A 72089-nucleotide genomic window follows, 5' to 3' on the forward strand; every position below is an offset into this window, starting at 1 on the left:
GGCGGCTGCGAGACCCAACTCGCAACCGCCTGCGACCCCGTTCCTACCCCTCGGCGGCCGGGAGCTCATGGCCGCTCCAGGCCACCGAGGATGCCCCCCCGTGGGCTGGACCCACCCGGTCCGACCCTTCGCCGCCTGGCGGGAGGAGGCTCCCCTCAGGGTCCAACTCCCAGCTAGGGTCATCCGCCGCGCAAAGGCGGCCGCCCGCGACGCCCTCGTGCCACCTTACGAGCGCGAGTCTCAGAGCGCCGCTGAAGCTCGCGCTCCCTTCCCGCGGCCTCCTTCTGCAGTATTACGGTCTCGCAGAAGGAGGCCACGGCCCTCCACTTCCTCTCGCTGCCGAGCATGGCGCGCAGCGAGACTTCCCGCCCTATGACGCCGACCAGGACACGGCGCTGCCCCTCCCACGCTGGGCATACCTGGAGAGTATGATCAGCCGTGTCCTGCTTGGCGCCACAATGGCAGCAATGCGCCGTCGGCTCCTTCCCTATCCGGCACAGGTATCTTCCGAAGCTGCCGTTGCTGGAAAATACCTGTGCCAGCCGGTAAGTGAGGCTTCCATGACCTCTGTCCAGCCACTCACTCAGGAGTGGCCGAACAGCCCCGACTGTCCGATGCCCCGCGGTTGGCAGGGCCAACCGCTCCTGCCACGCGAGCACCACGAACTGCCGGGCCTGGCGCTTCAAATCGCCCCAAGCAGGTTCCTGCTCTCCCGGAACCGCCCCCACTCCCGCGCGACGGTCGACACGATGATGATACATCATCGCGTGCGACCGCGCGAGGAGATCCATGGGCGGCATCCCCGCAAGAACCGTCGCCGCCTCATGCAACACGGTCCGGTAGCCGCGGACGACCCTCAGCGCCATCCGCCTCTGCACCCGACGCAGCATCGTCATGCTGCGCAGGGAGGCCGCCAGGTCGTCCGCCTAGGTCGTCCTCTACCTCTCTTGATAGATGATTGTGTATAGGCTCCCGTAAACATCTCCTATGTTTCGATACAGCCGACGTGGAGTCACCTGAGCGTTGAATGCCTTTGATCGCTTATTGCGTTAGTAAATGGGATCTAAATTTGTAACGCGCATATCCGACGCGGGACCGCGAACCGAGCACCGTCGCGGCCGAGTTCCCGCGCGGCCGCTAGGCGTCTGCGACTTCTCGCCACTAATTACGCGCCGCGCGGGTATTAATACCGGGCCACCGGCCGGATTCGGCGGACTCGTGTCTTGCTCGTCGTAACCAGTTTAAGTGACGAGAGATTACGTACGAACCATAGGGGTCTACACGAGCTCCGACTTTTTGCAAATACTAGAGTACGAGGGGCACTCTCGCGACCAATCCGCCGAACCTCCCGTAACCCTGGATATTGGGTTGAACCGCTCCTAGATCTCCTACCCTGGCCCTACCGACATCGCGGCCTCGTAGCAGCGTAGGTAGGGTATTGTATGTCCTCTCCCCTCCGTTGAGCGCCTGAACGCTCATTGCGCTGCTCTCGTCGAGCGACTGACCGCTCGCCGCGCCGTCCTCCGTAGCCATAAGTTTGTACATAGACTAAGTTAGTAATAACTACGCTTCAAACATCAACCCGGCCTACGTCACTCACCGCAGCGAACCCTCGACCGCCGACTGAGTCGGCACCTGCCACCTTCCTCCGCGTCTCCCTCGAAACGGACCGTCCACGGGGGAACGGTCACAAATTGTATATCGCATTTGATGTCATTTTAATCAGAAAAGTGTCACGAATATGTTGATGAAGTTTGAAAAAAGAAAGAACGAAAATAAAGATAAATTTCGTTGTTGATTTATTATTGTATATGTATTAGTTAAATCGTATCATAACTTCAGTACATACAGGTATATGTATATATCGCTCGTTTACTGCAATAGTAATGTGACTCAAAAAGATACAAGTTGTGAATCTAAACTGTGTAACCAACTTATTTTACTCTGAGTTGTTCCACGATTTCCGCAAATAAATGATAGGTTAAATAAATTACAATTCCTTTTTTCAGATGAGGATACACTTTAAAGAAAGGACAAATGTATATTATAATTTATGAAAAACAATATTAAAAATTATGTTGTACTTGATCTTAGTTGAATCAGAAAACAGCCACAGACATGTTAAAAGTTTCAAAACAAGAAAAGGAAAAATAAGAAATTTGTATTATTGCACTAGTGTTGTCTTATTAATTTGAACCCGTATCGTATGATGTTCGACGGCCGATCGTCAAGCACGCCGTTCTCTTGGGGAACCGCCCATAGGAAGGCACACTTGCCGGTACAGCGAGTGCTGAGTTCTAACAGTACGCAGTGGGGATAAGTAGAGGGGATACGATATTTGCCTATATCGTGGACGAGTTCCGAGTTTATATAGAGAAAATACTGTACAGATGAAAAACCAAATGCATTCCAGAATCCTGTTGAGAATGTACTGCTATTTTGTTGAAAATGTCCAAGATGCCATATTTATGATGACGTGGCAATAATTAAATGCGCATGGTATAAGAAATCTTTATGTTTCAAACATTTCTTCGACGAGTATCACTACTGTCGAAACTACATAGAATAATTGCTAGACACACTGTATGTATTTATAATTTATAAATCACTCCACCTTTGCCACGATGTCATAGGTGTGTAATAAAAACAATTAATCTTTTCATTGTTGTTAAGAAACTTGTTACTGTTATTGTTACTGTATAATTTAGTGCAAGCCTACAGTGTTTCATTAAAATCAAAGTTAAAACAGCTACTACCGTAGTGGATGTGTGTGCAAGATGTAAATCATCAAAATCTACAAAATTGTAAGAGGCAATTTTAAAATGTTAGATACCAATGGATTTGGAATAAAATGCTCGTCACTTTTTGTCATTATGAAAATTTCAATAAAATGAAAAGTTAAGTTAATAAATTTTTTTTGTTAGAAACAAATTGTATTTTGTTAAATTTTTTAACATCATGTTATTGTACACAAGAAACCATTAACCTCGCCCATTAACAATTTTTACGAATGTCTTTCCGTCTTCGAGATAGCCGTTTCGAGCCAAAGCTTCAAAGGGTGGTTTCACCCCTGAATCTCGAGTTACCGCAGCTAAAAAAATACGTGTCGATTATTTTCGGCTGTTTTATTAGTGTACAAAGTTTCATCAAAATCGAAGCCGAACCGTACGCGAACATTCCTTGTTAGCCGTATTCTTTTATCTCTTTAAATTATCCTTGCTTGATCCTTTATAAATATCATCTGATTTTCAGAGTCTGTTATTTTAGCAACAGATAGTAGGTGTTTGAGATGTTAGTCAAACAGATAGCTGCCGAGGAAAATGGATTGGTAGTTGGAGTAACGAATAAATTGTTGAATACAATTCCAAATTAGAACAAATATAAAAATGTATTGTAAGAAAAAATAAGTAAACAAAATATTATAATACAAACAATTAACACTTGAATGCAATAATAATTAATTTAATGATTGGCTCAATATAAATAGTAATTTGTATAACGTTGAATTGATCAAGTTGAATTTAGCAAATGATTGAATAATCCCCCGGCTGCTGGAGGACGTGGTCAATACAGTCTTTCCAATTGGGAAGGGGGGACCACGTCCTCCGGCGAGGGCGACAGTCCAAATTGAGTGGGCGGCGAAGCTGGGGGTCACGCAGGTGGAGCTGGCCGCGGCCATCAGACGGCTCGGGGCGCGTAACACGGCCCCGAGACCGGATGGTGTGCCCGGCCGGGTTTGGGTCTTGACCCAGGGCGTTCTTGGGGCCGATCTCAGGCGGTTGTTTGGCCGATGCCGGAGGGACGGACGATTCGCCTCCAGTTGGAAGGTGGCGTGAATGGTCCTCCTCCGGAAAGAGGGTCGGCCCGCGGAGTCTCCCTCCGCATACCGGCCCAACTGTCTTCTGGACGAGGTAGGCAAGATCTTCGAGCGCGTGATTGCTGCATAGGTCGCGTCAGGGCCCTCTCGGGCTCGGCCGCCTCCCGGAAAGGGGTGGCTTTGGCAATATCTTTGGATATTGCCAACGCCTTTAATACCCTGCCCTGAGAAGAGATAAGGAGGGGGCTTGAATATCATCGAGTTCCCCCTTATCTCAGGGCAGTCGTCGGGGATTATCTCCGCGGCAGGTGGATCGAGTATCCGGGCCGGTATGGAGATATGCGGAGGCAAGTGTACTGCAGCGTTCCGCAGGGGTCGGTCCTCGGGCCACTCCTGTAGAACGTCGCGTACGATACGGTGTTCCGGGCCAACCTCCCCGATGGCGTCAGCGCCGTGTGTTATGTGGATGACACACTGGTGCTGGCCGTCGGAACGCACTTTTTTTTTTTTTTTTTTTTTGTACGTGGGGAAATCCTCATGGACACTCGCGGGCTCACCCGAAGGGCGGGCCGGCGGGTAGTGCCGGACTCTTACTGGCTAAAACCTCACAGTGACCGGGCACCGAGGGACCGGGAACTCTAGTGAGACATCACAGAGAGTCCCCCGCCGCGTCGTGCCTTTTCAGGCCCCTCCCGGTGGGAGGGCATTCCTCCCACCGCATTACCACTCAAACGCAGGCGCCTGGTCATCAGCGCCCACGGCCCCGTGGCAAAGGACTAAGCCGCCGGTGGGGTGGCCACGTTGGCCGCAGGACTCATCCGCAGCCAACTGGCCAACCTGCAGCCTTAGGTAAAAAACCCGCGGCAAATATCCCATGTTCCGGGCCGGTCACTCACACACATATGCACACACGCAAAGCATTCATACCGGTGGTTGGTCCGCGAGAGCTTTCACTCCGACCTCCGGGGTGCCATGCGAGGATGCGGCTACCAGCCTTCTCAGGTTGATGACCTCATCTCCGCATCCCATCCCAGCGGCTACCCCTATCCGCCACCTGGGGACGCGTCACGTAGGGGTTCACCTCCCCTGCCACCTGGTATACGAGGTATACGAGTGGACCTATCACCTAATGTATTTTTTCGGCCCGTTTCTCTGGGGCTTGTGGCGCTGCTTCGCTGCGACGGGGGGGCTGCTCGAGTGTTCTGTAAGACGGACGGAAAAGGAAAGGAGGGGGCGCGTTTCGTCCGGGCCTGCTAGTGGACTCATCAGTAAGGCTTTCTAGCAGGCCCTGCCTTAGACGACGGGATATTGGGAAGTCGTTCGAGGAGTGTATATATAGGAACTGAGGGGTCGGTCGAGCGATTGCGAGAGCGCGACCCCTCTGGTGGCGAGCATGGGAGGTGACGCCACAAACCTATTTCTTATACCTACTGTGGCTTTTTCTTCGGTTTGTAACTGTTTAATAAATCTGGAGAGAGTCATATGATAAATATTAAAATCTCTGACGATGGTTTTTACATTCTGTCCTTCTTGCAACACGGATTTAGCTGCCTTACATATGATTTGGTTGGAAATAATTCCTCTTCCTGTTTTCCGTTTATATGTCGCATGCTAAAACGCAACAGGAATTATTTTTATTGTTGGGATCCGAGTGAGAGACGTACACTCCGGACACACATACAGAACGACGCGGAAATAACTGTTTTGATCGACCGCTACCGCAATAGGGTTGAAAGTAAAAAGCCCGTGCTCTAATGATGCTGGTCCTTATATATTAGGCTTTTCGCTGAGGAGGGGATGTCGGTGATCCTTAATACCTGATGACTGACTGTCGATGACTCGTCCTGGATGAGACATTTGTGTACTTCGTCCAGGATTACTTAAGATAGAAATGTGAAAAACAAGACTGACTCAGTTATTTTGGACGCAGCGGTTTCGATACGCTTATCCGCATTGAGTTATCAGGTTGGTCATCCAACATTATATTTGTAAAAGATACATCTGAGATAAGTTGTTACAGTAATAACATGCCCCGAGTCGTAGAAACAACTAGCCCCAATTTACATATGTGACAATATTTACAAATATTTTGTTTATATATTCAAATATTCTCATAAATGCTCTTACAACATGTTCTTAAATGTTATTTGATTTATAACGACAGAACAATAAACGATATTGGCATTAAATAATTGAATACGACAAAAAAAAAGTGACTGTGAAATATTTACTTACCTGATACGCGACTACCTCTTGTCAAAAACTACACAATTTGCTGAGCGCGACCCCCTCTGGTGGCGAGCATGGGAGGCGACGCCATATAACGTTTAAAATTTTGTTTCAAAATGATATTCTAATACTCTGCAAATTGTTAATTTCATGGTCAAGCATTTCTTTCTCTTTGAGAATTTGTAATGTAGTCTCTTTGATATATTGTAGTTTTAAAGATCTGCAAAATCTTATTGATTGTGGGGTACTGTTATTCCATGTGATAATATTACTGTCTGTCAGAAGTTGAAGCGGAATCATTGTTGCAAAAAGATTATTGTCCAAGTCGAATAAAGTTCCTTCCAATTTCTGCTTGTATCTAAAATGATCACTATTGCCATCGAAACCGTAGTAGCAAATTAATTCAGTTTCAATGTCAATGTTATCAGATTCTAAAATTATGGTGTCAATTACTTCTGTTTGTAGTAAAATAATCCTATTGTACGTGTTCTAAAAGAGTTTGAAGTGTAAGCTGTGCTGTTGTTTTTGTATTTACGATTCCATGAGGTCTGCAATTTTTTTGGATTTCAGAACAGCGTCATACGGTGGATATATGCATATCGCAATTTCTTTCTTGACATTCTAATCTATAATTTATGTATTAGTTTTTTGTTAAATGATTGTCACATAAAAATGCCATAGCTTCATCTGGTGTACATGGAATTGGTTCTTTTTTGTTAGCGAAAAGTGTTGTTTTCATTTTTCTTGCTCGCTCGGGACTTTCTGTACATTCTGTTAAAATAGTCGTTAAATCTTTATAACACCTTTTCCGTGCATTCATTACTGTGGCTTGCATTATCAATTTCATGTCCTGATCCATGTTTTCCGATAGAATTGATGCTTCCCGTCTTTGTGAACGTACTGATTTTTGATCATACGGCAGAGTAGGACGTCTTATCATTCCACTTGTTGAGGGTTCAGCATCTGAATCGTTACATTTTTGAATGGTAAAATATCCTTGCAACCGTTTAGCATTTTTCTATTTAGCAACAATAGCTTTTCTTCTGCAATCAGCTTCACCGTGACAAATGTCAAATAAGTCTTCATATTTGAAGGAATACGTATCTATAAAAGTAAAAGCTTTTAATTCCTTGTCTATGGAAACATCTAATATGGTGAAAAAATAAAACATACTTTCCGCCATTATAAATACAAGGTGTCCCCGCTAAAGTGTGACGGTCGCGATATTTCAATAACTATCGATGAAACGAAAAAATTGTTTATATGAAAATTGCAGGATAAAATAGGATGTTTATTTTGGTGTAAACGAAAATTTTGTTTATGTCATTAATTTAAAAGATACGATGGTGAAGTTTCGTTTTTTAAATGGAACTATATATTTTTTTTTGATCATCCGATAGTGTTTTTCAAGACGAATTCATTAACCTACAATATATTTACCCGATTTTTATTAGTTTTCAAGATATAACGCTTGGAAGTTTACTGATTTTCGGTGGAGACGTTTCGGCTTGAAAGTGGCAAATCATAAAAGCGGTCCTACTATTGCGGTGTCCTACTGTACCTGTTGAAACCGATAGCAAGAGTCTACGCTCGGAACGGCAGGCCCGAAGAGTCAGAAACATGAAAAGTATTGCCCATCACGATTTAAGTTTGCCGCATCAAGGATGGTGATGTCGCTAATAATTTCGTTCCAAAATATGTGGTGCCAACACGATGAGGCTCCTCCACATTACGCATTACCTGTGCGGGCATGGTTAAATGAACACAAAAATGGATCGGCCGTGGTGGACCAATTTCATGGCCACCGAGATCACCAGACCTTTCGTTATGCGATTTTTTTCTGTGAGGTTACATTAAACAGCACATTTACAAAACACCATTACGAAGCACCGCAGACTTAAGAAACAGAATTAAAACTGCATGTACCAAGGGACATATTAATAAAAGTGGAAAAAGAATTTATAAAACGCATAGAAACATGTATTTCGAACAGCGGGAGACATGTAGAATAAATTTTGTGCATAATAAAATATTTCCATAAATTAAAAGTGTAAGGGAAGTTGGGAAGGCAAAGGGAGAGTGGTACGGAGGAACCAAATTTCCACAGTACCAGGGAGAAGGTTGCGGGAATGGTCGAGGGTTTGCCAAAGATTACAAGGGGTTTTCTCTGGAGTCGAGCCCTGAAAAAGGACTTCGGTTTATTTGGCTAGAGTCGTGTCTTCCTACGTTGACCGGTGGATTCGTTGACGGTGAACGCTCGGGTACGTCTGGCGGAGGGCGAGGGGCCTGAGGGTAGGTGGCGACGCTCCGCGTAGGTGCCGTAATACCGTACTACTCAGGGTCGCTCTAGCCACGACGAGTTCCGATGTCCTTGCTAATGTACCCGACTGGTACAGAGGTAGTTTTCCCAACAGCTTGGCACATCCGCGTAGGAGCCGGTACTGGGGATCTTATCTCTGGTGGTAGTCGGATAGTGACTGACGTTCATGGGCCGGAGGGCCCGTATTTATACTTGGGGATGCGCGCTAGCGCTGCCCTGGTTGTCGCTGATTGGTTGGGGCCCAGCTATTTTTAGCAATGACCTGGGTTTTCGGCGAAAGTCACATCGTTGTTTCTACCCTACGTAAAACTATGTAAAACTAAGGGCGCGGTATGGCTTCGTTTCGATGAACGCCGCGTCGTCGTCCTTATTTCTATACTAAACTATTATGTCGCGTTAGAAAATTAAGTTATGTTTTTATATCTACTGTTGTGTGGACTCTTGCGACCGGTAAAATTTGAGTGATGCATAAAAGGGCGCTTGCCGAAGAGTATATTAATAGTATCGAAATAGTTAGAAAAATGACTGTTGGATAATGAACTTGGTTGTAGTGAACGAGCGAAGTTGACCTTTTTAATGCGTAACGTGGAATGTCCATTTCTTGTCTGATGTCGCTGTTTACATTGGTTGTGGAATGTTTTTATTGGCTAATGTGTCGTGTTGTGGGAGTGATATTGGTTGTGAATGATTGGTGTAGTTGTTCTGTGTGGTTGTGGCTTAAATGTACTGGCGGAAAGGGCAGGCTCTAAGGAGGAGGCCCTTTTCGGGGTTGGAACGGAGTTTTCTGGCAAATTTGAATATTATTGAAAATTTGGTGAAAGCTAGCAAAGTGAAAGTACGCGCTAGCCGCGCACGTGCGTTTCAGTTGTCCAAAAAACTCCCGTCTTGGTTACCTTTGGATAACAAAAGGCCGAGAGTCGTTTGCAGGCCCGACCAACGACTCGAACGAGGGCCTTGACTGCCACCAACTAACCCTGTCGTAAGTGTTAAATTGCGGGGGCTTACTCGCGCCGCAACATACCGGCCTCCTTGACCGATTACGGTCAACAAGTAAAGATTTTACATAAGATTATTTTATATGAATAACATTAGTATTTAACTTATCTATGTATTGTACAAAATATGTGTCAGATCCTTTGGGGGGCCTGTATGTTTAGTGTGTAGTTATAACTATTTACAGAGTATCTTATGAATGTAGCTTAACATCTAGTGACTCGATTATTCTAATTATATTTGTGTGTGTGTGTGTTTTATAGACATTGATTTGGAGTTATATTCAACAGAAGGTATGTTGGACTTTTTTCTTTGTCGTGGGGGAGATCTTCGACAGACTCCCTCCCACTTCTTTGGGGAGAGGCGGGAGGTGTGTGTGGGATTCCCCGCGCCTGTGTAATGACGGGCGCGGGACCTGCCCACTAAAAACCCCACGGTGACCCTTCCGCACGATTTAGGAGAATACCGGGAATCGCTCGTGGCATACTTCCGGTAAGCTCCCCGTGCCAGCGCTTTGCGCCCATCCACGGCGGGCAAACGCCCCCCCCCCCCCAGTCTCGCTGTCTCATGGCGGCAGGACGAGGCTACTCCGTCCCGCCGCCTTCCGTCATGGGGCTGCCATTTCATGTGCCCCCATTTCTACCTCTCGGTGGCCGGGAGCTCATGGCCACTCCAGGCCGCCGAGGGTGCCTTCCCTTGCGTCGGACTCGAGTGGGGGAGGTACTGCCGCCCTCATCCTGTCCGCCACTGCGCCGCCTGGCTGGATGAGACTCCCTTCAGGAACCCCCTCCCAGCCAGGGTCATCCGCCACGCCGCACAGTGGTCCGGATTGACAAATTTAGTGACATATTCGTGTAACTTTACAACTATAGAAGATATCGACATGAAACTTGAATTGTACATTGTAGGGATAGCAAGTAACATGTAGACGAAAAAAAATTATCAAACAATAATAATTTATTATATTACAGATATAATTTAGAATAAAGTGTACAATATATTGTTGTATTTTTGATTAAATTATAATAATAGTCCTTCTGCTTCTGAATCCAGAAGCAACCTGTAACATAACCTGTGAAATAACCTGTAACATAAGTAAATGAGGCGTTTAATGAATATTATATTAATTCTTATTTTTCTTCAAATTGTAATTTCATAGAATTGATTAATCTTTATAACGAAAGGCACATAATACCAATCATGAGCTACGAAATATTCATATTATACATATTGTTATTTTTTTTAAATATCTATTCCATGAAAAAGTACTTATCTGTAGTATAATGTGAAACTTTCTGCAGTTGTTGGTGTATACTGACGAAATTTCTCAATATCTATTTTATATTGGGAAGAAATAACCTGTAACATAAATAATTGATGAATGTTTATAACGAAAGGTACATAATACCAATCATGAACTACGAAATATTCATATTGTGCATATTGCTATTTTTTTTTAATATCTATTTGATGAAAAAGTAATTACCTGTAGTATAAAGTGAAACTTTTTAATTAACGTGATATCAACTCCTGTTATTTCGGACGCGAGTTCCGGGTTTGCAAAAAATCGTCGGGCAGTGTTGCCATCATTCGACGAACCCCATCCTTGTTTTATAACACTAATAGAAAGGCCCATCTTCTCCTTAAACAGTTGTTTAATTTCTTCCTTCTTCTCTTCTCGTATTTTTTTTGTTTCCGTTGTGTTTGCGGTCTATTTTTGAAAAGGTAAATTATCCTATGTGTAGTAAACACTCCAAGCTTCTAATCCAAGCATGTAGCGACGATATTCCGAAAGAATAATTGAAGTCGTTTTCACGAAATCATTCATCTCTGTTGGTTTTGCTTGGCAAATATAACACCGCAGAGATGATGAAGTGCTTGTAATCACGTTGCATATTTTATTATCAACCATCGTTAGTGCCATGACATACTCAACTTTAATATTATTGACATGATATAGGTTTAAATTTTCAATTTGTTTTGTAATGTCGCTAACTTCTTCTTCGATAGTTTTTTTACTTTCTTTGACAAATTGATATCTAATGGGTCGACAAAACCACGGTGACGATGGGCGTGGGTTTTCCCAAATTATTTCATCAGTCGATTTATGTTTTAATTTTATTGGCACAAAACTTGATATAAAAATGGTGTCTTCATCAATATTTAAATTCTCATATTGCAGTTGTTTGTATCGCTGTTGTCCAGATGCACCATCACAGCCCCATTTGCTTATAAGCAATAGCTCACTGGTTCCTAATCTAGTTATATTTTTCATTAGACGTGAAACGGTATGATCTAATATACTTTGAAGGCTTACTTCTGCAGATATCTCTGTTATTTTTATAGTATTTTTAGCAGGATAACAATTTTTTTTTTCTATCAATAATTTAAAGTATGAAGGCCATTGGTAATTATTACATTTTATAAATTCATTTCGCATAGTGATGTACTGAAATTTGGAAAGATCTGCCATAATAAAAATGCTCAAAGCTTTTTCTGTATTGAATGGTTTTTTTGAGATAAAAAGTCTCCTTTAAGGAATGCTTCAATTCTTTTCGTGCTTTCACTTGACTCTATATATTATAAAAGACAAACTTGTTGATGCATGCCATGCCTACGCATGCTCATCCTTGTTGCGTTCATTAGTTCACTTAATGTGAAATTCGACACTAGTGATCGCGCTCTTTTCATTTTTTCTCTAGTGCTGCATTCTGACAATAATTTCCTTCCTTTATAAATAGTTACACTTGAAGACGATGGTCTATCTGTAGCACTTCTCGACGATCCTTCAATTATTGTACGAGGATACAGAAAATTCTTCTCTAACCATTTACTATTTTGTTGTAAAAATTTACTTTCTGTATAACGCGCTTTGATCCATCTTTGTTTTAAATTAGAAGTAAATTTACTTAAAGTTATTTTTAATCTTTTCGCATTTTCGGCAGAAACATGAATTTTTTCGTTTATTTTTTTAAACAAAAATATATAATCACTCATATCCCTTTTGCAGCTTCTCAATATGAAAAATAAATCATTGTTTGTACGAAGACCTTCCATTTTCAAACAAATAGTAAGTATCTAGATAACAAATAACGAAATGTTAAATATTACAAATAGCCCATGCAATAATCTTTTAAGTATTTTTATACTTACCAAATAGAAGAGAAATGAACAATAATAATTATTGTATTGTAACAATAAGAGTATAATATTATTATACACACACACACTCACACTATAAAATATAAACTTCAAATAAAACTGAAGAATTTCTATCAAGAACTTGTATCAGCTCGCTGATAATTGCAATGTTTGTAAATGCGTATTTCACTCTTTCGGAGACGGAATACGAATGAGAGCTTTCCAAATTTTTAGTTATTAGGAAAATTCTATTACTCCTACACTCATCCTAATTGGTCACCTGACAACCGCTCATGGCGTTTGCCAATCAGGACCTCGTCGCTTCTCATCTCCTCCCATTCCTTGCACCCTTAGAACGGCTAGGGTGATGAGGCATGCGTGTACGAAAGACAATGATAGAAAATAGCTAAAATCTAGGTTCACCCGGCACTTAAAATATTGATAGAGTATAATTCTACATGTTCTAAGGTATTCTAAAAACATAATTTTATATCCTGCAAATGATGGAAAAGTTATGAAAAAAGTAGATGAAGTGAGTTCCGCACAGGGTAAGATATTGGAAATCTTTGACCCAAAATGAGGGTATATTTTAAAACAAATACATGAAATATGAAAATTTAAAGTTGTAACGCGATTTAATAGATATAAGAACGACGACGCGACTTTCGCCAATACCCCGCGCCCTTAGTTTTAACTAGGATAAAACACCGACGTAGCTCTCGCCAAAGTACTCAGGTAACGCTAAAAAATAAAAAGGGTCGCGACCAATCAGCGGCGGCCCAGGTCAGCGCTAGCGCGCTACCCCGAGTATAAATACGGGCCCTCAGGCCCATGTTCGACAGTCTCTATCCGACTAAGTCAGAGAAGCTCCACAGTGCCGGCTCCTACGCGGACGTGCCAAACTGCTGGAAAACCTATCGGCTAACAGTCGGGTATACTCGCTCGGGAAAGCTCCTCAGTGCCGGCTCCTACGCGGATGTGCCAAACTGCAGGAGAGCGCCCCACCACCGTTCCGGAAGGACTACTCAATGCCCCGCGCACTGAGCCAAGGTCTAGTAACTTCCGACGTCGGACTTTTGTACGAGAAGTCCAATAAACACGAGTCCACCTCCGGGCTGACTCCTGCATCCACCAAAGCGGCCAGTGTCTTCTTAAGCACCCACACCTTCCCCATCTACCCCTTACCACCACCCTCTCCCATTCCATTCTCCTTTTCCTCGCCGTCCCCTCCAGGACACGTAACCCTCCCTTACAAAGTTGTTTTATTATTAATAATCAATATTTATATCGTACATGAAAATTGGGGACTTACTTTAACCCATAAGATCCAGATGTGCAAAGTCTAAGCTCGCTGATGGTTATTTTTGGAAAATTCTTTGTTATCGTTTCAAACGGAAGAGAATTTATAACATAATACGTTGAACAAGTTTTACTTCCTTATTGTGGAAGTCGTAAAATATAATTCTTCGAGTAAATAAATTATTATCTGTTGTCCTTTTTAACTACCTTATGTGGTTGCTAACTAATATTTTTGGCGCCTGTTTTTCATGTGAGATATATGTAAATGTCGACTATTAGAAATGAAATAATGTTTGAATTTTCATATTTCATGCATTCGTTTTAAAATATACGCTCATTTTAAATCAAAGATTCTCAATTTCTCACCTTGTGACATTTACAGGATATTGTTTGGGCTTCGGTGAGTACACCAGTTTTATGACACAGAACCGGGTTTAGTCAAGGCCAGCATGGGCAAAAATATAGAATTTTGTTAGCAAAGTACAAAGTGACATAAACTTGATCGGCAAAGGCAATCTTGAGTAGTTGCAACCCTAACAGACTGTCAGATGGCCCACGCGTGCTCGGCTTCGCGTACCTGGGCTTCCCTTATTTCGTAGATGTTTTGCACGCAGGCCTAGGGCTAAGGTACGCGGTGGAAAATCCCCGGAGTTGCCAAATGTGGCACCCTCCACAAATCCTTTGGTACGAGAGAGATGAAGAAATCAACGTTATAACAAACGACAGATTCGTTGCAACACCCCCCGATTCGCTAAATAGACTCGTTTAGATATACATTAAATAAAAACATAGAAACTATTTCGTATAGTTTAGTCCCCTGAGAAGAAATGATCCTTCGAGTTTATATTAGTCGGGACACCTTATACTTTTACAAAGTCCGAACGAGGATTGACTCGACCACAAACAGCACAGATATAAAATTGTACTTTCCGAATATCGTAAAACATGTAGAATTATACTTTATCAATATTTTAGGTGCCGGGCGAACCAAGATTTTGGCTATTTTCTATCATTGTCCTTTGGCAATGCAGCAAAATTTCCATCAGACCCATAACTCACGCTTTCTCGAGCGCAAGCCGTTGAACCTGTACGGTAACCTTCCAAAAATGCATGGTTTATGACGTTTCCGATTGATTATTGAGGCAGTCGAGGAACAAGCTACCTGAACATTCTTTTATTTACGCAGAAAATATTGCCTCAAAAATAGCTTTCGTTACCGCGAGTCATAAACCACTCTGACCGTTATCTCGTCGGATATTTTCTTTATTTGTACGATCATCCACTACAAAACTAAGCTGTAACCCGATAAAAGAACAAACACTTAGCAATAACTACAAAATATATAAAAAGTCGTCCGGAAATATTTGGCTGTGTACGATCAAATGATTCTGTAACGTAGCGTGTAGCATGGTAGCGATAGACGCAGCCATGAGTAATGATACTGACGGCTTTGAACAATAATAATATGAAAAGTGGTCTAAAGGGGGAAGTGATTTTATATGAACAGTTAGAGAAAGATGTGCTGAAAACATTCCATTTAGTTAAAATACATGATATCTTAAGATTTAAAAGATATTCCTTGTCAATTGTAAAGAATTGTGTACATTTTATTCATTTCATTTAACATTACTTTTTAAATATACTATGTACAATAATTATTAATGAACGTATTGTTTCTCACTGCAAAGAAATGCTCTTGAGGTGGGTGGGGTTAATTGATTCTGCAAACCGATGCAATACCTTAGTTTATTTACAATCAAGCTTTTATACACAATAACTACACCAGCAATGCTTACTGCGAAACGCCAAAAATACTCGATGCGTTTCGGTCGACGATAGAACCAAGAGTGTCTGGGCGCGTTGGAGGACTTTTCGACCTCCCCCATAAGGAGCGGGTAGTCGCGTAGGACAAAGGTCCCGTTTGTTCTTGGGTTTTTCCTATGCAGGAAAGTGAAAACTTTCCTGCCCGAAAAGTGCGCCTCGTAACACGCCAGAGCGTTCTTTCTCCTCTTTCGTATATTCTAACGGGTGGCCCGTAAGTACGCCACAAAAGCTTCAAACATAATTTTCAAATAAATGTTTCTAACGTGTGAAAAAGTAATATTTAAACTCTTAAATTATACAATAATCCTTCCAATTTCTCTTGCTCTTTTTCAATTTCTTTTAACGGTTCCGGAGAGATTTTGTATTATCCTTGTTATATTCCTTGTTTTGTATTTGTTTAATCCGAACTCGAAATGGATCGTTCGAATCTTGTAACTTGCACGTGGTGTGCCAGCTAAACGAAAGGTTCGAAGGACCACTCCTATTTCAGGGGACTAATGAGACTAACTGTGGTTTTTGTGTTATATTTAAATTCAACAAGAATACACACGTGATCAAGCCTATGCACAGACTATGTTGAAAGGCTAGCGAACTATATGGTGTTTGAAATGCTAAGACGCGAAAACACGGCATTCCGCCGTTTTTATGCTGCTGATTTCTTGCACCCTCCTTCCACCAAGAGTTTTCATTCGTGGCGGGGTGCAGCGATGCCGACGTAGCTTAGCGTCCAAGGTGGTGGGTGCTACGTTTGGCAACTCCGGGAACTTTCCACCGCACACGTCAACTCTTGGGCTCGCGTGCGAACCAGAGATGCCAGATTCAGCACCCGGTGCCCTACTCATACATACCAGATCACGCGTACGTGAGCTCGTAGAGTTTCGGAAAGTCGACAAAGGCAAACTGACGCATGCCCTCTTTCTCGATTATTCCGAAGCTGCCCGAAGTAATTTCGGTCCGCCTCGTGGGAGTCGAGAGAGAAAGGCTCCCATTTGCCTTCTCGCTCTTAACAACTGAAATCCGACCTCTCGTCAACAGCATACGATTTGGAATCTCGAGCCGAGATTCTCAACTGCCCAGGCATTTTTACTTTCCGACCTATGTAGGCGCACATAAGCAAAGTACCCATAATGAAAAAATATTTTGTAAAATTTATTTTACGGAAACACACGTTTTAAGACCCCCTGATCATATTTTAATTATTGAAAAAAAAGAAATTTTTTTTTTATTATTTCTGTGTATGAGCGTACATATGTATATTATTAATACGATTGAGTATAAATGGCTGAATGAATTTAAATGGAACTTTACATTTAAGTTTTATGTTCTCATTTCAAAGTCCGATTAGTCTTTGACTATAATCAGCCCATGGATAATAATGAATATACCTCTTGTTTTATAGTTGTTCCAATACATAGGCGTAATTTATAAAAGATCTTTTAAATGTTTCATATAAATCTTGGGAAGCATTCAACTTTATGTAAAAAAAATTAAAAAACTTTTTCTCTATCTTCTCTAGAAAAGAAAAACTTAAATGATATCTTATACATTATATGCTTACTTAAATCGCATTGAAAACGAATACCACAAATGTTTTAGAATAATGTGCAAAATGGTCTTACTCGCAAAGGGTTAATTGAGAAATAAATGCTTGGTACTTAAAAACAGCAGTAAGCAGCTTAACCAGCTGCGATTTTCGCTAAGACAAATTGAAAACTTGATTCTAACAAGGAAAAATTGGAATGGTACCCGGTTTTGGGTTAGGTTATTACAGGTACTTATCTTCAGAAATAGAACTATACTTACAACTAATCAGCGGGCGTAAGTGATAAGGTGCTTACCTGTAAGTTCGAGCTTCTTTTGCTCTGCAGGTTCGAACCCTGGCAGAACAAATTTTGTTTTTATTTTTTCAATCATATTTTAATCGTACACAAAATGTAACATTATATTTTTATATGACCTTCGAATATTTTTTTTTTAAGTTAAATTTAACCAATTACATTTAACATATGTTATTTTCAATGTACGAAGTACATGAATCTGGATGGTACTTTTCGTAAAAACAGTCAAAACATACAAATTTCAAGCACCACGTACATCTAATGAAAGTTCTGTTTTTACAGAAATTACAAAATTTTGTATTTAACTCTGATGGAAAGGCCGCTTCATTTACATTAATAAAATGTGAACGATTTTCGGATAGTCGTACCTTGTACCTCGTACTTTTTACCTTATACTTCAGGTAAAAAGGGATATAAATGGGTAAAATAGTTTTATGACATTACCTGCTAATTCATGTTACTGTTCTGAAATGAAACGCTATGTTTTGTACTTTTAAAAATATTTGAATATGTCCTTTTAAAATTTTAAATCCAACCCATACTTTGTATTAAACTGTCAAACGGGAACACTTTTCTTTTGTTTCTAAACAGTTTGGTGGTGCACGTTATTAATTTTGACGGACCGATACAATTATTTTTTTATACAAAGTTAAGCCCAATCAAACATAATATTTAGTTCGTCATATCAAATTGATACGGTTCTCTCAAAACATATCGAGGAAAATCATTATTAATTAATTTCTGCAACTATAAATTCTACTATTTTGTTTATGTTATAAAAATAAGAATTCTTCTTATTGAAAAATATTACAGCCTGCACAATACTGGCAAAGAGTGGACTCTCATTTTAATTTATTAATTTTCAATCTAAAAGTATTTTGATTTTGAGAAATCGTATTAATAATATACATATGTACGCTCATACATAAGAATAATAAAAAAAAATTTCTTTTTTTTCAATAATTAAAATATGATCAGAGGGTCTTAAAACGTGTATTTCCGTAAAATAAATTTTACAAAATTTTTTTTTCGTTATAGGTACTTTGCTTATTTGTGCCTACATACGTTGGAAAGTAAAAATGCCTGGGCAGTCGAGAATCTCGGCTCGAGATTCCAAATCGTATGCCGTAGACGGGAGGTCGGATTTCAGTTGTTAAGAGCAAGAAGTCAAATGTGAGCCTTTCTCTCTCGACTCCCACGAGGCAGTCCGAAATTACTTCGGGCAGCTTCGGAGAATCGAGAAAGAGGGCATGCGTCAGCTTCCCTTTGTCGACTTTCCGAAATGCTACGAGCTCACGTACGTCTGATCAGGCATAGTGTGAGAGAGCACCTTCGGTGTACTTCTGGCACCTCTGGTGCGAACCTTTTTTCTTTTTTTTTTTTTTTTTTTTTTTTTTAACGTGGGGAAATCCTCATGGACACCCCGTTGCCCTGAAGTAGTGCCGGACTCCTACCGGCTGAGACCCCACGGTGACCGTCCTCGGGCGCTGGGGCGGGTGACCGCGAACTCCAGTGAGACATCACAGAGTCCCCCGCCACGCCTTGCCTGTCGTGGCTCATCACGGGGGGACCGACAACGTATCATTCCCCCCTTAATTTCTCCGCCGCGGACGCCAAGTCACCCGACGCCCGCGGCCCCGGGGCTTACTTCGGTACTCGAGCCCCTAACGCCGAGCACCTGCAGCCCCCACGGGCGGCCCGTCCATCCCCCGGCCATCGATGTGGTGGCCGGAGGTGAAAGCTGACGGGCCGCCCCACCTCTTCAGGAGCTATTGAAGGGGGCCAGGAGGCAAAGGTCGCCTCGCCCTTGCACCTCTCCGAGCCCTCCCTCACCGAGCGGGATGCGCGGCCTGCTCGCGCGCCCGCTCGGCGGCCTCGTTCTGTGACATAACTACCTCACAGAAGGAGGCCACCACTTGGCATGTCCTCTCGCTGGCCACCATCTTGCCAACTACTGTGGCCAGCGAGAGGTTCCTCCCAACTTGCTGTTGCAGGACACGGCGTTCATCTGTCCACGCTGGGCAGGCTGTCAGCGTGTGCTGCGCCGTGTCCCGAGGGTCTCCAGAGTGGTGGCACACCGCCGTCGCCTCCTTCCCGATTCGACACAGGTACTCATCAAAGCAACCATGCCCGGTGAGCACCTGTGTCATCCTGTAGGACAGCCTACCCGGTTTGTCCTGCCACTCTTGCCAATGTGGCAGGACTGCACCAACGGACCGTTGTGTGGCTCCATCAGTCTGAATGAGTTAGTGGAATCACATAAACAAAACGGTCCGTTGGGCATGGACCTCTGGTGCAAACCATCGATGAAACAAGGGAGGCCCAAGGCGAAGAGTCGCGCACGTGTGGGCCATCCGACAGTCCGTTGGGGCTGCAACCACTCGAGACTGCTTTCGCCAACCAAGTTTATGACACTTTTTCAAAAGGATTCAATCTCAGCAACTTGCTATATTTATTTAATTCATTGCCCTTTGTTAAACATTGGAATTCATGTCGGAATTCCTTTTCTTGAACTACCTTTATTACTTGTAAATGTGCATCTTCTAACTCTTTTACTGTGAATTCACCGTTGATTTTATTGTTTGACCTTTTATTTGTAATTGCTCGGCGACAAAAAGCAACGAAACGATTCAAAGTAATAATAGGTGAGAATCGTTTGATGGCATCATTATGAATATTATCCCTTTTTTGGGTTTTACATTGTTATAATTTTGTTCTGTAGTAATTAACATCACATTGTGTTGTAGTGGTATGTTAATGTTTGTTGATTTTTTTGTCTCGGTCAATATTTAACAAACCGATTCGATGAGTAAAAAGGATAAAGATTAAAAGAACTGTGGATAGTCCGGATAATTAATTTTCTCGGTCTCTTGGGAAATTTTCTTTATTTTCTCCCTTCGCTTCTTCTTCGTGAAAAGCCTGACGAGCTCACGGTTTACAAGATTCTTTCTGTACGAATCGACTCTCACTTACAGACTGATCGTGAAAGAAGCGAGCGGTTAAATTTTGTATTCGCCGGCCGGGTATGAAAAACAATCCGGCGAGACTCGGGCGTGGTCGCGTAACGACAATAATATCAAACCTTGTTGACGAGCTGCCAGCGGTTATACCAAGGCGCTTTGAATATATGATATTGAGCATTGATATTTCCGTGATTTTCCAAAAACATTCATCTTTAGAAAACCACACAGATCCATTAATCCAGCACGTATTTTGAATAAACTCTTAAGGAGTTTGACCGCGGGAAATATAATTAGCAGGATTATCATGTGTTGATATGTGATACCAATTATCTTTATCAGTGAGCGTTTGAATTTCAGAGACACGGTTCGCTTCGAAAGTTTTTAAAGTATGAGGTGATGTTTTAATCCAATTTAGTGTAATACTTGAGTCAGAATAAAAATTAGTTTTGCTGAAGTTTAGGTTCTAACCTAGGTATTGAGATTGTTCTGATAGGAGCGACGCGTGACTTTGCGCATACTAGCCCCACGAAATGATTATTAAAGTTATCAGTGGATCTTACATAAATACAGGCACCATAGTCCCTTTCATTTGCGTCGCAAAAGTCATGTAAATGTAATTCTACTGAATTATTTTATATAACCTTACGAAGCACTGAGAAATGATTTAGTATTGCTAACTGCCTTTTAAAATTGACCCATTCAGTATGTAACGATTGTGGAATTGATTCGTCCCAAAGTAGGTTTGCCTTCCATAGTTTCTGCATGATTAGTTTAGCTTGAATTATTACGGAACTTAATAGACCCGAAGGATCGAAAAGCTGGGTAATTTCGGACAGAATTGTTCTTTTCGAAATAGTTCTTTGTTCAGCAAAGGGTTTTACATTATAAGTAATAGTATCAGTATGTGGATCCCACTGTATTCCGAGAATCTTTTTTGTTTCATTGGCGTCTAAACATACGAGCTGAGATGTAGTGGAATTCTTTAGTTCCTTTAAAAGCTTTGGCTCATTTTACAGCCACTGGCGTAAATTAAAACCTCCTAAATCTAGTAATTTAATTAACTGATCTATTAAAAGCCGGGCTTGATTCAGATCATTTGTTGCAGTGAGCAGATCATCGACATAAAAATCACGGTCAAGTATTGCTGCAGCTAATAGATATTTATATCCCTCGTCTTTCATTAATTGTTTTAAACTTCGAACCGCGAGAAATGGGGCTGAAGTAGACCCATAAGTAACCGTGTTTAAGGCGTAAGTTTTGATGGGTTCATTTTTATTTTTGCGCCAAAAGATTTTTTGGAATTTTGCATCATCTAGGTGTACTTGAATTTGCCGAAACATTTTTTCAATGTCGGCTGTTAATACAAATTGATGAGTACGAAAAAACATAGTTATATAAATTAGATCATCTTGAATTGTAGGACCCTGCGTTAATGTATTGTTTAGTGAAAGAGTGGATGATGTTTTTGCAGATCCATCAAAGACTACCCGGATTTTTGTGGTCGCGGTTGATTCTTTTATGACCGCATGGTGTGGTAAATAATAACCTATGTGTAGATCATCTGTATTGGTTATGTCAGTCATATGTTTCAAATCTATATACTCCTTTAAGAATGCACTATATTGTTTCTTTAATTCTGGACTCGATTCTAACCATTTCTCTCGAGAATAAAAATGTTTTGAAGCCATCCTATGTGATTCTCCGATACCATCCTTTTTCTCATTAAATGGTAATCGTACCGTATATTTTTCGTTTGAATTCCGATCAATATTTTGAATAAAATGTGTTTCACATGCTAATTCTTCACTAGAAAGGTGTTTTTTATTAGGCAATTCTTCGATCTCCCAAAATTGACTTAATTGTTTCTCAAGGTTAGTTGTCAAAAGACATATTTTTGTCTTGTTTGACTGGTTATTGTAAAGATCAATTTCTCCTGTTATAATCCATCCAAGTCGAGTTTTTTGCAATACTACTGAATTATTGCACAATTTCATTTGCCCTAAACTTAATAATTGATAAAATGGAGTGTTGTCGAGTAAAGTATCAATCTCGGCTGATTTATGGAAATTCCGGTCAACTAACGCAATATTTTTAGGAATAGATAGATTATCCTTGTCAATTTTTTGAGACGACAATAAACCAGTTATGGTAGGTAAAGCTACTAAGGTTAAATCGCATGAAAATGGAGTTGTTCGGGATTTAATAGTTGTTTTGACCGTATATTGTGCCTTAGTTGAAGTTTGCCCTAAACCTGAAAATGGAGAGTCTATTCTTGTTTTATTTAATCTTAAACGATCAGCTAATCTTTCTGTTATAAAAGGTATTTGTGAACCTCCGTCTAAAAGTACTCTACACGGAAATTCATTCTTGTCCTTATCTAAAATCTTAATGTAGGCTGTTTAAATATCATGTGAGTCCGAGACGTAGCAACTCAGCCGCGATGTCCGTATCTATTTTGAATTCGCGTAATTCAAGATGGTTGTGCTGGCGTCGAATTTTTTCGTCGTTCAGATTAGTATACCCCGTCTATTTATGTGTTTTTTCAAGTTAGCTTCACTGGAATTCTCAGGTGTTGGAACAAATTATAGGAATTGTGTTGTTAGCGCCGAGAGAGAGAGAGAGAGAGAGAGAGAAAGAAAGAGAGAAAGAGAGAAAGAGAGAAAGAAAGAAAAGAGAAATCTATCGGAAAAAGTTCGACTGACGAAACGCGACGGCGCCGTGCCGTGGCTATGCGGCGCGTAGCTGCCCGGGCCCAGCAGCGTGAGGCGTCACAACCCGGTTCTGCGCCTGCGCGACGGAGCCGGCTGCGGCCGTCGCTGCTTGCAGATCGTCACGGTTCATTCTTGAGCCGTCGGCGATCGAGAGTCGGATTTGTGGTGGTTTCGTTCCCATTTACCTACGAGCTCCGAGGAGAATGGGTCGATCTCGCTCCTCGTAATAGAATCAGTTTGCGGACGGACCATGTTGGAAAGTCTCATCATAGCGGCTTGAGATTTTCCCGAGAAAAAGGACAATCTGTCTGTTGTTGCAGCGATCGGCGTACACGCAGCGCGTGACGCGATCGTAGACGCAGGATAGAGATTGAACGTTACAGTTCGTTGCTGCTACTGCGACGTTAGGGATTCGGTGTGAAACACTTAGAGTCTCTTCCAAATTAATACGGTTTGAGTCACTGAAAGGTTGATACCGACATACTGCTATCGCCTCATGGTGGTTCGCCGTTCGAAGGGATCGGAAAACCCACTCAAATCACCCGTCTTGTGTACCATATAGGGGACACCGACCGGTGGAGTGGAAGTTTCGACCCGTTAGAGCTATACGGCGTAGGAGCAACCGGAAGGTAGATATTCAGGAAGGATATCACCTCGTGGTGCTCTTCGTTCATCGGGCTTCGGAGAACCCGCTCCGATTATATCGCCGTGAGGTGACAATAGGTTGAACACAAGCGTACGGTGGAGCAAAGGGTTCGAAGAGCCTTCCTTCCACCTCTACACCCACTACCAGCTGTGAGTCGACCACACTGGGCTGTGCCCGTAGGGTGGTTGGTATTGCAGGGGATTTTGTCCTAAACCGGCGAGCCGCAGGCCAGTTCCTCGTACCCTAGGAGCCTCCGTCGAGGTAGCCACGGCTGGCTGTCGGGCGTTCCTTCGTGGAACGATTCGCTGGCGAGGCAGCTGAGTGGGCAGGCCGCAGGTCGCTCCTGAGGAGCCGCCGTCGAGGAAGCCGAACCAGGCCCAGAAGTCCTCTTGCGTAGGTGGTGTCCATACGCCACCCGCACAGTGAGCGTGCTCGCGGGATATAGCCTCTTGGAGCTTTAGAACTTCCATTTGGTTTCCCGTCCGTGGCATTGCGAAGCGAACCCGGTAGAACGGAGGAAAACCTCGTCTACCCGGTTGTGCGCGTCGGTGAGATCGTAGAAAACGAATATCACCGACCAAAAAGCAAAAATACAGTCCACATGCTATAACGCTAAATAGCCAGTTAGCTCTCCCCTCCAGACACACCAGACTGTCGCTGGAGTGTGAGATAAGCAACTAACGAATTGGTGGCTTGTCCGCAAAGTATTTATTTGCCGGATTCTTTTGTTTCAGATAGCCTCCGCAGTAAATTAAAACTTGGAGACAGAAAAGAGGAGACCGGCCGAAAACCCCGAGCCGCCGTTTCAATTCTTTTGTTTCCCTTTTCTTTTGTGTTTTACATTTTGTACCATATAGATTTTGATACTGGTGTTTGTAAAATAAAAAATTTATTGAAAAACTTGTAACCATTTCTCTCCCTGTTTGTTCCCTCATCCGGACTCTTGTTAGAGTCCCTTAGTACTCTAACATAGGCTGTTCCTAATAATACTTCCGAATCGGATGATACAACTAGATTTATTGATGGTCGTTCGTCTCTATTCTGAATGTTTGATTCGACAGTGTTGCTTATTGAATTTTGATTACGCGCCTTGTGTGTTTCGTTAAAATGCAAAAGCGTATTATGCTTGTGATTGCATTTCTTACAACCACTAGATAGCATTTGCTTGTTTGGTGATTATTTTTTAAGAAATTTAGACAAAGTTTTGCCTTTCGACCTAATTCGAAACGTTCCTTTCCATTTATTTGTAAAAATTTACTACATGTGTAGATTGCATGATTTTGACCGCAGATAGGGCATTGAGTCTACACTTGTGTACGTACGTACGATTGAGTATGATTAGCTCGATTTTTATGTGGCATTTTTGAATTGTAATTGTTGTGTTGTGTGTTTGATTTATTCGCGTCAAAAGAAATTGTGTCGAGTTCATCACCCCGTGCTTGTTTGCCGAGAAACTTTAATAATTGTTGAAAAGCGGGCATTTCCTCGTCCTCTTACGTACGTTCCCAAGCGCGACGCGAGCCCTTATCCAATTTCTTGACTATTATATAAACGAGCAATGCATCCCACTGATCAACCGGTTGATTTAAAGCTTTTAAAGCGTTTATGTAAACCTGTGCCTTTTCTACCAAAGAACGTAGATTGGCAGGAGTTTCACGATAAATTTCTGGAAGTTCCAATAACAATTGTAAGTAAGTTTGAATGATTTGGCGCGGTTTGTTGCATCTTTGTTTTAAAGTATTCCAAGCCACGAAATAATTTTCTTCCGAAGCATTTAAATTTTTCGTTATCGAAGATAATAGGCCTTGAAGTGCATTTTGCAATAAATAGAATTTGTGAACTGGTATTAATTCATCATTATTATAGACTAAATTTTTGAAAGTATCATGAAAGCTGTACCAATTAACAAGATTTCCACCAAAGGGACGGATCTCTATTTTTGGCAGAAGATTGTTGGTTTGTTTTATAGTTATCGGCGAAGAAGAATGCGAAGCTAAATTTGATGTACTAGTTACCGACGGTACTACTGAATTGATTTCGCGAAGTCGCATACTTATTAATTTAGCGCACGCAAAATATTGATCATCAAACTGCGATGGTTGAGTTTCATGCTCTATATTTGTTTAATTTTGTTTCTCTGCTACAGTTTCAATTTGTAATTGTGTTTTTGAGAAGAAGGCAACCGATGGTCGATGGCTTCATAAGCGTATTGTTGCTACGGGTCAGTTCAGGGTTTCTTTGGACCTTTCTTCGGGCGTACCTGGATCGCGCTGTAAATATGTTGTTACCATGTAACAATAATAATAAGTGCTCTTCTTGGCAATTTGTTTCCACTTCACATTCACTATCACCTATCTATAATTTCTTTCTATTAGGACTAAATACACCAGAAAAAGGTTTCGCACTTAATTGAAATCCTTCAATGTCCTTAATTAAATATCTGTCCATGCCTAATACTTTATCTATTACATAAGGTCCTTTATATTTTAGCAAAAGTTTTTGTTTTATCATATTATAACATAATCTCTAACTTTATACCTATACGGTTTCTTATATTTCTTATCAAATACGCTCTTATTATGTTTTTGTATCCTTATCTTGATCTTCATCGGTTTCATTATAAATACTATTTTCGGTAAGATTACTTTGAAATTTACAATCAATCGGTTCAGTTTTGTGTTCTAAGTTTACATAATTATCTAATGGTTCTACCAAAATTTGTTTAACTTCAATAGACGGTGACTCATCTAAATTTTCCGTAACTATATTATAAGAATCAGGTAAAATATTATGGGCGTTTTCAAAATAAAACTGCATTGCTTTATTCGAATTACTCAAGGCGATGGTCGCTACAAGAATGTTTCTTTCTTCTAGCCTGAGGAGGATGCCTTCGCCAGGGTGATCGTTTGTTTATGACACCCCTGCTCTCAAGGAACTTTTCCTTGAGAGGGGTCGCGCGTTGACAAAATGTGGCCCGTCTTAGCCGCTCGCTTACTTCGATTTTCTAACAATATCTAATTTCTCTTTTGTTTCTATGGCTTCTATATGTAATATTTCAGTTTCATACGATTTATCATAATGAATGCTTACTACGTTACTAAAAACGACTGTCACCCTGGGGGTGGTTATAAACTCGCGTCCTAACAAAGCGCTGTAAGACATTGTCGAGTCAGGTACTACCATAAATCTAATATCAAAAATTTCATTCCGTAACGATTGTAATTTAATTTTAACATAAATATAACTCATAATCGATAATGGCAATTGGTTCATACCCCCATAATTAAAATTGTGCTTACCTTACACTAATTTATACTTTCTAAAAAACCTTTTAAATATCTTATATGTCATAACATTTATGGCACTATCGGAATCTATTAATGCCTCGACGAAATAATTTTCTTCTTTTTCTTTCGTAAGTAGAACGCAATAATCTCGAGATGGGCCCTGGAGTGGTAAACATATCCGCTGTTCCTCGGTCGTCGAACTTTTCTCAATCAGCGACACGCTCGTTGACTTCGTTACTTTCGTTCTCGATGTTTTTGGACACTCCTGGTAGCCATGTCCTTGTTCGCCGCAGGAAAAGCAAGACCTGCGCTCCCTCTTGGGTTTGAGACAAGAGCTTACCAGATGTCGCTCTCCATGACAATTAAAACACCGCCGTGGTTGGTTCACAACACTTACATTGCCACTCGGTCTATGGGTTATAATTCCATTTTCTCCAACGATGTTCTTCTTCACGTTGGGCTTTAAAGATATATTTTCGAAAGTTTCTAATAATTCCGACGGTCCCGTAAAGCAATGCATCCTTACTTGGCTTCGTAACCCACCGTCTGGAATTGCTTCGATCATGTATTCAATCAATTCCTCTTCGCCAACACCCACTTTGCCAAAATTATCTTATCGTGATGATACTCACTAAAATTTTCGTGAATTCTCCACACTCTTTCTTCAAAGGGTCTAGCCGAATAAGCATGGTAAAAGTGACCCCAAACCAAAGTGAACGGGGTTAATACCACTCGATAAATGGTTCGAGAAACTCCTTTTCACAGAATTTCAACCCGGTATCTCTATGTACTACAGGAGTAATTACGGGGTGAAAACCATTTTTTGGTTTATCCTTAGTATTTCCCGTTCTGCTCAACTAAAAATTATGAAAAAAATCATGGTTATTTTATTGATTGATGTACATACTCGAGAATTTTTTCAGAAGTTTTGAATGCAAATTCAATTTTTAAAAAATTCGAAAATATTTTAACTGACGATTTTTTATCGAAATTATCAAGTGACCACGTTTGTTTGCCTCCAGTATAAAGCTCTCAAAAGAATTAGTAATCTCTAATTTTTTCAAATTTTTCGAAGGGGTGGAACGTAGTCAAAAAAATAAAAAATGATTAAAAAATGGTGAAAAAGCTTTATATTGCCTTAATTACTAACGTGATCAGGTTCATATTTTTACAACTATAGCGTAACATTATGACTATTAATGCGTAATTTTTTCAGATTTTTTGGAAAAGTGTTTTTAGAAAATCTGTTAAAGAATTATTAATTCATATTTTGTAATTTTTCATACGGGAAAAGGCCGCACATGCTTTTAAAATAGATATAATTAAAATATATTTGTTTACATACTTTGTTAACTGGTCGCTACATGTAATTTCAAATATGTATTGTGATTTTTTCGTCATCGTCGTTGATGCTTTCTGGTATTGGAATGAGCTTCGTAATGTGAAAAATATTCGATTCTTCTTTTTTGTGACCTGTATTAATTCTGTAAATAGAGTTGGATAATTTTTCTTTTATTTCAAAAGGTTCGATTTTTAGTTCATCTAATTTTTTTCTGTTTAATCCATTTCCGTTTTCTACGTATACTACATCTCCAACGTTGAATTCCATTTTTTTTTTCTATTTTTATCGAATAATGTCTAAAGCAAGCTTTCTGTCTTGGTATAAGTTGTTTTTTATTTCTTGATGGAGTTCTTTGGGTACAATTGTTGCGTTTTTTCCTTGCATTAACTATATTGGCGCAAAACCTGTTATTGTATGTTCCGTTTCATTGTATTTTCTTGTGCATTCTTGAGATATTGTTTGTATGCCTTGTTCCTCCTATGCCTTGTAAACTTGCATCTGTTTCAATGTAAATCGGTAGATCTTGGTCGTATGTTTCTAATACAAGGTTGAGAGCAAAATAATTGCTTCATATTTTCAAATACTTTTTCACATTCTTCGGTCCAAATAAATTTTTGTCCTTTTCTCAATATTAAGTTATGTAGTGGATCTAATATTATGGCTATGTTTGGTATATATTTATTATAGAAATTCACTTTTCCTAAGAATTGTCTGACGTTTTTCTCTGTTCTTGGAGTTGGAAAGTCTTTTATTGCGATCAAATTATCGTTCATTGGTCTTATTGAATTATTACTAATCACATGTCCTAGATATTTTACTAAATTTTATGCAAATTTGCATTTAGTGAATTTCAGTCTAAATCCTTCTTTTTTTATTGCTTCTAGTAATTTTGTTAAGTGGTGTATGTAATCCGTAAAATCCTTAGAAAATACTAGTATGTCGTCTATATAATTTACTGTAAAATTTGAAAGTTTGTGTTTTCTGATTATGTTGCTTAATATTCTTTGGAATATTGCTGGCGATGTTTTTAGTCCAAATGGTAGACACGTCCATTGGAAGTGTCCTTCTTGCGTGACAAACGTTGTTTTCTTTCTATCTTTTATTCGTAAAGGAATTAACCAGAACGCTGAATTAATGTCAAATGTTGAGAAGAATTTGCAATTTCTAGCTTTTACCATTAAATCTTCTATTAGCTGAAAGGGTTGTGATTGTGGTACGACAATTTTATTTAAGTCTTTAAAATCACAACACAATCTTGTTTTTTTATTTTCTTCTCTTTTGTACGCTAGAATTACTGGAGCCGCGAAGGGGCTGTATGATTCTTCTATTAGATTGTTTTCTAATAATTTTGCAACTTGTGCTTCTATCTCTTTTTTATCTTCTATGCTACATTTATATGGTCTTTTGCTACAGAATCTGTCCATTAGTAGGTCGATTCTAGCTTCATAATTTTTCACCATCCCTACATCATATTTATCTTTGGCAAATATTGCACTATACTTTTCTATTGATTTGTTTATTTCTGTTTTTCTTTTATAGTCTAGATGATCTATCGAAATTCTAAAATTTGATATATTTATATGTTCGTTAAAATTTATAACATACTTATCTGTAGTTTTGTTATCTTTGTTATTTTCCAAGTTTTCTTTTGTGATATTCTTATATATTTTTTGTCTGATCTCTAAATTTTTTTCATCCTATATTAATTGGAATTTCTTTATTATATCCAATCCAATCAAAAAATCATATTGAAATTTACAATGGAAATATACATGGGTATCGCGTACTATTAGATCTGCAATATGATGTTTTTTTGGTAGTACGGTGCGGCAGGGTGTTTAGATTTAAAGGAGATGTCCGCGTTTGCTAATCTACCTCCGACTCGTATGATTTTTTGTTTTATTATCTAGCTTCATGAAACTCTTGTGAGAGTTATATAGCTATACATGAATGTAACAGTTTACAAAAGTGATTACAAGTTGTGTAAATAACTGAAATTTGGAAGTTACATTTTTTAAGAAAATGATATAACATGAGTACACGCTACAATATTTGGTTTTACAAGAAGGGATCTCATGCCCAGAGGGAGATACAGATTTTTTTTTAAGCCTTTCTATTAGAAAAATAATATGGTTTAGATCCTGCTTCTCGGCGTTGGATCTACAATGGTTAATTGTAGTGATAAGCTCACGTATGATTTTTTTGCCCTAGAACCACGGTTTATTAAGATTTGTGTAAAAGAATTCAAAATATTCTTTTCCTTTTTCCTTCCCTTGTTCTTTAATGAGCCTTATGGAATTTAAAAGACAATCTCGTTTTAATATTTCTCTGAAGTCTGTCATTGAAATATTAATATTATTGTCGGAATGCTCGATAATAACAGATTTGTCCAATGCATCAGCTCTTTCGTTACCCCAAATACCCGAGTGTGATAGAAACCAAATAAATTCTATATCGCTATAATTTGCAGTTCTTAGTCTGAATTCATTATATTTTTTTTTAGTTTTGAGGATGTAAGAATTAATTCTTATGTCTATTTTCGGGTATTGAACGCAAAGGAGGGCACTGAGAGAATCAGGTAGGATTGTATAATTGTGTTCCGTGTTAAGAAGAGTTAAATCTAGAGCACATTCAGCGCAATGCATTCCGCAGTAAAACCCGATGAAGTAGTAGGAGAGCTTCTTATAGTTGAAACGTTAAGTTCAAAAGCAAGCTGACCCTACAGAATTGGCTCCTGAAATTTTGCTACCGTCAGTATAAATTGAAAAGGAGTGACTATTCAATAGGTGTTTCGATCGAGATGACTTTCCAGGGCACTGGATAGCCTCGATTTAATTAAATTAATTGTAGAACGTAACTTAGTTTAAAACGGAACCCAATTAAGTATTGTATTTGATTATAGTTGGTTTATAAATACACTTAAGTTTAATAGTTTAACTATGTACACTTTAATTACAATAACTTGCTTAATAAAACGGTCTTGTCGGTTTTATTAACAAAGTAACCGCGACTTGAGCGGATCGGAAACCGAGATCGGTTTTCACTGGTTTAACGCGAGCACGTTTTCTCTGGTTTAACACGAACACATGTTCTTCTCTGGTTTAACGCGATCACTTGCACTTGCCGGAGATCCGAAAGAGACGAGAGCGTTTCTTTTCTTACGAGAAAGGTAGAACCGCGCAGTGAGAGTGTCGTGCGGGTGGGGGGAATCGCGACAAACCGAGACAGTGATCTATTGTAGCTGATTTGTCCAATAGATGTCTCGACTCGTGCAATTTCCCATTCTTGTTGATTGGCCACACACGGCGTGGTCAATCCTGAACAATAGGTAATTGTCCAGTATTGAATTGGGATAGCCGCAGTTTTTAACCTCTTAGGCACTATGCGCCACTATAGTGGCTTTCGCGGATATCATATTTCTGTACGACGCACCACTATAGTGGCTTTCGCGGATGTCATCTTTCTGTACGACGCGCCACTATAGTGGCGCACTCTACTGGCACACTCGCCCACCGTTTGAATAAAGTAATCATTTTTATATATTGTTTTGCATTCATATCGATTGTTAATTGTTTTCACAATATACAGCCTGTTCTTTATCTACCCGTGTCAAGTATGAATTGTTACTTTTTATTTAAATAAATATACCATTTGATCTTAATATACCTGATTCTCCTTTTATCATGCCTTTTTAACACATCCTTATAATTTGTTAGAATCTATAACTTTAAAATGCCGCTTCAAGGTAGAAAACGAAGATCAATTCATTACAATTCAGAAAACGACTCGGAAATAGAAAATAATATGAACAAGAACATGCGTGGCAGGAAAAATATAAAAAGATTTCGAATACCCAGTTCTTCCGACTCAGATGATTCCGATGTGCCCAGAAGGGAAACCGTCAGAAGAATAATCTAGTCACACGAAAATTTGGAGCCGCAAGTACATGTATTTGATTCCCGAAATTCTGGCATGAGGACTCGGCTCAATCGATCGGCAATACCGATCGATTATTTCCAGCTATTCTTCTCAGAAGATTTGGTTTTATTCATTGTGGAAAAAACTAATGAATATAGGAAGTTCAAGAAGAACACTTCCAGGCGCTCTTTTTCTAGAAATGTATAATTTGTTTGTAATTCGTTTGTTAATGTCGCGGGTAAAGAAACTGCATTTTTCAGAGTATTGGACAAAAGAAAAATTTCTTCGAACTGATGTTTTCGGCAAAATAATGAGTAGAGATAGATACGCGTTTTTGTTACGCAACCTTTATTTTAGTGAAGTTCAGTCAGAAAAATCCAATAGATTGACAAAAATTAGAGAACTTTGCGATAAGCTTTGCAATTCGTTTGCAAATTGTTTTACTCCATTTCGCAATTTATGCATCGACGAAAGCTTATTGTTATACAAAGGACGTCTCTCATTCAAGCAATATATCCCATCCAAACGCAATAGGTTTGGTATAAAATCCTTCGTATTATGTGACTGCAAAACGGGATTTGTGTTAAATTTTGTTGTATATGCCGGAAGTGATTCCGATATCACAAAAATGGACGATAAATATTTAGGAAAATCGGCTGAGGTGGTACTGACATTACTTAAGTCTTATTTAGGAGAGGGGCATACATTATTTGTCGATAACTGGTATACCAGCCCAATCTTATTTAGTTACTTGTATAATAACAAAACGAACGCGTGCGGCACCGTAAAACCGCGAAGAAAAGACATGCCCGTTATGAGTGAAAAATTAGAAAGTGGTGAGTTATCTTTCCGATCGTCGTCCAATGTTCTCGCCGTCAAATGGAAAGACAAACGCGATGTATACGTGTTGTCAACTTGCCACTCCGCGGATTACGTAACTACGAAAAAAATAAATTATCGGACAGGAGAAAGGGTACAAAAACCATCTTGCATTGTCGATTACACTACCAATATGGGAGCAGTCAACAATAGAGATAAAGTAATATCTAGTGTGCAGTCTATCCGAAAGAGCATCAAATGGTATAAGAAATTTTTTTTCCATTTGCTTGATGTCGCTATTTGGAATGCATACTGTTTGTACAGGTTTGAAAAAAAACCGGACGTTACAATGCGAGCCTTTCATCTTAAATTGCTAAAAGAAATTTTTAAAAAGTACAGTACATGAACAATGACATTATCTGCAGGAAATCTACGGTTGATTACCCGTTTAGACTAACCGACAAACATTTCCCATCCTACTGTAAGTCTAACAAATCTAAAAAGACACTACGAAGTTGTGTCGTATGTTCAAAAAACGATAAAAGACGACGATCGCGCTACGAATGTGAAGACTGTGATGTTGGTCTTTATGTTGTACCGTGTTTTAAGTCGTGCCATACTGAATTGTATTATTAATTATTAGAATAAATTGTTAAAGTTAAAATGCGTCTATCATATCTTTAAGAAAAACTATAATTTTATCATCAAACACTTCATTCCAATGTACTCGTGTAAAGAACAGCATTGTCCGTCACATATTGCAGTGCCGTATCATTTACACGTAATTCGCGTTGAACTCTGCCTTACAGAGAAACAGCTCCGCGCAAAATTCAGCCGTGCCTAAGAGGTTAAGTAGATAGTCAGTTTCAGTATTGACTGGGATTGAGGTAGTGATTGTACTATATTCATGACGATAGATACTGTATCGGTTTTCTATGGATAAATTTTTAATTGAACTAAAAATATTGACAATACAATTGTTAGAGTACTTAGGGACTCTAACGTGGATCCGCATGATAGACGGGTAGAGAAATTGTTACAAGTTTTCAATTGATTTTTTTATTACAAAACTATATTATAACAAAAATACACTTTATTTAAATAATACCAAAATAAACGATAACAGAAACAAAAGAATTACTAGACGACGGGTTACACTTCAGCCTTGTCTCCTCTTTTCGTCTGCCGTTTTACTTCGGTGGAGGCTTTCTGTGACACAAGTTTACAGCAAAATATGAATATTTTTTGCGGACAAGTCCCACTGCTGCGTTTCGGCTGCCGATCTCTATTCAATTGATCACTTGTCTCTCTCTTTCTCGGCGCTAACAACACAATTCCTAGAATTTGTTCTAAAATCGGAGAATTCCAGCGAAGTTAGCAAAAACACGTAAATGGCCGCGGTATACTAATCTAAACGACGAAAAAATTCGACGTCAGCCCAACCTTCTAGAATTACGCGCATTCAGCATAGATTCGAGAATCGTGGTCGAGTTTCTCCGTCTCGGACTCACGTGATATTTAAACAACAATGTTCCATCAGTCCTTTAAGGTTTCTAGCTTTCTTTTTGTTTTTATAGTAAAACTGTTTTATTGTTTTGTTGTGAAATTATTAGACAAGAATTTAGTACGATCATTGATATATGGTAATTTTGATTCTGCTAATACAGTGAAAACTCGATAAATGTCGCTACTCCGGGTCCGGTCACACTTACGGAATAGGAGAATCGTCTTTCGAATTTGATTGTAGTTTGCCGACGCCTCGAACGTAGAAAGAGTCAGTAGCTAAAGAAGAAAGAGGGACTAAAACTCGGGGATTTATCGCCCAATTTAAATATCCATGTCAATGTGACCACACTACTGCACAGTAGTTCATTAAAATGAAACTAAACACGATATAAATCGGTCAATTTTTGGTAGCATAATATTGAATTAAATATTGTACTTGCGAGTCTTTCTCTCTTTATTTATCCTTCTTGTGCTGTACTTTTCTATGTTCGCAAACATCAAAGAACGACGGATCATGGTGCTGGCTACATTTATCGAACGGGGAGGTAGCCATTTTCAAACGGAACGCTTCCACCGTTCCGTAAGTGATCAAAAACTGCAACACTTATGAGATGGGAGGTTTCGTTAGTTACCTCCGTTCGATAAATGTACTATCCACTGACCTTGCGAAGACACGAGTACGTACATGTTTGGAGGTGCCATTAAATACCTTTCCTTAACTTCACTAGGGCATTTCACTCGAAATTGAACATGTTTAGGCACACAATTTCAGATTTTGTGCAAACTGAAATATTTTCAGAAATGTAATGTGTATCGGTTAACTCGCACGTAAAACAGAAAGTTTTGGTGTGAAAATTGCTAGCAGGGTTTATGGTACACAGGTTAGCGAAATTATTTTGGAAAACCGTATGTCGTCTAGCGAACTCTCTTTACGAGTATTATTGACGAACTTTTTCGACCTTAAGAAGCCCACCGTAGCAGCAATAAATTTCCAAGAAACCGTTACTTGCTAAAATTCTAATTTTTGTTATCTCGTACCGCTTTGCCAAGGGTTTTAAGGTGTCATAATTTTATGTTTTCCGTATGTTGGTTAAAATTCGGAACGACCCTTACTTTTATTACGCGTTGTGATCATTGGCAAAGCTGTTCGGAGTCCCTGCGTCGGTCACTTGAGAGGTGCAATCGGTACCTCTCCATGATCATTGGCGAATGCGGAAATTTCCCACTCTTCCCACTGTCATCCTGCCCCCACTACTTGTAAAAATGTACGTCCTCTTAATTTCTTTTTAAAATTTCACGAAAGAATCATATTTTCCCAAAAATTGTACACACCCATCTGAACAACATAAATACATATCATGCTTAGCAGCAAACGGCACAATTCCACCAATTTTTTGAACTGGCATATTATAATAAAAATAAGTTAATTTGATACTTCGGATTACTCCATCGTTACAACAAATACATATGTACAGTCCATTTCTCGATCCATTTCAATCATTCGCACGAGGTTAAGTCGGCGTACGAAGTATGAGTTGCATTATCCGTCACGATAAAAAATGCGTACGCAGCATCATTTCCCGTTAAATTTCTGCAGCATGACTTTTTCCGTAGAGTTTTACCGATGACCTTAACAATAAATAGTAACGGTCATAAACCAGCGATTTTCTCAGCACTGCAAGGCCGAGTCAAGCGACCCATGGAGGGTGACGACACGAGCCTTCGGCCCGGTGTTCGGCGAAAACGACGATCAGCAAGTACACTCCCTCCTAAGCGTACTTCCGTTCCGACAAACAATGTAAAAACTCATCGGATTGGCGAAATCCAACGCGTCGACTTAGAGTAGAAAAATTTATCGGTTGCAGAAAGAGTTCGCAGAATAAATTACATGTACAGAAAGGCAGAAAGTTCTTGTTGGTTTTACTATTCCAAAAGAGAAAATTTTCTTTCCTTGACAACAGACATCGACACGTGTGTTGCGTTTCGCGTTTCGAGATATAAGTCAAGAGGATGCAGCTGTGTCCCTTCCTTGGCTTGTTTAGACAAAGAATAGGACCGATTGGGTTTGAGGGTACGGGACGAATTTTTCGTCACTGACCTTTCCATTCTGAATGTTTCTTTCAAACTGTGCAGTAATATAAATATTAAAGCTTAGTTAAAAGTAATTTCGTTCAAATTGTTTTTTATTCCACCAACAATTTCCAATAGTTTTTGACCGTCAAGTTATTAAAATCTGTACGCGATGAATAAAGTTTAAAAAAATTTGTAAAATGTCGACTAAAAAAGTGACGTTAAATATTCAACAACGCTTTCAAGTGCTGGAGAATTTAAAAACTTTTCCTGTTCGGATTGTTGCTGCGAAATATGAAATACATCCGCAAACAGTTCGGAGAATTAAAAAAAACGAAATTCGTATTGAGCAATTTGCTGCGAAGGGTAAAAAGCAGCAAAAACGACAAAGAATAAAGGAAGCAATGTACCCTGATCTTGAAGAACAATTGTTCACGTGGTTCAGTGAAAGAACAGCTCTTGGCGATCGAATAAGCGATATGCTTATACGAGAGAAAGCTGTAGAATTACAGCAAAATAGTACAACGTCCTCAAACTTTAAAGTGAGCATGTCGTGGGTGACAAATTTTAAACGGCGCCATAACATACATTTAGTGAATGTGTGTGGTGAAAAAGTCAGTGCTGATACAAATGCAGCAGAAACTTTTAAACAATATTTTCAGCGACTTATACAAGAGGAGGACATCGATATAGAAAATATTTATAATATGGACGAAAGTGGGCTGTTTTGGAAAGCGCTTCCAACAAAAACCTTATCTATTGAGAAAAGTGTAGCTGGTTTCAAAATTAAGAAAGATCGAATTACCTTCAGTTTATGTGCCAATGTTACTGGAACCAATAAAATTAAGCCATTGGTAGTTCATAAATACAAAAAGCCGAGAGCGTTGAAACACTCGTTGCATAGACTTTCAGTCTACTACAAATCGCAGAAAAATGCTTGGGTAGACCGTACAATATTTCAAGATTGGTTTGAAAATCATTTTAAGCCAAGCGTCCGCGAATTTCAATTAAGGAAAGACATCACTGGAAAAGTAATATTATTAGTTGATAACTGCACAGCTTATCAACTCTCACCATCCGAGCACGATGAGGACTTGTTTTTATTAAAATATCTTCCAGCGAACACCACATCCCTTCTACAACCGATGGATCAAGGAGTGATTCTGTAGGATTCTCGAGGAAAGGGAAGGTTTAAATTCCACTAACGCGTTGATATATATATATATATATATATATATATATATATATATATATATATATTATATTTAAACTAATATTACATCTTCTGCTCCGTAGGGACTATGTGTAACGCTGAACGCGACTCCGCAACTGACTCGCCCGCTGAACATTCACGCTTTTTGTATTTGTCCATCCCCTTTCATTCATCTCGCTTGCACTCTGTCTTTTGGATTCATACAGACATTTATACTTTCCTATTGCTCAGTTCTAAACACTCTTCATTCACGCCTTCTCAGTCACTCGAGTTTTCCAAACATACCGGCGCCGGTCTGTCGCAACATGACCCGGTCGCTCGCACGCACGCACACCGGGCCACTCACCCCACAATTCTGAAAACTAAACGAATGTTTCAGAAAGAAATGTGCCGCTCAATTTTAACATATGAGGGTGGGGTTAATGAATCTTATGCCCATTATAATATAAAAGACTGTATAGACGTTTTGGTGCACGCATGGGCAGAAGTTACGCCGGGAAATATACGGCATAGTTGGAATAAAATAATCCCAGCTCCTTCACATATCCAAAACTATTTTACAAACGAGAGTGAAGAAGACGGTTTGGAAGACGTATTATCTGTGATCAGTGATGGACAAATTTCACAAGAAGAAGCGACTATTTTTCTGAATATGTGCCGTGCAGAAGAAGAAAAAGTTACACAAAGTGATGCAGACAGTGACAATGAAAGTGAGCAGCACAGTGACAATGAAAGTGAGAACAATGATAATGAAAACGAACACAACATACAATCACCGAAAGAACAAATAAAATATAAGTTACTGTGTTTAAAATATCATCTAATGAGAGCTAACTGTTTAACAGCAGAATTAGAAGAGCTTACGTCTTCATAGGAAAAGTTAAACATATTAAGGTAAGCATGAAATTGCAATGTTTCTTATTCCTTATTTTTCATTCAATCTTATGGCCTAATAAACATGAACCGATTTATATCGTGTTTAGTCTCATTTTAATCAGAAAAATCTCCCCCACATGTGTAAGACAAACAATACTAAAAATACAATAAAGACGTTGCTAAGCTGCGAAGCTGAGCACGATGCGTCGCCGTTAATTGCTCGATAGCAAGTGTGTTTCCCGGTCTCGCCCAAGTCGCCATGCAGCCCTCTTGACAAAGGCCTTTCAAGGGCCTTCTGGGGTGGTTTATGGCGGGGCCTGGCGTTCGTCGCTGGGGTCCGCTTGCCTGCGCAACGCCTTGCCCGTTGTCATGCCTCATGTGCACGGGAAAGTGTCGGAATTTCCAACACTCGGCCAGCCTGCAATTCCGCTTGTCCTCATGCGGCCTCCCTTCACGTTCCGGTTGTCGTCTAAGCCGCTTTCTGTAACAAGAGAATCAAAAACCTGGCCTGAGTATCTAGCCAATATATCGTGGTTGGCCCAAAGTTTTCAACGGAGCCCTTTCTCCAAGTGACAAAAGGTTCGTCCTTCGACGATACTCCCCTTTTTCGGAGAAAACCCACGATTATCCTGCGTTTTCTTCCGTTTTTTTCCTTTTTCTTTCGACGGCGTAGATCAACTCTGGTTAACTGCCGACGATTCGAAGCGGTGCCTCATCGCGAGACATTCGTCGACGTCATTGAATTTCCGACGACGTTGGCTGCTCCGATCCTCCTTGTCGCACAACTGCAACTCTACTTGTGGTCATGTTGGCTTGGTACAACCACGTAATAGTCCTCACTATTACGGTGGTATCGAATTCATCGTCATCCAATGGCGGCTAGACATCACCATCGGCATGACGGCGCAGTACAGTCAAACAACGGTGGCAACAACATCACCATCGTCATAACATCGAGATTTTAACCCATTCGATAGTGGCTAGACATCACTATCATCTGAATGGTACGGTACAATCACGTAATAGCGGCTAGGTCATCGCTATTACCGTGATATCGAATTCATCGTCATCCGGTAGCGACTAGACATCACACCGGCCTGACGGCATAGTACAGTCATACAACGGCGTCAACAACATCATCGTTGTCATGACATCGAGTTCGTCATCATCACCCGATAGTGGCTAGGCATCACTATCGGCGTGATGGCTCAAACGATCGCACAACAAATTGTGACGATGTTGGGATCCCGTCGGCGGAGCTCGTACATCAGTATCACTGCACTCAGCTCGGGATCCCTTCGTTGACCTCGTTTCCGCCGGCGACGGCACCGACCATCCGTGGTCGCGGGCCCGTCCCTAACCGATACCCATCAACTACCTGAAACATAACTGTGAACAGTCTGGCAATGATCATTCAATGGCCGCGACCCAAAGCTTCAGCCGTTCGGCTGTAACCACCGTCTTGGCCCTTCTACCTCCCTGCCTTAAATCCTCGACCTCGTATCGGTCGTTCCCGAATACCCGGTGGATCTTGAAGGGTCCTTTGAATTTTGGGGAAAGCTTCCTGCTTTCTCCCGTAACCCGCTCGCTGATGATCTCCACCATCACCAGGTCCTCCTTTCGATATTGCGTCGCTTCCCGCCGAGCTTTATCGTAGCGCTTTTTCTGCTGTTTCTGGTCTTCCGTGATGTGCCTCGTAATCCTATCCCGCAAATCGTCGAGATCCAATCGTTGCATTTTGGTCTGCACTTCCTGCAGAAGCCGGGCCTCCGCAACCGTCCTTGCGTTGTGCCCCATTAATGCTTCGGTGGGCGTCGCCGCGATACCTTTATTATACGTGGTATTCATGGCGCTCTACACTTGCTTGACGTACTCGTTCCATCTATCCGCTTCTCTGCCGGCCGCGGTCGCGGTCGCGGTCGCAGCACCTTTACCGCACGCTTCGCTTTTGTGTCCTTCACGGGTTCGATGATGGTAAATTTCGTGAAGGCGTCCACAATGACCAGCAGGTACTTATTTGTTTTAGCACTCGTCTCGAATGGGCCGACGTGGACGACATGCAGCGTGTGGAAGGGTATCGGGGTCTCTTAAATAGAGTGGAGCTTCCCCTGTTTCTTCCCTGCTGTCCGTTTATAATAGGCGCAACTCAAACACGATCTAATGTACTTCTTTACGAATTGTGCCATTTCCGCGAACCAATAATTCTCGCGGATCTGTCGCAGAGTCTTTTCCAATCCTAGATGCCCCGCATCGTCGTGGCACAATCGACAAACTTAAAAACGTGCCGCGCGCGGTACAACCCACGCAGTGTATTTGTCCTTCAAGCGTCGGTAGATCTTACCTCCTTTTAATACGTAATTCGAGAAGTACTGCTTCGTATCAGCATTCCGTACATTCTCTCTAAGTATCTTGCGGACTCGGCCTAATTGCTCATCCTGCAATTGAGCCGACAACATCCAGTCCGCCTCCGTCATATCCACCGGATAAATTTCCACTCCTGGCACAGGGTTCCTACTGAGGGCGTCGACATGTTGCATTCGTGCCCCCGTTCGATATTCGACGGCAAAGTTGAAGTCCTGTACCTCCAACCACCATCGTCTGATACGTGGTATCAAGTCTTTCTTGGTGAATGTTGTACGGAGCGCGTTGCAATCCGTGAGGACCGTGAAATTCAACCCGAGCAGGTATACGCGAAAATGTCGGGGAGCAAGCACCACAGCCATTATCTCCAACTCGTAAGAGTGGTATTTACTCTGGTCATGGGTCGCTTGCTTACTGAAGTATCCTACTACCTGCCGCTTACCCTTTGCTGTGAACTGGAACAGGAAAGCACCTAATCCCAATGAGCTGGCGTCGGTATGCAGTTCCGTCTTGAGCGCGCTATTGAAAATCACGAGAATGGGCCGCGTCGTGAGCGCTTCCTCAATCGCCACGACCACGTCCTCCTGTGGCGCTCCCCAGGTCCACGTTGCATCTTTCCGCGTCAATCTTGTCAATGGCGTCACCAGGGTCGCGTAATCCCTGATGAACTTACAGAAATATCCCGCCAAATCGAGAAATTGGCGAACTTATCGGACGCAGGTTGGTCTTGGCATGGTCATCACGGCTTCCACCTTTCTACGTCCTGGTTTAACACCATCCGCGCTTATCTCTCGCCCGAGATAGTCAATCGTCGTCATCAGGAACGAACGCTTGTCCAGGTTCAGGGTTAAATGGTCGTCTCGCAATTTGTCCAGCACCAATTTCAGCCGCTGCAGTCCTTCCAAGATGGTGGTCGACGGTATGATAATGTCGTCGATGTACGGAAAGGCTACAGAGTTCCTCAACGGCCCCAGAACTGCGTTGATCAGTCGTTGGAAAACGGCGGGGGCATTCGTGAGCCCGAACGGCATTCGTAGAAATTCGTAATGCCCATCCGGGGTAATAAAGTCCGTCTTTTCTACTGAGTCGGCGCTCATCGGTACCTTATAGTATCCGGATGCCAAGTCCAGAGCGGTGAAATATTTATTACCCCCTAATCGATCGATCTGGTCCTCTATTAAGAGTAACGGATACCGATCCCTGACAGTTACCGCGTTCAAGCGTCGGTAATCCACGCATAACCAATAATCGCCCGTCTTCTTCTTGACTAGGGTAATCGAGCTCGCGTACGGTGATACGGATTCCCTCACGATATCGTTGTCCATCAGCTTCTCGATAATTTTCCGCGCAATTCCGCGTTCGATCGCCGCCATACGGTACGGGTTGTAACAGACCGGAATATCTGTCGTGCAACGAATCTCCATCTGTACGGCGTTAGTTTTCCCAAGCGTTCGCATCGACGTTGAGACTCGGTCCGCATACCTCCTTATCAAATCTTCGCATGATCGTCTCCCGTCTTCGCCGACGTCTCCGAAAACGAGTTCTTGCATTGCGTCGCTTTCCGTCGCGTAGACGTCCACGGTATCCCGCTGGATACTTTCGATTCGCGGCAGCTCCCGTATCGTGACGCCGTCTCGATTCTTGTCTTGACGCCTCGTAGTGCATCGCTTCTGAGTCGATAACGATGGCTCGCACCTTCACCGAGGCTTCCATAATTCGAATAATAATGTTAGCGAACGAATCGCTAACGGCCCCCGATCCGGAGAAACCTCGCAATTCCAATTCGCCGTCTTTAATTATCTCGACATTTAGCCGAATCGCTACCGGTCGTTGGATAAGCGTGCACGAACTTCCCGTGTCCACGAGACACGTGATTTTATGGCCATTGATCGTGGCCGGTAATAAGTACATATTGTTTGGACTCACCCGTATCAAGTTCACCCGCTTAGCTCGCGCGCAGAACCGCTCCAGATGTCTCCGCTTGTCGCATTGTCGACAAATCGTGGCTCCTTTAGGGCACCTGGAGGAGAAGTGGCCGACGTCGCCGCAATTAAAACAGGTAACTGCCTGCTGTGGATTTGCCTCCCCCGTCGCAGGCGTCGTCGTCTTGGCTGCCGCCGTAGGAGCCGTCGGCTTGGGCTGTCTGCCCCCAAGCCCATGGTGGATCATCGCTGGTCGTGACGCCACCGTTTTCCGAGCCGTCGCTCGTGGCATCGTTCCCATCTCCTTCATGACGGCGTATAGTTCGTTTGCGTCCTCATATCGGTTGGATCGAATCGTCCGCTCGATTGTCTCGTCCCCGATACCGCCGATGATCGCGTCCTCCAAGCACGCGTCCGGGATGCTGTTTTAACGCCCGCAGCTTGAACAGCTTCTCGAAGCAGTAGTCTCCCAGTTTCTGTCCGGGGCTCGCCGTACAATTCGCCGCCTCCCTTAACAATCGCGCGAATGTTAGCGGTCGTACGAAGCGCCGAGTCAACGTGCGTTTTACTGCTTCCCACGACTGGTCGTCCCTCATTTCCTCGTCGTATACACGACGCGCGTGCCCTTTTAGTCCGCAGGCAACGGTAATGACTGTATAGTCGTTGCTCCACCGATATCGTCGCGCGAGTCGGTCGACCTGGCGCATCCACTGCTCGATGTCGGCGTCGTCCCGCGACGGATCGAACTTCGGGACCGTGAACTCGTCCCCCAACGGTCTATGCCGCACGCTTTCCAGTTCCTGTTGGAGGCGTTCTACTGTGGCCCGCAGATCCTCGGACGACGAACCGTCCCGTCGGCGCAAGCGATCTTGCACACGGTCACGAGAGCGGCTACGGATTTCTTCCGCCCTCCGACCACGGCTCGATCCGCGGTGTTGGTCTCGTGATCGACCCCTTCTCGACCCGCGTTGTCCATGCCGAGAGCGATCTCGCGAGCGGTCTCGCGAATAGTCACGCGACAGTCACGCGAACGGTTCCGTAAATGGTCTCGCGAACGATCCCGCGAATAGTTTTCTACGCGGTCCTTCGCGTAGTCCCGAGAGCGATTCCGCGAGCAATCTCGAGAGCGGTCGCGCACCTTCGCACTCGATTTATCACCCCCTCGATTCTTTGATTGTTCACGTTCGCGCGAACATCCCCGTGAACAATCTCGCGAACACTGTCGCTTCCCTTTCGATCGGTCCATTGTTTGGTATTTAACCGGACACACAATCGATCACTTCACTCAGATACGCACTGCCACAATCGCGTGAAAACGTCTAAAATTGTGCACTGTCGTAAATCCGCGATATCGCGAGCAAATGCCGAGAAAAAGAGGAAACACGTGGTCAATCCCACTTCTGATATGTAAAACAAATAATACTAAAAGTACAATAAAGACGTTGCTAAGCTGCGGAGCTGAGCACGATGCGTCGCTGTTAATTGCTCGATAGCAAGTGTGTTTCCCGGTCTCGCCCAAGTCGTCATGCAGCCCTCTTGTCAAAGGCCTTTCAAGAGCCTTCGGGGGTGGTTTATGGCGGGGCCTGGCGTTCGTCGCTGGAGTCCGCTTGCCTGCGCAACGCCTTGCCCGTTGTCATGCCTCATGTGCACGGGAAAGTGTCGGAATTTCCAACACATGATAGTAAAATTTTTATTAACAAAAAGTAAAAAATAAAAAACTTTCTTCAGTACAGTAGTGTGATCACACTGACAGAGGCATTTAAACGAAGGTGTCAAAGGTAATAAAGATTTTCAAAGAAAGCCGCTACGTCTCCGGTTACACTTCGTCTCACTGGTTCTAGGGGGATCTCCCTAGTAGTGGGGATAAAAATGTAACATTTACAAAACAGCTCTTGAGGACATTTATCGAGTTTTCACTGTAGTATGTTCGTTGGAGTGCTGATGCGACAGCCTAGGGCAGTCCGTAATGCTGAATACTGTACTTTTTTCAATATTTCTCTTGCTCTTTTTGTCTTGGGATAGTAGACGGAATATCCATAATCAATATGAGAATGAACTAGACTTTTGTAGAGCATTAGAAGTGTTTCTGGGTCTGATCCTCACCAGGTTGCACATAAAAATTTTATAACGTTAAGAGCATTCATACATTTTTTTTCGAACATAAGTTGCGTGAGATTCAAACGACTTCTTGTAATCGAACATAATACCAGGGAATCGAGATGACTCGCTCGATTTGATGAAATACTCGTCAATTTTAATTCCAATTTGACCAGGTTTTATATTTTTTTTTTTTTTTTGTTAAAAAGGAGCAACGTTGTTTTTTGGGTACAAAGTTCAAGGCCCAAGGTGTAAAGTCTTTTTTGGATAATTTCAACAGCTTTTTCAATGGAATTAGTACACTTTTCAAGAGGGAATATTTTAGAATGGATTATTTCCGAGATATATATTATAAAAAGAAGAGGGCTGAATACTCCTCCTTGCGAAACACTTTTATACACAATTCTGACTTCGTCCTTTGTGACATCTGTATATATTTCTTTTTATTAAGTAAGGAATTTAAGAAATTTAATTAATACTACATCGATCGACGAGGTTCTGAGAAACAAATGCCGAAAAGGTCCCCGATTCTACGTCACTCGTCTCGCTTATCTCTCTCTCTCACCCACACACATACACACAAACACATGCACTCTACACTCAGTGGAGACAAAGGGCAACATCGGCACGTGTTCGGCCAGCTAGTCAGTCGTAAAAAAGAATCAGTCAAGACAGTTCACGCGACACATTTTAAACATATTTCATTCAGTTATGTATTAAGTAACACGTAAGAAATATAGTGATATACACAATCAGCGAATACTTACTAAATTCCTTTTTATATTCTTAAATTAAAGTGTATTTGAAAAATTAATAACAGTTCTATTCGTAAGTAATTCTGGAGAATCGTGGTGCACGTACATATAGTCACTCACGAATAACATAATCGCGGTGCGTGTTCATTTAATTGCATAATGGTTAGTGCCTGAAAGCATTATTTTGTGGATACTTGCGGACAGTGTGGACAATCGTGGGGCGTGTATGATCGCGTGTGGGTGATTTTTGTGCACAACGCTGTGGTATTGCAAGTGACATTCACCCTTTCTCTGTGAAAATCTCGTCGGGCGAGTTTTGATATGCCCTTCTGGATTTTCATAAGACAGGTTGAATCTTATTCAACGTAAGGTGTTTGCATTTCCATAAGTGGGCAAAAATCTAAGGCTGTCGATAACGTCGGTAAGTAGAGTTTTTCATGCTGCGTGAGAACCACTAGCACTGCCCTGCCGCAACCTTCCGCGCGAACAATATTTAAAGGAGACGTATTATAATAGAATTGGAGATCCATTAATTTGTTGGAAAGAACACCAACTTTAATTTTCAGCAATGAATAAATTAGTGGAACGAATGTTTTGCATGATGGCCACATCAGTACCATGCGAAAGAATATTCTCAAAAGCAGGGTTAATTTTAACTGGGAAAATAAACAGATTGCAAGCAGAGAAATGATCTATATTATTATTTTTTCTATATACTTCTATACAGGGTATTCGGTCATCCCTGGGAAAAATTTTGACGGGGGATTCTAAAGGCCAAAATTAAACGAAAATCAAGAATATCAATTTGTTGATGGAGGCTTCGTTAAAAAGTTATTAACAATTAAATTCAAAAATTTCAAATCGTTCTGGAAAAATTATTTTCGGTTGCGGGGGTCAATTACAATCATTTTTGGTGAATAGACATATCCCCAAAATCCTTCCCACTTCCTAGAAAAAAATTCGAGAAGGTGTGAAATTTTTCGACGGATAAAAAAAAAATTCAAATCGTTCTGGAAAAATTATTTTCGGTTGCGGGGGTCAATCACAATCATTTTTGGTGAATACACATATCCCCGAAATCTTGCGCATTTTCGAGAAAAAATTCAGTACGGACGGAACTTTAAAGGTTAATAATTTTTTAACGAAGCCTCCATCAACAAATTGGTATTCTTAATTTTTGTCTTATTTTGGCCTTTAGAATCCCATATTAAAATTTTTCCCAGGGGTGGCCGAACACCCTGTATTATTTAATATTTACTGATACTTCTTCATATAAAGAACATAAAAAGAAAGACATAAGACGTAAACGTAAAAAACCATAAACGTAAAACTGTAACTACTCTTGACTAACGTTCGATGCAGAGTGAGTTCCTGCAGTCAAAGTCGAACATTTCCTAATGCTCTCTTCATAATGATCTAAACAAACGCACGTTCGAGGCATAGCCCCCCGAACGCATTTCAGCCTAAACCTAAACACCTCACTCGATACGTACTCTACCTTAGTCTAAACACCATCGACGCCAACGGTTCCACGGTCCAAACATACATATACATACACTTCTTACAAATTAAGACAAGCTTGTATTGTACGCGTATTGAAATGCGTATTTGCTCTCTTGAACGCGTACCTCACACGCCTACTTGAATTAGTGTGAGTATTTAGGGTTTTGTGAAACAGCAAGACAAGTTAATGTACGTTAACTTTTTTATTTACAAAGTTAAAGCTGACGAGGTCTAGAGTGATAGTCTGTCTTAATCGGAGTTCGAAAAAGTTCTGCCGACGGAGTTGTGTTTGCGCGTTTTTCGACTTGGTCACGGTTACGATTGGTTAGATGTATTTTGTGGAAAGGTGGGATGTATGAATTCTAATAGGCTGGTTGCGAAGAGGGTGGATCAGGAAATAATCTTGGGGCGGAGCTTGGATGTTTAAACATTTTAGGGAAATTTGTTCGTTTAATTAACCGGGAAGGTTTATTGGGGTAATTAACACGTGAGGTGCAGCTGTCGAGGAACTCTGGGTTTATGGACGGTTCTGGTCGCGAAAATACTTGATGGTCGCAATCCTAAAAATCCAGCTACCTGTATTGGGCTCAAATCCCCTTTGTTCTAAAATGGCCTATTCTTAAGTATTTCGCTTCGCGACATGCCGCCCGCCTTGAACGGTTACGTTCAATAAATGAATAAGGTTACAATGGTATGAGAAGTAAGGTGTCGAAATCTAACAAATTGTCAATGTCGTAGTACTGGCTTAACAGTTAACTAATGCTTAATAATCTTATTACAATTGCTAATTTAACTAAATATAATCTTATAGACGTTTTTAATGGCCTATAAGCTAGTGTGTAGAACCGCGAGTGAAAAAGAAAAAACAAACTTATTATTTAAATTACTGAAATGCAGTATATAATCTTAACTAGCTAAGTCTAGTCGGTACTTGATTTTGCCTTCTCATAATCTTCGATAGGTAAAGGGGACAATTTCTTGACGCTGCGTTTGTACGTTCCGTGTACTGTTCGTACTGTGGCGACACGTACAATGTTGTCCTCTCCAGGATGTAGTGCGATAATTCTGCCCAGTCTCCATTGCATTGATGGGATATTGTCCTCCTGTATCATGACTAGAATGCCTTCCTTAATCTGTGAATTATCTCCTAGATGCCATTTACTTCTTGTGTGTAATTCCTGCAAGTATTCTCGGTGTTTCGGCCACGAAGCACTATGCCCAGTTGCTCTGTGCTGCGCGGACCGTGCGTATGACAACAGCCCCGATGTTGTGTTCCCTTAACCGTGGCGCGAAGGACCACCCAACTGATGTTGGGAAATTGCCGATACCCTTGAATCCCGTTGATTCAAGGAGAGCCCGTTGCTACTTTATTTTGCTATCGTATGGTGAGACGATTCGAGGTGTAAGCTCGATCCACCCGAATTTCCAAACCAATGTCCAACGAATCTCAAAACGAATCTAATCTAAACTCCTAAAGTTACCCTTAACCTAAGCTCGGTATCCCCTACCAAGGTGACGAAAACGCGTAGCGTTTACCGGTGGGAGGATTGGTTAAACCAATCCTCAAAGTCGTCACCTTGGCAGGGCGTTTCTTAATCTTTTGCAACATTCCCGCCCACCCTGCCGACCAGTGTCCCGGTACACCATGCAAGAGTGAGCGAGAACGTTGCCTTTTTTATAAATAATTTGGGGAACACCAGAGCCCCCAAGACCCCGGTGGTCTGCAGATGTGCGCTACCGCGGGTTTACGATACGTCAATCGCTATTGAGACTAGGAAGAGCTCCAAGGATTCCAAGTCCCGTGTGGAGTTTGGAGTTTCATTAATGACCGTAACGTACTTTATCAAGCAAAAATGTCTCGAAGGCCTAATCCTCAAAAATAGCGGAGAAGTCACGTCCGTATCATAAACCCCGCGATGTCAAGGTTCCTTAAGAATCCTTAACACTCGGTGCCATCTGCACCAAAAATGATTTTTAACCCTTTGTATATGTTGCCATGAAGACAACCTATTATTTGGTATTCCTGCAAGCTCATGCTCCGGTAAGTTGGTCAACGTATCACCAATTAGGAAATGGCCTGGAGTTAGCGCGACAAGGTCATTAGGATCCGATGATAGTGGTATCAAGGGACGGGAATTTAATATGGCTTCGACTTCAGTGATAAAAGTATAAAATTGTTCATACGTGAATAAACTATCTCCTACTGTCTTGTGAAAATGTCGTTTAAAGGATTTTACGGCAGTCTCCCACAAGCCCCCAAAATGCGGAGATCTAGGTGGTGTGAAATGCCACTTTATATTTTGTTCAACTGCGAATTCGTGTATCGATTCTTTGAATCTCTGGGAAGATATGAATGCCTGTAATGCCAATATTTCGTTTTTTGCTCCTACAAAGTTTGTTCCGTTATCTGAATAAATATTTTTTGCCTTTCCTCTTCTTGCAAAGAAACGTTTTATTGCTCCTAAGCAAGTTTCAGTCGTTAAATCCGTGACAAGCTCCAAATGAGTAGCCTTTGTGACAACACATACGAAAACAACTACGTAGGCCTTTACCCTTACTCTATTGCGTTCCTTCTTTTCCTTTATAAAGAAGGGTCCGCAATAGTCGACACTGACATTTAAAAAGGGTCGGGCTTGTGTTATTCGGGTACTAGGTAAACTGCCCATTAAATAATTTGGCATCTTGGGATTTGCCTTGTAATAACGCATGCATCTATGGATAATTCGTTTCGTTGTATTTTTCCCATCTATAGGCCAATATCTTTGGCGTACCGCATTTAAGGTTGCCTGAATCCCTGAGTGCCAATGACGATCGTGTTCGCGTTGAATAATTAGTTCGGTAACGTGATGGGATCTTGGTAGTAATATCGGATATTTTTGCGTATAATTGATTGGTGCGTTTTTTAATCTACCTCCCATGCGAAGGATATCATTGTTGTCACTAAACGGATTTAGGTTAATTAACTTACTGCCTTTATTGATAGTTTTACCCTGCTTTAATTCATGAATTTCGCGCGAAAACGCTTCAGCCTGTACTAGCCTTATTACGCGTAAATGAGCTTCGTGAATCTCCCTTTGACTAAGTGGGCCGATGTCTCTCTCTTTCTTCAGTAAAATCTTATGGAAACGGAGTAGATATGCTACGACTCTATTTAATCTCTGGATAGAAGAGAAACGTGCTGTTATATTGGTTATGTCGTGTTTAATTATTAATGAGACCGAAACGCGTTTTTCAGGTATTTCAATAAAGGGTAATTTTCTAGCTGGCCACGTGTTTTCGTCCTGGGACAACCAATACGGACCATTTAGCCACATTTTGTTTTCTAAAAATTGAGCTGGAGTTTGCCCTCGGGAGATGAAATCAGCAGGATTATCTGCCATCGATACGTGAGACCAGTTCTTGTTATCAGTTATGACCTGTATTTCACTGACTCGGTTTGCGACAAAAGTTTTTAAAAGATGAGGTGGCGTTCTTATCCAATGCAGGGTGATCGTGGAATCGGACCACAATCTGATCTTACTGAATTTAATGTGTGGTAATGCATTTATCGTCTCCTGCACTAAATTTGCTAATAATCCGGCAGCACACAATTCCAGACGGGGTAAAGATAATGTCTTAACTGGCGCTACTCGCGATTTGGCACAGTAATGCAACGTGATGTTTATTATGTTTGTTGGACGATCTAATAAAAATACAAGCTCCATAAGCAGACTCGTTCGCGTCGCAAAATCCATGCAATTGGAATTCAACTGCGAACTCTAACGTTATCTTTCTCGCAGTAGCGAAAATACCTAGTAAATTTAGCTCATTTTTGAATATTAACCACGAAGTAAAAATATTATATGGAACGGATTCATCCCAATTTAGATTTTCCTTCCAAAGCTGTTGCATAATTATTTTGGCCTTAATAATCACTGGCTCAAGTAACCCCAACGGATCAAAAAGCTGGGCTATTTGCGACAAAATTACGCGTTTTGTAATTCGCTCGGTTTTGTCAAATGGCTTGATCGTGTATATGATATCATCCCTTGATGGATTCCAAAAGACACCCAACGTTTTCTTTGTTTCAGTGACGTCTAAGCAAAGCGCCTTTTGCTCAATTTGCTCACCTAAATCCTTGATTAAATTGTAATTATTAGACGCCCACTGTCTCAAATTAAACCCACCTAGTTTGGCTAAACCCCTCAATTCATCTCATAATCTTATGGCTGAATCAAAATCCGGAGCTCCCGTGAGCACGTCGTCGACATAGAAATCTCTTTTAAATATTTGCGATGCTACCGGAAATTTCTCGCACTCGTCTTCTGCTAACTGCCTTAAACATCAAACGGCTAAGAATGGTGCCGAAGCTGTACCATAGGTTACAGTATTCAATTTATAAGTTTTTATAGGCTGCTCCATTGAATTACGCCAAAGGATTTTTTGAAAACTAGTGTCGTCTGTATGTAGTGTAACTTGACGGAACATTTTCTCAATGTCTGCAGTTAGAACGATGGTATGCGAGCGAAATCTTAATAGAATATTGAAAAGTGTGTCCTGAATCGTTGGACCTGTCAGGAGTGTATCATTTAGTGAAATACCGGTCGAGCTCTTTGCGGAGGCATCGAAGACTACTCGAACCTTTGTTGTATTACTGGATTGTTTAATTACTGCATGATGTGGGAGATAAAAACCTTCCTCGGCCTGGCCTTCTGGAATTTCGCTCATGTGATTCAACGTTTGATATGCGTTTAAAAATTCGGTATACTCCTTTAATAACGTCGGAGTTTTTTGAAGTTTACGTTCTAATGAATAAAAGCGTTTTAACGCAAAACTACGCGATTCACCTATTAACCCCTTCTTCTCGTTAAAGGGGAGACGAACAATATACCTGCCGTTAAGATCTCGTCGTGTGTTTAAGGAAAAATACTCCTCACATGCGGTTTCCTCATCCGATAAAAATTTTCTAGAGGGCATTTCCCAATTTCCCAAAACTGGGAGAGTTGCTTGTCCAATGAACTTGTGAAATTCAATTCATAAGTTTTTCTGCCTTACTAGCCTCCTCCTCGCTCACTAGCTCACTGCGTGTATACCAGCTTACTGCTAGCTTTCTCGCTTACAGCTTACTAGCCTGCTGCTTGCTTTCTACCTTACACCTTGCATACTAGCATGCTGCTTGCTTACTACCATACTGCTTTCATACTAGCCAGCTGCTTACTTTCTAGCATACTGCTTCCTTGCTAGCTTCCTGCTTGCTTACTAGCTTACTGGTTCCTTAATAGCTTACTGCTAGCTTACTAGTATTCTGCTCTCTTACTAGGTCCCTGCTCGCCTTCTAGCATACTGCTTCCTTACTAGATTCCTGCTTGCTTACCATCTTACTGCCTGCTAACTAGCTAACTGGAAGCTTAGTAGCATTCTGCTCCCATACAAGGTCCCTGCTCGCATACTAGCTTACTGCTTGACACTAGCTCACTGCTTGCCTTCTAGCTTACTGCTTGCATACTATCTTACTGGATGCTTACTAGCCTGCTGCTTCCTTACTAGCATACTGCATCCTTAATAGCTTTCTCCTCGCTTACTAGTTCGCCGCTTGCATACTAGCTTACTGGTTGCTTACTAGCTAACTGCTTTCTTACTAACCTGCTCTTTGTTTCTAGCTTGCTGCTTGCTTACTATTTTGCCGCGTGCTTTCTAGCTTACTGCTTGCTTACTAGCTTACTGCTTGCTTACTAGCTTACTGCTTGCTTACCAGCATACTGATTTCTTACTAACATACTGCTTTGTCACTGGCTTACTGCTTGCTTACAACCTTACTGGTTGCTTACTAGTTTACAGCTTGCTTACTGGCATGCTGCCTCCATACTAGTTTCCTACTCGCTTACTGTCTCACTGCATGCCTACTAGCTTCCTGCTTGCTTACTGGCATGCTGCCTCCATACTAGCTTCCTTCTCGCTTACTGGCTCACTGCTTGCTTACTAGCTTACTGCTTGCTTACTAGCTCAATGCTTGCATACTAGCTTACCGCTTGCCTACTATCTAACTGCTTTCTTACTAGCCTGCTCTTAGTTTCTAGCTTGCTGCATGCTTATTAGTTTGACTACTTGATCTACAGAAGTTGGACCCTGAGATTCGAAATTTCCAGTGACTATCCAACCTAATTTCGTCTTTTGCAAAATGATTGAATCATCACGTACTGTGATTTGGCCAAGACTGAGTAGTCGATAAAATAAAACGTTGCCTAATAAGGCATCTATTTCTCCCGGCTTATGAAATTCTGGATCGACTAGCCTAACATTCTTTGGTAAATTGATCTGCTTGCGATCAATCTGTCGAGAGGGTAACAAACCGGTAATAGCAGGTAGCGCAATAAAATCTACGTTCGAAGCAAACGAACTAGTGTGAGACCGTATGGTCGTATTTACTGTATATTTCGCTCGTGTACGTAGTTGACTAAGACCCGAAAAAGTTAAATCAATTTTCTTTTTCTCCAATTGTAACAAATCTGCTAACCGTTCCGTGATAAAATGAGTTTGTGACCCTCCATCAAGCAACACGCGACACTTGTGTTCTCGATTGAATTTATCTAATATTTTTATTTGTGCCGTTCCCAGCAAAACTTCTGACTCGCAAGTTACGGTTAATGCGGTCTTTGTTGTCTCGAAATTAGTCGATGTACTCGGCTCATTTTCGGTGGGTCTCGCGGAATTAATTTGAGTTATGCTATTAGGGAAATGCAACAAAGAATTATGTTTTTTGCCACATTTTGGACAACCCTTCCATGTGCACGCGTACGCATTATGGCCAACCCTTAAACAATTAGTGCACAGATTTGTATGGCGCGCTGCTTCTGATCGCTCGCGAACCGACATTTGTAAAAATCGCGGACACGCATACTCTTCGTGCTGTTCTTTACAAACGGCACATGCCAGTTTTTAGTTTGTGGCAATATAATTTTGAGGTCGCCTAGCATGTTTGACTCGCCCACGAGTATCTTGTAAATTTATAAGTAGGTGAGAAAGGAGAGTTCTGGACAAGGGGCTCCGAGGGGGGTACGGGGGAGGGGAGCGATGTGGGTGAGGGGGGTACCGCTTTAGACATACCAGTATACATATGTTTGTAACACCATAAAAGATCCAAGAACGCAAAGTTTGCAGAATGCTGTGGGAGAAGCTGAAGGCATGCAATTCTACTAATGTTGGCAGATACGAGCGAGTACCACTCCCATTCCTAAGAAGACCAAGTCCTCCCCCACCCGAGTAATGCACTATATAAAGAGTTGTACGACCAGTCCATACCATTTATAGCCGAAGTGATTTTATACATTTTTTACATAAGAAATAAAAAAATTTGTTTAACAATGGTAGCAGACAAGTGAGTCGAAGGTATGTAAAGCAGAAATAATTTTTATCACATTAGTTTGTATCATATTTTAACAATCTCAATTACAAAATATAATATTCTAATATGAACATTCTCGCCCCCACACAGCAAGAGTTAGCGCAGATGGTGCTCGCCCATATGCGGAGGTTGTCTTACTTTCAGTAAGATATAATATTATTAACAAGAGGCATTGCTTATGGGGAGGCAAGTGCTATAGACGGTGGCGGGAGCCATGCCGAATTTGCAAGGAATGCCTAGACGCACTGCCAAGTTATGAAAGTATAGAATATGACAAAGAGCCAACCCATATTTTGGCAATGTCATCATTGTTTGATGACCGTTACAATATATTATATTGTAGCAAATGCAGCACCCAAATATATAAACTCACCGATCCGCTACACTGTACGGGGTGTGTTGCGGCAATTCAAAAAATCCCACTCTATAAAATTTCGAGGCAGGCGATAATAATTTGCGATGACTTATATTAATAATTTTTATATTTTTATTCATTTTTTCATTATATATTTTTATTTATATTTTTACGAAATTTTTATATTTCTTATTCATTCTCAGTATATATATATATATATTTTTATTTATATTTTTATGTAATTTTTATATTTTTTATTCATTTCATTATATATATTTTTTATTCATATTTCTATTTCTATTTTTATGTATGTAATTATAGTATGTAATAAAACAATTTATATATACATGGTATCATATTCAGTATCTCTACACATCTCCCTCACCCCAATTTCTTATTAATTTTACATTAGGAAAAGTTCACAGTAAGAAAAAAAAAAAAAAGAGAAAAATATTATTTCTGATATTTCAACCACTCGCTGTATAATTTAAATACATTTTGTAAACTGTTACATATCATCCATGTATGGGACTGAAACGTTTGGTGGCTTGGGCGTTGGCCCGATTATTTAGCGCACAACCCCTCGAACGGGGTTGACTCACGACGTATGTGCACACCCGGCCCAGTTTCATTGCCTTATATGGTAATGCCCCGCCACTGTACTGAGTAATTTTCCAGTATATAAGGGCCGCATTTTTCTACTCGTGGAGCTCAGTTTTTCTCAAAACCTCTCGAGACGACGTCACTTTGACACTCGAAGCAAGATCGGGCCATAATCCCCTTTGAGCAACTATTCACCCTAGCGGTTTTAATTGTGAGTGTTCAATCGACTAATCGAGTGAGTAGCTCCCGCGAACGCGCCGCGTAAAAGCCGATTTAAAACTCTCGCCGTCGTGGCAACCCAGCGATAGTACTGGTTTTGTTAATACACCTTTTGTACTTGAGCACCTAAGAGAATATATACTAGTAGTTACACTGATCTGCATTATTTAATCAATAAAACCCTGAACCATATTAACGGAAAGACGGGGGAGTATCTCACGGACCCGGTACACCTTTACCGCTCGAGGTGTACCATTACGATAGAGCAAAGATCCTAAAATTTCCTAAAAACCTACGTGGCTCCCAGGGTATAAAGCCCCTGGTTCGTCCACTCCTTTCTAGCGGCTCCCAGGGTATAGAGCCCCTGGTTCGTCCGTGAAACCATACATTTCTCCTTATAAATTTAACCCCGTGACTCCCAGGGTATAGAGCCCCTGGTTCGTCCACGTAACCTACTCCTACGGCTTCCAGGGTATAGAGCCCCTGGTTCGTCCGGAACTCCTGTCTCTTTCCTAACCATACCTAAAACCCACCGGTCGAGTACTGCCCTCGACCGAATCCAGGATCTCGCGCTCGCGCTCGTAACAAAACCACAAGTCTTTTCATGGTTGTTGGATTACAATGTATTAGCACAATCGAGATTTTGCTCGAGACTTGATATCTTCGTAATCGGCATCAATGGTTTTAGATTTATTCTAAAGTTCATAATTTTTATAAAAAGATACATTTATTTCCAGTATTTCTACCATCATTAACTAGTATGAAAGTTCATAATTTTATAAAAAGATACATATATATATATCCAGTATTTCAACCATCATTAACAAGTACATGTTTTTCTGAAGCTTACAAAAACAGTAAAAGATTTTTTAGACATATTCTGAAAGTTCATAATTTTATAAAATTGCTAGGAAGGAAGGGATGAGGAAATTAGATGTATTTTTTTTTTTTAAATGACTTAAATTGATTCAAAAAGATACATTTATTTCCAATATTTTAACCATCAATTGTATAATTGAAATACATTTTGCAAATCAAAAAAGGTACATTTATTTCTGATATTTTAACCGCCAATTGTATAATTTAAATACATTTTGCATAGCGCATGTCTTTTTATGGTTACCACATCGCCATGTGTTTGTACAATCAAGATTTTTTAAGCATTCAATATCATCATAATCAACATCGATGTTCTCAGCATTAATATGTTCAGCCACCATGCTGGTTAACCAATCACGCTTTTGAAGCCCTTTTACATATACGATTGGGTTTGACTCATCAACTATAGCCGATGTAATAAGCGTTTTGGCCATGCTGTAGGGTATAAAGCCATCGCCCCACGACAGTCCATGATGATTCTTCGTCACCCAAGTAGCTCGTAATTTATCGGACGCAGATAATAAACACCATGGATATGGACTTTGGAAGATATAATGCGCTAGAATGCTTCCTTTTTTCAACACTGCCACTTCCTTTACAACAAACTCTGTGTCGCTAACGAATCCTTGTATGTCGACAAATGTTGGTACCATCATGAAAATATCTTTGAAACTATGCTGCAATGCGGTGTGTCCGCCTGTTATATATATTACAATCATTGCTGATGTTACAGTTTATGTAATCTTGCGTACAACGTTGGACAGTGGACAGTATTCGACAACGCGATCATGCAAAATAAGACAATACGCGGTAGTATTTGCTGGCGCGTTTTCTTTACAATCAAATTCTATTCGCACATCTATGGTAGCGCTCTTGATTGATTCGTTCTGTCTCGAACAATCGATGACTACAAACGGTCCATATAACGAAAAGCTCACCCTGTTGTAAAGCGTTTCGTAGCAGTCGTATCCGTAATAAGCTTTACGAAAACGTGCATACATATCAAAAAGAATAGCATATCTGTTTTTATCATAATCAAGATTCAAGTCATCATATGGATAAAAGTCAGAGTTTAGATACAGTTTCACATTGGTCAAGTTACATTCATCGAAATTGCTTGCATCTTTAGACATGTTGTACTTCCGACCAGTCTGCAGCGCAAAAATGACGTATCGCCGCTTCTCCAGCTGAGTTGCAGTTTTAACAGCCCATGAATGTTTTGTTGTACTTTGCAATAATGGGTACTAGACAGTCAATATTCGATACAGTGTGGTGTGCAAGCGATTGAATTGTCTTCTCTTTATTTTCGCGCGTCGTCTGTTTCACATGCTCCCCCTCGTTCAGCACAAGCATCTCCCACTACAGTCGTTGTCTCCGCACATGCAGTCGAACGGTGATCTGTTCCCCTCGAAAATCGAGCAGTTGATCGTCTTGATTCACAACGCGAATCGTCAAATCCGAAATGCTTCGTGCAGTAATCGGAAGGTAAATGATCTGTGTTGGTCTTTCTGATATCTTATATCCTGGTGGAACGGTAGGCGAAAACTCATGTATCGTGTGCGCACACTTGTTATTACTGTAAGCGCCAGCTGTCACGTTGCATTCAATGCGAATGATATTTACATTCATTATATTAATTGATGTATCCGATTCGTGCCATTTTCGTGGTTGTAGCACTCGATTCGTTGAAAACCCCAACAACGAGCCAATAGTATTGGGTTTGGTAAAATTTATGCTATAATTACACTTGATTTCGCTCTTCATCGTATTGTTGTTAGCTCTAAGCATCAAAGGTGGGTCCCCTTCATTATCCCATGAAAGCGATCGTTGCAAATACATGTGAATGTCGTCCAGCTCATAAGATCCCTCGGGAATAATGATTTCCTTATCATCATTATCGTAATAAAATTTATTATTTGACAAATTTACATTTGGTATTGTGTAATATGTTTCAAAGTCCATAAGACCGAGTTCGTAATCACCATTGCTGAAATCGATGGTTGGAAAATAGCTTACTGCGAGAATACTACTTTGCCCGATGAGCGTTAACGTCAGCGACATGTTCCAACGGATACTGGAGTTAAAGTGTACAATGATTGTCCTTAAATTGATTGTCAACTGTCAGCAGAAACTGTAAACACAGCTGTTCACAATTGCTTTGATTATAGCGCTGATAAGGCATGTGATTATACTCGATTACACTATTCTTCAAATATTGTATCAGTTCCCTCGGCGGTTGAAGATTGCCAAAACTATCAAAATATATGGCGCATGTTCCCCGTTTTGCGTATGCCACCCAATGAGTACCTGGTCCCTCAACAGTATCCAAATTTACGATCCCGCTCTCATTCCTGCGTACCCCATTTGTTGGTAAAGTATTGCGCATAAAAATACCTCTGAAATATGGAATACGCATACACTTTGCCAGTTGCTGCAGTTGTATGTTTGTGGTTACGCCTTCAGGCATTTTAATTTTGATTTTTTTTTTTCCTCTTTGAGCCTCCTCGCCCGCGTTTGTATGGCGCGAGATAAAGTCCGTGACCTTCCATGGCGAGATTATGACGTTTCATTTCATCTAGCTGACGCTGCATTGCCTTCTTATCGCTCACGACCTTCGCGACACCTGCCGCCCCACCGACCAATGAGCCGAGAACCCCCAATAATGGTAAAATCGGTAGGATACCGCCACGTTTCGCCGTTGGAAGTATTCGCTTCTTCGCAGCACTCTTTTTTTTCTTTTTCAAACCCATACCGAATTTTGTTTTGGCCTTCATAGTCGCCCAAACAGTTGTAGCAGCAACCTTTTCCCCGAGACTAGAATCTCTCGCGGTAATGCGTTCTCGTGCTTTTGCTGCTAGGATGTTGTCAGCTGCGTGTCGTTTTACGAGATCGTTATTTTGCGAATACGCTATATCATGCTCGCGGCATGCAGCGTCCAGCGGATTGATACCTTGATCGCCTCGCGCCAAACGTTTCTCTAAATGTGTTCCGGGACCACAAAACTGATAATCTGGAATAAAAAGAGAAGGGGAGAGAAATTAGATGCATCTGGTAAAAAGAAGTGGTAATTATCAGAGGTCGATAAAGAGGAGGTGGGGAATGAAATTAGACGCCTTTTGACTATTTCGAAAAAAGTGATATATTTAATTTTTTATCACAATTCAGTGTGAGTATAAATTGTGTAATTCTATTCCACAAAATTAGATACAGCTTTTTATTTTTAATTATTAATAGCATCATATAAAATGTTATCCAGCGCATATGCCAACAGCTCGCAATCTACAGGCGAATTTTTGTCGTAATATTCACGAAGGATTTTGTCAGCCTCACGTTTACGCATAATACTATTCCGTTTTAAAATATTTGTGAATTCTTGGTATTTCTCACCAACATAGTGCGTATTTTGAATTCTACGTACAAATTTTTCTGAAAAAAAATGAATTATTGTATTCCTTGCGATACGGTATGCACAAGTAATGAGTAAGTATTATTATCGCCATTTTTTCTTATCCATTTTTTTTCTTATCATCATTACTTATTGTCGCTACTTACCTTTTATTCTTTATTTACTTTTCTACATGTAACAGGAAACAGCGTTTAACGCCTCATATACTGGGAAGGAGGTTTGCCCTCACATCCACAGCATACAAGTATTTGGATATTGCAATCGGTGTAGGACCTGTATCCACCGTGGAAATTATTCTTGGCGATACTCGAAGAAATACATTGTTGCTGTCTTACTCAACATGGATGGTGTTTATTCAGAAACGCGAGGATATCAAACAACATGTGCTATCAGCTCCTTCTCCAACATCGTTATCAATTTGTGATTTGGTGCTTACGATATGAACATTATGAACATTGTACAAGTGAAATTACATGATGCTTGCATGTATATGAAACCGTCAACTCTATTATTTTTATTCGAACTGGAAGAGTGCATCGAGCATGCATATTCGTGGCTATGCCAAAATACGCACTATGTTGGTGAGAAATACCAAGAATTCACAAATATTTTAAAACGGAGTAGTATTATGCGTAAACGTGAGGCTGACAAAATCCTTCGTGAATATTACGACAAAAATTCGCCTGTAGATTGCGAGCTGTTGGCATATGCGCTGGATAACATTTTATATGATACTATTAATAATTAAAAATAAAAAACTGTATCTAATTTTGTGGAATAGAATTACACAATTTATACTCACACTGAATTGTGATAAAAAATTAAATATATCATTTTTTTCGAAATAGTCAAAAGGCGACTAATTTCATTCCCCACCTCCTCTTTATCGACCTCTGATAATTACCACTTCTTTTTACCAGATGCATCTAATTTCTCTCCCCTTCTCTTTTTACCGATACCAGGCAATTATCCTCTTTCTTTTTACTAACCTCTGCTAATTACCAACCGTTAGTACCAATTATCGTTCGTTGATACTAATTATCGGCTGTCGGTAATAGTTACCGACCCCCCACCCCGACTGCCGGACCCCTCCCCTCCCCCACCTCCGACGGGCGGAGTGAATTCTTTTGGAAGGACGAAAAGGAAAAGGAGGGGGCGCGTTTCGTCCGGGCCTGCTAGTGGACTCATCAGTAAAAGTCTTTCTAGCAGGCCCTGCCTTAGACGACGGGATATTGGGAAGTCGTTCGAGGAGTGTATATGTAGGAACTGAGGGGTCGGTCGAGCGCTTGCGAGAGCGCGACCCCTCTGGTGGCGAGCATGGGAGGCGACGCCACAGAAGTTTCATTCATTAACCTGAACTAATTCGGGTTAATTGACCCTTAATTGTGGCTCGTTGCCTTTTTAAATTTTTTAAACTAATCGAGTCTTGAACAGTTGCCATATTAAATGAAATGGAAATAAACGTCAGAAGGACAATAAGAACGGAGTGTGATACGTTGTACTCACTTTAGAGATGACTTGCGATGCGTATTAATGTCGATGGCAATTCTTCGGTGTTTTCCTCGGCAATGGCTGTCCCAAGCTCGGAATGAGATCTCGTCTGCTGTCTTGACTCAGCACGGGATGATGGTCCTGTCCGCCGTCGGCTGCTGTGTCCGCCCGGAAGGTCACCAGTCTCCCAATAGTAGATTAACAACAGGATTCACTGTTCCGTCGGCTGCTTGCTCCAAATGTGGAAGTCCGAACGGCTGCGTCGTGGTCCTGCTGCAGTTGATTCTTTTTCAAGATAACGAACTTCTTAACTGTCTCACTGCGTAGAGATGATCGGATGTTGACATCCGGCTCGAAGGACCAAAATGTATTGTACGCGTATTGAAATGCGTATTTGCTCTCTTGAACGCGTACCTCACACGCCTACTTGAATTAGTGTGAGTATTTAGGGTTTTGTGAAACAGCAAGACAAGTTAATGTACGTTAACTTTTTTATTTACAAAGTTAAAGTTGACGAGGTCTAGAGTGATGGTCTGACTCAATCGGAGTTCGAAAAAGTTCTGCCGACGGAGTTGTGTTTGCGCGTTTTTCGACTTGGTCACGGTTACGATTGGTTAGATGTATTTTGTGGAAAGGTGGGATGTATGAATTCTAATAGGCTGGTTGCGAAGAGGGTGGATCAGGAAATAATCTTGAGGCGGAGCTTGGATGTTTAAACATTTTAGGGAAATTTGTTCGTTTAATTAACCGGGAAGGTTTATTGGGGTAATTAATACGTGAGGTGCAGCTGTCGAGGAACTCTGGGTTTATGGACGGTTCTGGTCGCGAAAATACTTGATGGTCGCAGTCCTAAAAATCCAGCTACCTGTATTGGGCTCAAATCCCCTTTGTTCTAAAATGGCCTATTCTTAAGTATTTCGCTTCGCGACAAGACTTAACAATCACAATTTCATTTATATTTGCAAACGTTGTGCGAAAGGAATAACTTACATACAAGAGTTCTACTTTTACGTCAGAAAATATTAAAAAATATTGTCAACAAACAAATTCGATTATTTAATTATAATATTTTATAAATCGAAATACGGATGACTTACAAACGCTATATATTTTAATATTTGTTTCAGATTCTTAGTTTACTTCATTGCAAAGCACTACTTGTAATTTTGACAACTCATTTCAATAATCTTCAAATTATATAAATTTATAATGTGGACGCATCACAGAAAAGTTTAATCTTTAACGACCAAACACTAAAAAGTTTTTTTTTATTTAGTTAGTAACAGTATGAATACATCAAAATTAATATAGTACTTGTAATATATATCATATTTATTTTTGTGTGTTGAAGAAGTAACACAATTCTGAAGAATACCTTTGACATTTAACGACTGAAATGTTTTCCAACGCGTAGCTTACTCTGAATTACGAGAGAAATTAACGTTAGTTAATTGCAGGGGCAACAAATTTTTACTCCAGCAGCAAATAACAATTATTTCACCTTTGCGGCGGCCTGCAAAATATGACTCATATTTCTTAGGTTCATCGTACTCTCTTTCCGCCGGATTAGAACAAAAAATGCGAAGGCTTGCATCATGCGAAGGCTTCATCAGTTTATCTTTTTTTACCATTTACTGACTTTTTAGTTGAAACTTGCTTTCATTTCTCGCCCTCCACTGCTATTCTCGATGACAAAATTTGTGCATTATTTTCCGCGCCATAGTAACCAAGAACGTAAATATTCATAAACCGTAATCAAATCCGAACGCTATAAATTTCACGGCAGAAACTTATTAGCATGAACGTCCACTTTGTAATGGTTCAATTTATAAACGAGTTTTCTGTAACACAAAAGGAGTGTGATTAATGTTTTACACCTGCAATTCAATTTTAAACAGTATTTCACTAAATTTGTTTAAAGTGATACGTATGTATGTGAAAATTTCTGTCCGGGTTTTCTTTAGAAACTTTAATCCATTTGCATTATTCAAATGAATTAACAAATTAGTAATATTGTGTAGTATAAACCATGAGCTTGATAACCTTTTTATTCTTTGAATTCTTAACAAATAAATGGTAAATAATTTTATGTCCTGTTTTTTTACCATTTTTTAAGCTCTACAAATAGAAATAACTTAAAAATAAAAAATTAAAAGCAATTATTAATAATTATGGCGAAATGGACAAAATTGTTCCTTATAATGGTTATTTTTTGTATTCTATACAAAATATCATAGAAGATATTCATATAGCACAATTAATCATATTAGTGTTAATATAATAAAAATTAAGATATAAGTATTACAATGTATGAAGATATAACAGGAAAAATACTCTGGCTATGTGTTACCAAGCAGTAGTATTGCTTCCAAATCGATTCTGTGAAACCGTTTAAAATCCCTGAACAATAAACTACTGCCACACGAAGTTTAATAAATTTTTAATTAAAGACTAATTATTAAAGGTTTGGCGAGTCAACCAAGTTTATAACATAGAATCGTTACTTTCGACCAGTTGCAACAGTTGAAACTTAAATATACAGTTTCATTGAAATTCACTGAAATTCTGAATGGTTTTAAAGTGCTCCTGTGCTAAATACTTTAACTCCCTATAAACCAAATTATATTTGTTTTTTTGAAAATATTGTACAATACAGCTATTGATAAACAATGATAAAGAGACATAGAAAATTTTAATAACACAAACTTCCAACCGTGCTTATCTTGATATAAGAAACTGTGAAATAGTTGTAAACCTATTGTTAGCAGGTTATACAATTGCAATTAAAATTATAATTAATACATAGTGATAAGAGGATAAAATTAGGCTTTAAAAATGTAGATGATGAACGTGTAACTTGGGAGCTACACTGAGTTATAGAGAATTAACCACGTACCTGCTTGGGAACAACGTTAAATAGGGCATGCGTTTATACAGGGTGTTCGGCCACCCCTAGGAAAAATTTTAATAGGAGATTCTAGAGGCTAAAATAAGACGAAAACCAAGAATACCAATTTGTTGATTGAGGCCTCGTTAAAAAGTTATTAACGTTTAAAGTTTCGCCTGTAGAACGGCAATCTGTGAACAGCTGCGTACGCGCGATAGTGATTTTCACTCAGAAAACTGTAAGGCTGACGATACGTCAGTAATTAGAGTTTCTCAGGCTGAGTGAAAACCACTATCGCGCGTACGCAGCTGTTCGCAGATTGTCGTTCTACAGGCGAAACTTTAAACGTTAATAACTTTTTAACGAAGCCTCAATCAACAAATTGATATCCTTGATTTTCGTTTTATTTTAGCCTCTAGAATCTTCCATTAAAATTTTTCCCAGTGGTGGCCGAACACGAACTGTATAAACATTTTCATTCCTCATAAGTCATGAAACATCCTGTATACTTTCATGAAGAAATAATATCCTAGTCGTTAATATTTTTGAAGATATATAATACCAATTTTTTGATCGTTGCTTCGTTTTTGAAAAACATAAGTTTGGAAATTCATTACGTATTGTCACACTTTTTACCCAACCGATTGCATTATACGTTAACATTTTAACAATACTATGATGGATAGTTATTAGTACTACATTCTAGCAGAATTAAAACTTACATTAATGAAGAATTTACTGAAACTGTTTTCATATTTGAATCAATAGCAATGAGTTCACATAATTTCTGCATGAGTTCGTCTCTGTTCGCTAAATTCGGGCGACCCAGTCATTTATTGCTGTTCAAATTCTCTCAACAGACCCTGAAGCGTCCATAACTCTCACATATTTGTGAACTGGATGTACAATTATTGTTAAAGTACTAAGGGACTTTAACGTGGGTCCGGATGAGGAAACAGACAGGGAGAGAAATTGTTACAAGTTTTTCAATAAATTTTTTATTACAAAAATATAATTCAAATTACAAACGGTGGAAAAGAAACTAAAAATGGAAAAACAAAAAGAATGCCAGACGGTGGCTCGTTCTTTGGCCCCGTCTCCTCTTTTCAGTCTCCTGTTTCTATCTTTCTACTGCGGAGGCTTTCTGTAACAAAAGAATCCGCCTAATAAATACTTTTACGGACAAGTCAACAATCGCGCGCTCGTCAGCTGTTTCTTGCGCTCCAGCGACAGTCTGGTGTGCTTGGAGGGGAGAGCTGGCTGGCTATCTAGCGCTCTAGCTAGTGGACTGTATTTTCTTCTCTTTTTGATCGATGAGATTCGTTTCCCACGATCTCACCGACGCGCACAACCGGGTAGACGAGGTTTTCCTCCGTTCTACCGGGTTCTCTTCGCAATGCCACGAAAGGGAAACCAAATGGAGGTTGTAAGGCTCCAAGAGGCTATATCCCGCGAGCACGCTCCCCGTGCGGGTAGTGTTTGTACCACCCACGCAAGAGGACGTCTTGCCCTGGTTCGGCTTCCTCGACGGCGGCTGCTCAGGAGCAACCTGCGGTATGCTTACGTGGTTACCAAGCCGGCGATTCTTTCATCAAAGGAACGCCCGGCAGCCAGCCGTGGCTACCTCGACAGAGGCTCCTATGTTCCGAGGAACTAGCCTGCGGCTCACCGGTTCAGGACTCAATCCCCTGCAATTCCAACCACCCTACGTGCACAGCCCAGTGTGGTCGACTCACAGCTGGTAGTGGGTGTAGTGGTGGAAGGAAGGTTCTTCGAACCCTTCGCTCCACCGTACGCTTAGGCTCTACCTATTGTCCCCTCACGACGGTATATTGGAGCGGGTTCTCCGACGCCCGTTGCACAGAGAGCACCACGAAGTGATATCCTTCCTGAATATCTATCTTCCAGTTGCTCCTACGCCGTATAGCTCTAATCTGGTCGTTGAAACTTTCCACCCCACCGGTCGGTGTACTCTCAGTGGTACACAGGACGGGTGGTTCCAGTGGGTTTCGTATGATCTCTACGAACGGTGAACTACCACTAGGTGATACCAGTATGTCGGTATCAGCCTTCCAGTAGCTCCAACCGGATAATTGGAAGAAGACTCAAGGCGATCCACACCGAATCTCCAACGTCGCAGTCGCATCCACGACCTGCAACGTTCAATCACAATCCTGCGTCTACGATCGCTTCACACCCGGCGTGCCGTGCGATCGCTACAACGTCAGGCAGATTGTCCTATCTCTGGGAAAATCTCAAGTCACGATGACGAGATTTTCCAATAAATTGTTTGTCCGCAAATTGATTCTATTACGAGGAGCGAGATCGACTTATTCTCCTCGGGGCTCGTAGGTAAATGGGAACGCGACCGTCACAGGGTCCGCTCTCGATCGCCGACGGCTCAAGAATGAACCGTGACGATCTGCAAGCAGCGACGGCCGCGGCCGGCTCTGTCGCACCAGCGCAGAACCGAGTAGCTACGCCTCGCGTTGCTGGGCCCGGGCTGCTACGCGCCGCGTGGCCACGGCGTGGCGCTGCCGCGTTTCGTGTATCGATCTTTCTCCGATAGATCTCTTTCCTCTCTCTTTCTTAGCGCTAACAACACAATTCCTAGAATTTATTCCAAAACTTGAAAATTTCAGTGAAGCTAGCTTGAAAAAACACGTAAATAGCCGCGGTATACTAATCTGAACGGTGGAAAATTTCCACGTCAGCACAACCATCTAGAATTACGCGAATTCAATATAGATACGGTCATCGCGGCCGAGTTTCTACGTCTCGGACTCATGCGATATTTAGACAATTATCGTCATAAGCATCCATCAACACTTGTAACGTTTGCATGGTCGTTTTCCCAAGTTTAAAACAAAATCTAATATTTGCTATTTCCTATATTACTCCTAATACTCCTAATAATAATAACAAAAAAATCTTAATAATATTTCCTATAATACATATATTTTCACGACGAAGTCCTCTAAAGTACAACTGTTGAAATGTCAATAACTTTTAAACCCATCACTCAGTTTTGTTGAAATTTTCAAAGTTAATAACTCATCGTAAAACTATTGAAAGAAATAAAAAAATGAAACAGATGGAATTGTTTCAATAAATAATTATATAATAATAGTAATATAAAATTCTATATTTCGAAAAATATTAAATTTTGCGACATATATCGACTGAGACTTATTTTATGACATTAGGTTATAAAATGATAGTATAACACTAGAGAATTCCCTGGGAAAATCTGTGTGCTATTCAACGTTTTAAATTCAAGTATGGGTCATTCCACGCTAAATCGATCACTTTTTTCATCCATGTCAGGGATTTAATTCAAATTAAAGTATATTGCTATCCATGTGGCAATAAGGGGAGTGAAGAATTTATGTCATCATTTAGCTGTTTTCGAAATTTTTTAAAAACTAAGAACTTTAAAATTAGCAGTTTTCGTTGATTTTTACGAATACTCTTTACGACAAAGTTTTTATCTGTATCTAGATTATGGAAATATATTTTTCAAATCATTTTAAACTTTGACTTCGAAGTCGAGTTTGCAAAATAAAAAGAAACTTCTGAATAAATATCAGACAACTTAATAAAGCTTGAAGGATAACAATTGTTTTTGGTTCACGGAAGTACTTGTAATCAGGGTAACTTTTAATTATATGAATTTTTAAACATATAACTGTAGCGGCTAGCCGTACAAAATATAAAAAGGCATCGGATATGCAAACGGCTAGCACGGTTTATGATATGAACGACAGCGAAGCTATCTTTGAGAAAGCCGTTTCTGCAAATAGAGTTTTTAGAAAAGCATGCTCGTAGTAAGAATTTGTTAACGGCCTCGATGGTAAATCGCTAGTGTCATAAACCCTGAGTTTCCCCAAGGGTCTTCGACGCAAGGACAAGCGACCATCGGCTGGTCACGCTGCCTACCTAGGACCCTGGGAAATTCCGCGGCGTTGCCACCTTCGCTAGCAAATGGCACCCCCGCTTCAAGAAGAACACAAGAAGAGGAACGGTGCGATTTGACGGAATGCGAGGTCGGTAATTGGTCAACCCCACCTTTTAGGGGGTTGGCCAAAGAAAACGGCGAGAGCCACGTAGGTTAATGTAAAAAGACGAAACAACGAGTTCTCTCGCAACCATTGCCCGAGGAAGACATCTGTGAAAAATAAAGAACTTCAAAAACGAACACTGTGATTCTTGTACACGAACACGCATATCTCTTCATAACTACAAATAAATAATTTGAATTATATTTAATGGACTCAATGGTAGGTTTCTCGGGTTTATAAGCTAAATATTTAACATTATTTTGTTGGGATCCGGGTGAGAGACGTACACTCCGGACACACGTACAGAACGACGCGGAAATAACTGTTTTGATCGACCGCTACCACAATAGGGTTGAAAGTAAAAAACCCGTGCTCTAATGATGCTGGTCCTTATATATTAGGCTTTTCGCTGAGCAGGATATGCCGGTGACCCTTAGTACCTGATGACTGACTGTCGATGACTCGTACTGGATGAGACATTTCTGTACTTTGTTCAGGATTACTTAAGATAGAAATGTGAAAAACAAGACTGACTCAGTTATTTTGGACGCAGCTGTTTCGATACGCTTATCCGCATTGAGTCATCAGGTTGGTTATCCAACACCTCCCCTCTTTTTTTATTTTTCGGCAGCGAATATGAAACTTAAAATATAAATTCCAAAAGTAAGTTGTATAATTAAAGTCGTTCTGGCGGTACAGTGTAGAGTCTTAATTTAGCTAGATTAGTGATCAACTAATCTTAATATACTTAAATAAACAAATTAATCTTAACGTACAAATACCTTAACATCTAGTAAATGATATGGTTATCTGATACAGTGAATATTACTTAGTTTCAAAAAGGAAAGAAAAAAAAGAATATATTAATACGTAAATTGGCATTGCTGTATTCCAATGGTGTGGTACTTTTGCGCGATCTTGTAACACGGCTTGCATTGCTACGGAGATTATATCGTGATGATGCAGGTGCGTCGTGTTGACTTTGCCCGGCGTCTTCTTTCGTGGAGACTGGATTTCCTGGTATTCGTACTCCTTCTTGAACACCGTATAGCACGATATCCCTGGACTCCTCCCGGTATTCAGTACGAACATCTGAGTCGAATGTACAATTAATAAAATTCTTTATCATAGGTGAGACAATTTCACCATTAGTTGAGTTTTTGGTGAAGCAAAACAGTCTCTGAAGAAGTTTCCAGCATCCGTAGTGGCGACAACAATTTCCGCAAACAAATAGGATTAGTATCGCGGCTATCACACACAAGGCTATTGTATACCACTGTGTATGTGTTACGATGAACGGTTCTTTTAACCGTTGCGTTAACAAATCATCGAATTCGTTAATCTTATGTGAGGTGACAGTAACGAAACCTCGCAGGTGGCTTGGTCCGTATTTTTCGAGGTGTGGACGTTTGCACATATGTACGTTCCCTCCAAATACTCGTGGCATTCCGACAAGTTTGATAGGAAGGAAAAAAGGGTTTTGGATTGGGATAAGAGTAAATATGGTTGTTTTGGCATGATGTAGGAAAAGGTTGACGTGTTTTGGTGCTGAATGGGCAGCGGAATTAATTGGTATACGTCAAAGTTTGTGTTTTTTACGAGTGGGAAATTTAAAGCAAATACAATAAGTCCGTTTTTAGATAATATTTACAAACTCATTAATTTATAAAGGATTGGTAAATTTCGTACGTTTGCTATTAACGGTAGTTCAAGGTTACCTTGTGGCGCTGCTTCGCTGCGACGGGGGGGCTGCTCGAGTTAATTCTGTAGAAGGACGGAAAGGTAAAGGAGGGGGCGCGTTTCGTCCGGGCCTGCTAGTGGACTCATCAGTAAGGCTTTCTAGCAGGCCCTGCCTTAGACGACGGGATATTGGGAAGTCGTTCGAGGAGTGTATATATAGGAACTGAGGGGTCGGTCGAGCGCTTGCGAGAGCGCGACCCCTCAGGTGGCGAGCATGGGAGGTGACGCCACATTACCCCCCTGCCAGTGCCTAACGATACCGGATTAAGCCTACTATATACAGGATTTATCGAATACTATTTACATTCTTCTATTTACAATGTTTCCGTTCCTCTTGGACTTGTCGTCGTCGTGTCTTCGTCTAGCGCCTCTATCTCGATTGACGATCTCTGGAGTTTTTCGATCCTGGCCTAGAACTTTTGGTTCTATTTCGCCGAAGGATATGCTGCGTTGTCGTTCTCTGATCGTCTGGCGTTATTTAGCCGCGGCGAGTCTTTTTTCCTCGAGCCTTGCGTTGCTGTAGCCATCGAGCGTATATGCTGCTGTCCTACCTGTGGCCCCACTATGCGGTTGCTTGCTGCTGCTCCAAATCCTGCGAATCTATGTTTTTCCTGGAGACGACGGCCTCGACAGATAGATTTTTGTCAGGACGAGCGATTGAGTGATCGAAAGGCCACCTTAGGAGAGGGATTACGAAAGAGCTATTTTACTAGTACGATTAGTAGACACGTTTCCTGGCGCTGCCTCCTTCGTCCTACGCTGCGTGCGGTCTGCGTTTCCTGAAAAGTTCTCGAGAGCTGCCATCCTAGAGTTGCGTGTCCTTATCTGCCGTCGGGTGTCACCAATTGTGGCGCTGCTTCGCTGCGACGGGGGGGCTGCTCGAGTGAATTCTGTAGGAGGACGGAAAAGGAAAGGGGGGGGGGCGCGTTTCGTCCGGGCCTGCTAGTGGACTCATCAGTAAGGCTTTCTAACAGGCCCTGCCTTAGACGACGGGATATTGGGAAGTCGTTCGAGGAGTGTATATATAGGAACTGAGGGGTCGGTCGAGCGCTTGCGAGAGCGCGACCCCTCAGGTGGCGAGCATGGGAGGTGACGCCACAACCTTTATAATTATTTAACTCGTCGCACAGTTCTTTCGGAGTTACAACAAATGGCGAAACTATTTGATGGTTGCCTAAGTTGATTGCTTCTATGTATTTATTATATTCAGCAGAGACACGCATGCAAAGAGAAAGAAGCATTGTAGCATGTTGTGTAATTATTGATTCGACAGATAGGCGCGCTAAATATGCATTGATTTCTGTAGTATATTTGTTAATTAATCTTAAACTATTGTTTAGTGTAACTTCAATAGTTTTCAAAGATTGTAACGAACTGTTGAAATTTTTTATGGTGCTTGAAATAATCTCAATTTGTGATTTCAAAAGAGTTTGTGTTTGTTTGTTATCGTTTACCAACATTTTAATACTGTCTGAATAGTATTGGGCATCGTCTGCGTCTGGTGTTCCGATTAACCAGTTTAATATGTTGGATACCCTGTTGATTAAACCTCGACGTTTACGTTCCTTAGTATTTCCAATTAAATCGTGCAAGATGTCGTGGTTTTTACGTATGCTT

This window comes from Colletes latitarsis, chromosome 4 (assembly GCF_051014445.1).
Source record: "Colletes latitarsis isolate SP2378_abdomen chromosome 4, iyColLati1, whole genome shotgun sequence".
Lineage (NCBI taxonomy): Eukaryota > Metazoa > Arthropoda > Insecta > Hymenoptera > Colletidae > Colletes > Colletes latitarsis.